Genomic DNA, 72,089 nt, shown 5'->3' on the forward strand with positions numbered 1-72,089 from the left:
TTCATTTATCACTTATCATAATCATTCACTTATCACTTAACATATCATACACTTATCACTTATCACTCATAATCACCTACAACATCCACCTACTTCACCTACAACATCCACCTACTTCACCTACAACATCCACCTACTTCACCTACAAATGGCATAGCCATATGTTCCCTCCACTACTCCTATAAATACCCTTGCATTCATTCATTCAAAAAGATCTCATTCACAACACAACACCCCTCAAACACTTCCATTATTCCCTAGCCGTGAGCTTCCCATCTTCCCCTTAGAATCCAAACCGTGAGTCCCCCTTCCACCATTCCTCATCCATTTCCATAATTCCCCAAACCTCACCTTAGACCTTGTGCTACAACAACGAGGAAGATAAGAGGGCCTAAACGTTCATACAATTCAAGTTTGAGTTGTTGGAATGTTTAGGTGTTTCTTTGATTTCAAAGTTTAAATTCAATTCTCTTTGTTTTGTACGTATGAGGAATGGAAGAGAAGAGTGCCTAAACGTTCATACAATTCAAGTTTGAGTTGTTGGAATGTTTAGGTGTTTCTTTGATTTCAAAGTTATGAGGAACTAAACCCCCTTTAGCTAGGGGGTGATTCGAAACTATGTTTATATTTGCAATATGAATTGATTAACTTTCGTTGGAATTTCATAAGTTGTGGATTCAATTTGTTTAACCGTTTGATTGATAACTTATTTATGAATGTTTATTAAGAATGCGCGCTTAATTTTCATGCATAAATATGACGCTAGAATATAAGTGAATTTCACCTAATCGTTATGAACTTATATTCACAAGTAGTGGAGGTTGCTTATAAACAATCGCGTTAAATGAATTCTTGGCACGAGTTTCATGCTCATCATAGTAACGAATGCCTCGTCAACACTTATAGTTTTCATAATGCTTAATGATCTTTGATTGTATCTTTATTGTGCTGTTCACGTAAAGGACTTTTGGAGAATGTGGTGAATTGCGTTGCGCTAACCCATCCAATTCATTAACTTAAGGAAAACTTGACGGTTAATTTAAGCGGACCTAATTAACCCGGGGCGTTGAGTTTCATAATTTATCGAAAGACCAACTGAGAATCAATCTTGTATGCAAGTGTAACATGTGTGGAGAAGAACCCCTTAGCTATTCCATCATCCATATTTTATTCACATTCATATTTACATTCTGTTTTAATTGCAATTTGTTCATTTAGTTTAATTTTGTCAAAACCTAAATCCCCCTTTACTTTAATGTCAAATTAGTTAGAAATCAATTTAGTTTGTGTTTTTAAGAGTTTTGAGTCTTTTGAACTTGTTAGAATCTGTTTAGTTTATGTTTTAAAGTATTTTTGAATTCTTTGAGTCTAGTTTAGTGTTTTATATTGTTTTTACGTTTTTAAGTCAGTTTCCAAGAGATTAACAATCCCTCCTAATCCCCGGTCCAGAACGATCCCTACTTGCACCTATACTACAATTTGACAAAAAGAGGGTTTAATTTGTGCGCGTATAAAACTCGCATCAAATTTTGGCGCCGTTGCCGGGGATTAGCAACTTTGCTAATCCCTTGGTTCTTTTCTTTTTGGTTTAGTTGTTTTCGTTTTAGTTTCTAACTTAGTGTTGTTTTCTTTGTTTGTTGTTACTTTTGATATTTGATTTAGTTCTCTTTCTTTGATTTTAGGTACTAGAGAAGTAAGATATGGATTTTGCTAGCATTCAAGCTCAATTGGCAAATCTTACTTCTAAATTGTCGCCGTATGCCGAAAGGACCACAATGCAGAGTGTCCCTACATTTGGTGCTTCATATAGGCAAGGATTTCAAGCCAATCAATGTCCACAAAGAGATTGGAGGGATCATTCAAACTCTATATGGTGGGAAGATCAACAAGTTCAACGTGAAGCATATTGGCAACCATATGAGGAGTTCTATTCAAGACCTATGCAGCCACCACAACTTCATATGCAATATGCTCAATTAAATTCAAGTTCGCCAATAGATTATAATCAAATTCTTAATGAAATAAATTCTTTGGCACAGGGGTCACAAAATCAAGCCAAGGAGGCTCAACAAGAAGCATATTGGCAACCATATGAGGAGTTCAATACAACACCTATGCAGCCACCACAACCTCCCCCACAACAATTCCAATCAAGTTCAAGTATGTCCATGGATAATGATAAAAAATTTCAATTACTAACCTCTTTGACGCAGGACGAACAAAATCAAGACAAGAAGTTGGGTAAATTGGACGAGCAATTTGGGCAGATTATGGAGTTCATGAAACAAATTCAAGAGCAAAGTGAACTCTCCAACTCAACTATTGAAAACTCGAAGGAAGATTTTGAAATCCATAATGCTATCACTTTGGGAAGTGCTATGGAGGTTGGAGTTGACCTAAAAATGTCCAAACATAGCCTAGAAGTGGATGAAGAGCTGCTAATTGAGGAGGAGGAAGAAGACATGCACACGGCAAGGGTAGAACAACCCTTGCCGCAGCCCCCTAAGCCCTCTAAACCACCCACCACCAGTAAGGACGTCCCAATTCCATGTTATTCTGATGTTATTCCACCCAATGTCCCTTTTCCTAGCAGGTTTTTGATTCCCAACCAAGAAGAGAGTAAAAAGGACATCGTGGAAGCCTTCCCAAAGGTGCAAAATGCTATTCAAATTCTTGGTGCAACACAGCAAGTTTTAGATGGTGTTGAATTCTTCAAAGGACTTTGTACACCAAGAAGAATGATTCAAGAGAAGGTAGTGGCTGGAGAAGATGTAGAAGGCATCAAAGAGGACATATTTGAAACCACAATTCCCAAGGAAGTTGGATTTTATGACACGGGACAGGTCATAACTTTCGAAGGGGTGTTTATTCTGGAGTTCATTTTGGAGCACACAGGTAAGCCGCCTCCCCGAATTTCAATTTTCTTTTATACTAACATGTGGTTAATGATTCAGGCACCCAATCTGGAATTTAAACTATTACCGGATCATTTCAAGTATCACCGCCCATTCAAAGATAAATTCCATGCCGTTTGATTTTATTTATGTAAAAAAAAAAAAAAAAAAAAAAAAAAAAAAAGATACTAAACATGGAGAAAGATGGAGCCTTCACAGAGGATGTTTACGTGAAGCCCCGCTACGAGGCGTCGAAGCAGAAGGAATAGAAGCGGAAGGCATAGGAGCGGAAGGCGCAGAAGCGGGAGGCATCGGAGCGGAAGCCATCGGAGCTAGAGCATTCCAAGCCTCAATACTTGGCCAAGCGCTGGATGACCCAGGAAAAAGGTGCCTCTGGAGACAAGCCGCAAGCCTTTGACGGTCACTGTGAATTCGACCCTCAGATTCTTGCAGCTCATCAAGCTTTCTCTTCATGCCCGACGAATAGTTATTTGCAAGCACATGCAAACTTCTATTCTCGTACTTAAGCTGCTGGATCTCTTGCTTAAGACTCTCCACCTCTGCCATCAATGATTCCACCTGACGGGAGTGGGCAAGCAGGCGTTGGCCCATGTTGGACACAGAACTCGCACACTGAACACTAAGTGCGAGGGACTCTTGAACGGCCAACTCATCGGACCGTCCTGACAGCAGCCTACTATCTTTTGGAGTGAGGAGGTTCCTAGCTACTATTGTAGCTGTTGTGGCGTCCTGCATCACGGAGTCTTCACCTGTAAGAAGACCGTTAGAAGATAAGAAAGAAGGGCGCCATACGTTACCTTGACGCGGCGCGCCCGTATCACTGCTAAGGCTCAATTCCAAGCTAAGGTTCGATGAGTTTGCCATTTTTCAAAAGTGTTCAAAGAAAAGGGATGGAGTTAAATTTCGAAGGGCCGGAGACGATTTTCAAGAATGGGAGATCTTCAGAGTGTGTATGTTGGCGGTGATCGATAGCTCTATAAAAAGCCAAGGCGACGCGTCCACCGATTCAAAGAGCCGGATTTTTAGGCGTAAGTTAGGCGACGCTCCCTCGGCTTTTCAGAAAACGCGTTCAACTTTGTCAAAAGATTTCTGACAAAGCTGAAAACACGTGGAGACCATCATCGCAACTACGCATCTTTAGCCGACAAGCGCAAAGTTCGGCGACGCTTTCTCTGCTTTTCAGAAGACGCGTGCAGCTTTGTCAAAAGGAGCCGCATCTACACTACCACGTGTCGTTCAGAAAGCGAAGGGGCGTCGTTCAGAAATCGAAGGGGCGCCTGCTCAGAAATCGAAGAGGCGTATTCAAAGATCGAAGAGGCGCCACTATTTCAAAAAGCCGGAATTGCGGGATCAAAACGTTTGTCGACAAGGGTAAAAAGTACCACCACTTGATATTATCTCTATATATGTCGACCTTCGTCTTTTATGGCAGGGCAAACCTGAAGAAAATGCCCAACTCTCCCTCACCTCTGAGGGCGCACTCCCAGCAAAGCCTTTCGAAATACTAAATTTTTTCTTCTTCCCCAAAGATGATACCAGATGCCTGGAGTAAAGATGACCCAGGAGGAAATACATGTGCTGATTCATGCACTGCTTCTTCAAAAGCAAAGGTATCTCATATCATCAAGGTCAAAAGCAAAAGTATCTCATATCATGCTCTTTCCCTGTCTTTTTCTTTGTCCTTGTTCTTACTCGCATGGCAAAGTAAAAGAAGCAATCAGCCGGCACTTGGAGTCAATCTTCCGATCTGGAGCCAACTGCCTGGAACCTATTCCTGATTGCTTACCTAGCGTTGCTCTCGAGTAGTCATCTTCAACGGTTGATACACTTCCGGAGAAGGGACCACTTCTGCAAAGGGGAGCGAGTAAGGCAAGTGAAAATGATACATTGAAGCATGTGGAGACAAACATAGGCTGAGTTATCTTCCAACCCTTTTCAATACGAATTGGAAAGATTGAACAAAGAAACAGATAAAAGGGATAAGCTCAGACCTTCGGGGGAGACCAAATGAACCATCATGCTGCCCAGTTCAAGAAGTAGCACAAAGGAAAATCAACGATGGGCGGAAACCAGTTCAAGAGTAAGCCTGTGGAATCACAAAGATCAAAGCCTCAATGCAATCACCAAGGAGAAGAGGGAATTTACACTCCATAACCAGATTTGCGTCCCTAAACTCTTCTCTTTGTTAATTACATTCTGCCGTGTTTAGTATGTTTAAATGTTTTTTTTTGTGTTTACTTATGTTTTGTGTGAACCATATGCTTAAAACATTGAGGACAATGTTTGATTTAAGTGTGGGGGGGTAACTAAGTTTATTTAATGCAAATTCGTGGGATTTTATCACCCATAACTTCAAATGTTGTTCCTTGCTGTTTTAAGGTGTTTTTAAGTTGTTTTAGAGTGTTTTAGTGTGTTTTGTTTTATAACTCCGAAAATCACATAAACATTTGAAAAACTTGTTTTAAAAACCCTAAAAAGAGTGTTTTGAGTCGTTTTTGTGTGTTTGTGTCTTAGGGTACCTTCCAACACAATGATAAGGATTTGGTTTATAATTGCATGACGGTTAGAAAGAGTTATAAACATAGAGAAAAGTATGATTTACTCTTGGTATATGCTTGGTTATGGTTATAATGTATGACTTCACATGCAATCATAAAAGAAAAAAAATTCGTTTTTGTAACATGCTTGAAGGAAGGAACTCAAACAAACGCTACAACCCTGAGAGACTTGAGCCTATAACGTTCTTTGGAGAGTTTAATCTGTGATTTCTTGTTTTCTAAAGTCGTTGCATGATCTCATTATTCTTTGCTTGGTTACTACTTAGAAGGCGTTTCATCATATAGTTCCAAATGCTAGAACTCATGCCCATTTCATTCAAAGCATGTTATTGATTTGCATAACACATATTCAAGAAGAAGTTGTGTAGTGACCACCACCATAGCCAAATAGCCTTACTTCCCATACTTCGTATATGTTGTAAGTTTTAACCCCGTTGAGCCTTGTTTAGCCTTTATTCTTTGTTTACCCACATTTTCCTCACCTAGCCTAGTTTAGGACAATCCCCACCCTTGTTCTTAAAAGATAGTGAGCATGACTTAATTGAATTCCTTTTGAGTTACATTATGAAAGAAAATAAGTGTGGGGGAGAGAATGTTTAAGTGTTGATGTTTTGAGATTCAAAAGAAAAGAAAAAAAAAAAAAAAAAAAAAAAAAAAAGAGAAAAGAAAAAAATGAAAGAATAAGTGATTGAAGAAAGGTTCCAAAACACCAATTCTGGGTGTAAATTGTCTAAACTCTCCCTTTTTGTTCAAAAGTTGAGTTTTCATTCAAAAGTGAATTCTAAGTTGATTCAAATGCTTTGCTCACTATTTCTTTAAAAACCTTTGTTTTCCATATCCCTTCTTTGTTATCCACATACCCCAAGCCCCGTTACAACCCTTGACTTCTATCTTGAGTGTTGTGTATTTCAATTTGTGGAGTTTGAACTTGGTATGGGCTTATGGTGTCACTGGTTCTCGCGTCTAAGTAGTAGCATTCCATTCATGAGATCATATCTAAACATGCTTATTAACTCCAGAAAATGCTTTCCTTATTATAACATATGTGAGTGTTCGTCTACATGTTTACATCAATCTTCTCACATATACCTAGTGTAGGGTGTGTAGTCAGAAAATCTGTGTGAAAAACGAGAGTACATCTAGTAAGAAATTGAGGGAATTCTCTAAGGCATGTTACTACATTCAAAACATGGTTTTAAATGCTTAGTTGTGAACTAGTATGTGGTGACTATGAGTAAGAATGTACTTAAGTGTAAAGATGGCTCAAATCTGTGAGAATAATGATTTTTAATTTGTCATGTGCATTGGAAGTCCCTGATACGATTGTTGGAAGGTGTAGGTTGTGTTTTGTTCTTTTTGTTTTGTTTTTCTGTTTTGCTCGAGGACTAGCAAAAGCTAAGTGTGGGGGTATTTGATAGGAGCATATTTATGCGACTTAAATGGCTTGTTCTCGTACATTTACGTTATGTTTCTTTAGTTATTTTAGTTCTTTATGCTTCTTTTGTGTGTTTTCAGGTTCTAAGGGCAAAGTATGCAAAAGGATGCCTTTTGGAGCCTTTTGGAGCAAATTAGAGATTGGAATGGATATCATATGCTTGGAGCCAAAAGGATGGACGAAACTGAAGACTTGAAGTAGGAAAGTTAAATCCTAAAAAGACCTCATGTTTGAGCATCATTGAAAATTCCTACGCATTTTAGAACACAAAAACAACATTCCTAGCAACCTTAGGACATTGTCGTGTGTTTCCTTGTGTCTCCCTTCCTTGCCATGCAAGGAAGGGCTTTGTTCCCTATTTTAAATACTTAAACACTACCACTTATCATTCACCACATATCATTCACCACTTATCATATCATACATTCATTTATCACTTATCATAATCATTCACTTATCACTTAACATATCATACACTTATCACTTATCACTCATAATCACCTACAACATCCACCTACTTCACCTACAACATCCACCTACTTCACCTACAAATGACATAGCCATATGTTCCCTCCACTACTCCTATAAATACCCTTGCATTCATTCATTCAAAAAGATCTCATTCACAACACAACACCCCTCAAACACTTCCATTATTCCCTAGCCGTGAGCTTCCCATCTTCCCCTTAGAATCCAAACCGTGAGTCCCCCTTCCACCATTCCTCATCCATTTCCATAATTCCCCAAACCTCACCTTAGACCTTGTGCTACAACAACGAGGAAGATAAGAGGGCCTAAACGTTCATACAATTCAAGTTTGAGTTGTTGGAATGTTTAGGTGTTTCTTTGATTTCAAAGTTTAAATTCAATTCTCTTTGTTTTGTACGTATGAGGAATGGAAGAGAAGAGTGCCTAAACGTTCATACAATTCAAGTTTGAGTTGTTGGAATGTTTAGGTGTTTCTTTGATTTCAAAGTTATGAGGAACTAAACCCCCTTTAGCTAGGGGGTGATTCGAAACTATGTTTACATTTGCAATATGAATTGATTAACTTTCGTTGGAATTTCATAAGTTGTGGATTCAATTTGTTTAACCGTTTGATTGATAACTTATTTATGAATGTTTATTAAGAATGCGCGCTTAATTTTCATGCATAAATATGACGCTAGAATATAAGTGAATTTCACCTAATCGTTATGAACTTATATTCACAAGTAGTGGAGGTTGCTTATAAACAATCGCGTTAAATGAATTCTTGGCACGAGTTTCATGCTCATCATAGTAACGAATGCCTCGTCAACACTTATAGTTTTCATAATGCTTAATGATCTTTGATTGTATCTTTATTGTGCTGTTCACGTAAAGGACTTTTGGAGAATGTGGTGAATTGCGTTGCGCTAACCCATCCAATTCATTAACTTAAGGAAAACTTGACGGTTAATTTAAGCGGACCTAATTAACCCGGGGCGTTGAGTTTCATAATTTATCGAAAGACCAACTGAGAATCAATCTTGTATGCAAGTGTAACATGTGTGGAGAAGAACCCCTTGGCTATTCCATCATCCATATTTTATTCACATTCATATTTACATTCTGTTTTAATTGCATTTGTTCATTTAGTTTAATTTTGTCAAAACCTAAATCCCCCTTTACTTTAATGTCAAATTAGTTAGAAATCAATTTAGTTTGTGTTTTTAAGAGTTTTGAGTCTTTTGAACTTGTTAGAATCTGTTTAGTTTATGTTTTAAAGTATTTTTGAATTCTTTGAGTCTAGTTTAATGTTTTATATTGTTTTTACGTTTTTAAGTCAGTTTCCAAGAGATTAACAATCCCTCCTAATCCCCGGTCCAGAACGATCCCTACTTGCACCTATACTACAATTTGACAAAAAGAGGGTTTAATTTGTGCGCGTATAAAACTCGCATCAATACCACAAAATCTTATGTTATACTTAATGAAAGTATAAACAAACTCTTAAGTGTTAGTGAATTAAATGTTTTGATAGGATACACATTCTACGAAACTAGTTTCAACGATCCAGCTGTCAAACATGTTTGTATATACTTCGAGATCTCATATGCCAAAAATTGCAAAAAACAAACATTCAGAGATCAAGTAACGGGACAAAACTTTTCGACTGTTATCAATGAAAAATCACAATTTAACGGTTATTTTAACTCCGATTTTGATGATTTTTTTACAGCTACACTCCTTGACCCTATATGAATACATTGAATCAACTCGATCTTCAATTTAAAATATTTACACCAGTGGATACCACAAAATCTTATGTTATACTTAAATGAAAGTATGAATAAACTTTTACGTGTTAGTGAATCTATTATTTTGATGGGATACGCATTCTACGAAACTAATTTCAACAATCCAACCATCAAACATTTTTGTATATACTTCGAGATCGCATACGCCAAAAATTACAAAAAACAAACATTCTGAGATCAAGTAACGGGATAAAACTTTTCGACGGTTATCAACGAAAAATCATGATTTAACGGTTATTTTAACTCCGATTTTGATGATTTTTTACAGGTACACTCCTTGACCCTATGTGAATACAATAATGAACTTGATCTTCAATTTAAAATATTTACACTAGTGGATACTACAAAATCTTATGTTATACTTAATGAAAATATGAATAAACTCTAAGTGTTAGTGAATCTATCATTTTGATGGGATATGCATTATATGAAATTAATTTCAATGATCCAACCATCAAACATGTTTGTATATACTTCGAGATCAAATACGCCAAAAATTGCAAAAAACAAACATTCATAGTTCAAGTAACGGGAGAAAAGTTTTCGACGGTTATCATTGAAAAATCATGATTTAACGGTTATTTTAACTCCAATTTTGATGATTTTTTACAACCACACTCCTTGACCCTATTTGAATACAATGAATGAACTCAATCTTCAATTTAAAATATTTACACTAGTGGATACTACAAAATCTTATGTTATATTTAATAAAAGTATGAATAAACTCTTAAGTGTTAGTGAATCTATCATTTTGATGGGATACACATCTTACGAAATTAATTTCAACGATCCAACCATCAAAATTGTTTGTATATGCTTCAAGATCGCATACACTAAAAATCACAAAAAACAAACATTCAGAGATCAGGTAAAGGGACAAAACTTTTCGACGGTTATCAATGAAAAATCACGATTTAACGGTTATTTTAACTCCGATTTTGATGATTTTTTACGGCTACACTCCTTGACCCTATATGAATACAATGAATGAACTCGATCTTCAATTAAAATATTTACACTAGTGGATACCGCAAAATCTTATGTTATAGTTAATGAAAGTACGAATAAACTCTAAAGTGTTAGTGAATCTATTGTTTTGATGGGATACACATTCTACGAAACTAGTTTCAACGATCCAACCGTCAAACATGTTTGAATATACTTCAAGATCGCATACACCAAAAATTGCAAAAAACAAACATTCAGAGATCAAGTAATGGGACAAAATTTTTCGACGGTTAACAACAAAAAATCACGATTTAACGGTTATTTTAACTCTAATTTTGATGATTTTTTATAGATACACTCCTTGACCCTATATGAATACAATGAATGAATTTGATCTTCAATTTAAAATATTTACCCTAGTGGTAATGAAAGTATAAATAAACTCTAAGTGTTAGTGAATCTATCATTTTGATGAGATACGTATTCTACGAAAATAATTTCAACGATCCAACCATCAAACTTGTTTGTATATGCTTCAAGATAGCCTATGCCAAAAATCGCAAAAAACAAACATACAGAGATCAAGTAACGAGACAAAACTTTTCAACGGTTATCAACAAAAAATCACGATTTAACGGTTATTTTAACTCCGATTTTGATGATTTTTTACAGGTACACTCCTTGACCCTATATGAATACAATGAATGAATTCAATCTTCAATTTAAAATATTTACACTAGTGGATACCACAAAATCTTATATCATGATGATCGATGAAAATTGAGGATTTTGTAAAAGGAATAATATGCAAGCTTTGAGTTCCATTGGCAAGTTTTAAACTTTTGAGAAAGGCTTCACAACCTTGAAAACAAAAACTCTTTCATTTTGCATATCCTTGCACATTTAATATTTTGTAATAGACTAGTAGTGTATGGATGTTTGTTTATTAGGCTGTTATTTTCAAGTGTAGATGTAGTACTTAAAAGACAAATGTGTTTTAATGTTTTGAAGTAATATTTATGTGGCAATATGTGGTATGTGAAAATTTAAGAAAAAAATTACATTTTTCTTACCTGTTAAGATAACATGTGTGACACGACACGACCCGTTAAGATAATAGGTGTTACACTAAAATGACACGAACGCAACAGATACGACCCGTTTGCCAAGCCTAGTTGGAAGGTACCCTAAGTCACAAACAAACAAACAAAAACTAACCAACTGACAATTTGGTTTTCAAATTTTTTTTTTAGCAGACACAAATTAAAACAGTGATGGTGAAATTGAAGAAAAATCATGCAAAACAATCTGTTTACCCCTCCCCCCAACCAACTGCTACCTCACACTTAAAACCAAACATTGTCCTTAGGGTATCAAAAATAAAACTCAAACAAGAAATCAATAAAAGGCATACACAAACAAGACTTACAAAACAAAACGATCATGGTCAAGAAAAAATAATAAAGAGAACAGTAAACGAAAGCAAATTTGAGAGTAGAAGCCGGAAATTCAGCTGTTTCCTACTTTAAACACATAGGTTGCCTCCTAAGAAGCCCTTACTTTAATGTCTTCTAAGCAGACGATACCTTCATTTAATCCTCACTAGGAGTTGCGGCGTGGTGGGGTATGTCTTTCAAAAAAATGCTCCTCCTTACTTCTTCGCATTAGATCATTGAACGGAAGGTGATACTTTAAAATCCAATATCGGTTTAAGCTCAAGCGTGGCTGCCTGAATTACTGAAGCTAACAAGTTATTAGTAGAAAAGGGAATTGAAATTGGAGGAGTTGCTTACTTTTGTGTTGTGGTAAGAACTCAATGGTAGCCAAGATTTCAAAACTTGTAGAGTTGTTCTTCTCTGTTAAACTTGGTTTGAGGGCAATGGCTTGTCCTATGTGACCAAATCCAATTCCTTTGGCGGTGGCTGTCTCATATATATCCATATTGATAAACTGTAAATATTCCCTTACTACTTTTTCTGGAATCCTTCTTCTTATTGTACAAAGCTCTTTCAAAAATTTAGCATATTTAGAAACTTGCATACGGCATCAAAAAGCGGAATGTTAACTTGAACCTTTCAGAAATTTTCCAAGATGTCTTTCTTATCCTCTTCATTCTTAGACTAAGTAAATTTGCAAAGGAAAGGTACATTTAGATTAATAGGAGTACAAAGAATTGAATTTGGAATAACTTCAACGGAATTGAGTGGCAAAAAAGCTTTAGGGGTTGAAGCACTAGGCTTCAAGATAGTCATGGATTGCAGCAAGGATTGTTCCTTCCTTGCCATGGCTAGATCATTCATATCATTTTCAGACAGAAGTTGTTTGTCCATTGTTTGGCTATGTTTAGATGTCCTTGGTTTAGTCAAACCTCTGTACCACTTCTCAAAGTGATAGCGTTAATGGTTTCAAAACCTCTCATCAAATTAACGATAATTGAACTAGGGAGTTTGCCTTGTTCTTGATTTTGTCTTAAGAATTCTGATGTTTGCTCCATTTGATTCTTCAAATATATCAATTCCTTAACTTGATTTTGGTGTCCCTAAATCACATAAGCATGAGAAGCAATTAGTGTTTGAAGAATTTTAACATGCTTCACGAATAAACTGAATTTGGTTGGAATTGTTGTGGGGGACTTTGTGATGGAACCATAGATCTTGGATAAAACCTTGAGGTGGCTGCCTATACCCTCCTTGCTGTTGAAGTTGTTAAGGACCCCTCCACATAAAATTCATATGGTCTTTCTAGCCCAGATTGTAAATGTTGAAGGATGAGTCATTCCTTGGTTGATTGTGGCCTTGATAACCCACGATAGTGACACTTTCTTAACCTCTATTCTCATTTAATTGATGACATTGATTAGTTTGATAGCCTTGCATAGAGAGCACACCAAATGCATGTGTCCACCACACTTTGCATCTTAGACTGTTCAAGAATCTATGACATAATAAAACTAGTTAAGATTAGCCATTTGAGCTTTTTGTTTTAATAGATTGCCAATTGCCATGTCTTGCTTCTCTAGTGCCTAGAATCGAAGAAATTAAAATGAAATAAAGGAACAAAAAAAAAACAAACAAAAAAAACATAAGGATTAGTAGTTTCACTCATCCCCAGCAACAACGCCAAAATTAGATGTGGTAGAAACTTACACTCAAATGAAAACCCTGCAAAAAATATGATCGTAGTACAAGTAAAGCCCCGCAAACACTCAAATGAAAGGCTAGCTAAATGATACTTCTCCATACATAAAACATATGCACATAAATAGATTTCTAGTTATTCTTCTTATAAACCGTGAATGACAGTGCACCAAGTTAACAGTGGCACACTCATTTCCCTCAGATTTTCCTAAGTTATTGAAAAGGAAGACACTTCGCTCCTCAAATTATTCTTATCAAGACATCTAACACACGTGACAGATATTCACATCAAAGATTATTTTCTGCAAAAATCAAAAGTATTGACAAAACGTTTGTTACTATGACACATGATACTCTTGCAAAGGATTTAACTTATCTTAATCAACATCCATTGATTTTTACTACTTATGGATGCAAGTTCATAATGATTACGTGAATTTCTTATGTATTCTTGCTCCAAATTTCTGCATGCAAACTAAGTTTGGCCACTCTAATAAACATACAATATTAAGTTCTCTATAAACCAGATACGTAAATCATGTTCACATTTTATGAAACAATAATTGGATCTAATCAATTCATATGAAATAGATGTTCATGGCTTCAAATTCAACTCTAGCTAAAAGAACTTAGTTACACATGTTCATCATAATTGAAAAGCAAGTTATAATAAACATTGAAACTAAATAACAAAGATAAAAAGAAAGAAACTAAGAACTCTTACGTCTTCAATGGATGAACTTTCGAATGAATTATGTGAGAGGTTGTAGAGAATTATGGTAGAGGGGTCTAAAAGAGAGGTGAAGTGTGTGTTACTGAAGGAATTCTCTCCTTAAACTCTGGATATAAGTGTATATGTGTGTGTGTGTGTGTAAGAGAGTTTGGATTATAGTAGGACTCTAGGGAATCATCTAGAGAGTGTTTCAAGTTGATTAGGACTCTTTCATTCAATTGGAAATAAGATAGGATAATGTGTACAATAGCTGCCTATCTTTTTTATAGTGTTTCACTCCAACTAGGACTCCTCTTCATTGTGCAATTCCTTGTCTTCAAAAAACGTTCAGCCCTTGTTCTCCATCTAGTGCAATGCAAAACCAAGTCCTATTCAACTCCTTTTTGTTCTATTTAACCTCTAATTGTCAATAACAAATGGAAATAACTAAGTAAATGTAAAGAAACAAGATGACAAATTCACATAAATATACTCTTATGAAAGAGTGGATGGAAACAAAAAAAAGCCCTTGAATGCTAGTTGTGAAAAATCCTTCTTAGAAATCTTGATTCTCATCTTCAATGCATTGTATCATATCCAACATGGACATTGAAAGAACTAGCAATTTCGTTAATAAAAAGTAGATCAATTCAATAAAAGAATATGTAAATCATAATAAGAATGATTAAAATGTAACACTCCCCTAAATTGAAGATGATCAAACTCTCTGTAGTGCAATGTCAAAACCATGCTGATAACGTGTTGTAGTATGAATTTAATGAGGGAAATCGGCTAGAGAGAAGAGAATTGAGATAAAGGTTTGAGGAATTATGTGTGCCATATTACTCATGCCCTGCGCCTTTATTTATACTAATAAGGGAGTCATTTCCAAGTAATACAACTACAACTAGGAAACTATCTAAAAGACATGTAGAATAATACACATAAAATTTCTAGGATTTACACAATCACACTCACTGTTCTAAAAATCCCTGCATATCGCTGCCTAGGCCGCCTAAGCGCTAGGCGGTTGCCACCGTTCTGATTAATTCCTAGGTGTTTGAAAATTAAGAAAGGGCAACTAGACTTGCTCAGGCGCCTGCCTAGCCTGCCGTTTAGGCACCCGCTTAGACCCACCTAGGCACCCACTTAGGTCGCAACTCTCACTTAGATAGAATATAGATAACTTTCATTTTATATTTTATTTTTTAAAATAAATTGTAAGAGACTTATTGAATACTTGGATGAAATACTCAATATATTCTGATTCCCCATGTTTTTAATATGTTCTAATATTTTCTAATTTATATGTTATTCTATTTTTCAATTTATTTATCCCAATACAATTACGTACTTTTTAAGTAAAATCCGGCACTTATTTATATATATATATATATATATATATATATATATAATAAGTTTACTTAAATCCGCCTATCCACTTAAGCCTCCGCCTAGGCACCACCTAGCCGCTTAGGCGCTCGCCATTCGTTTAGCGCCTAGTGTCTTTTAGAACCTTGATCACACTCCTAATGTAATTAGGATTACACAATAACAATATTGTCACTAAAAATATTCTATGATGAAACCCTTGCTCCCACAGAGGGAGTTTATACCGCTAACAGTTGGACCCTCGCCTTAAATGAAAAAAAAAAAAAAAAAAAACACACACACACACACACACAAATAGAAATAATTCTAACAAGGCAGATTTCCATGGCCATTGTCCGTGCTGAAACTCTGGCTCATCCGCAGTTGAGAAATAGATTTTACTAAAACTGAAGACATTCGATCAAGCTGCCTCATCGACCGCACCTTCAACGATCCACAATTAGTAAGAACCGGCTTTGAAGAAGCACAATCAAAAGAAGAAGAAGATGATGATGATGATGATGGCTTGTCATCACTCTCTGTGTATATATTGATAAGAACGTGGGAATGATCCAAAGACAAAGACCTCTCCAACCCCTTTAACAAAATCCGTTGCTTACTACTATCCTTCATAGGCAATACCACCAGTGACACGCAATGCCTAAGCAAACCATTTGGTTTTGATAATTGAGTTGTAGTAGTAGTGATAGCGGTGCTAATTGGTAAACCCTCCTCTGGATCGTGAGGGTGCGATGAGCAACTAACCGGGCCTGCTTCTTCAAGTTCTCGGTCTCTAACTTGTTCATCATGATCATGATCATGATCATATTCCACAGGCAACGTTGACGAAACAGGCACAATAGGCACATCTATAGCTGACCTACAAACCGGACAATTAGAATGCCCCATAAACCACGTCTCTATGCATGGATTGTGAAACACATGCTTGCAACTCGGCAACAAACGCACCAAATCCCCGTCTTCTAGGTCTCCCAAGCAAATCACACACTCGCTCTGATCCATGTGAAAAATTTCACCATCTTTCATTGAATACGTGAGAATAGGAATCGTATTCAAGACTTTCTCATCAACCCCAATGGATTGGCTGGTGGCTGGTTGTTGCGCGAGGCTGGCTTGGAATTGCAGTTGCATCTGCCGTTGCCTCCTCCGCAGGCAATACTTAACGACTAGGAAATGGTACGCAACTATTGCTAGGGTTGTGAAGACAATGCCTGCCATGGAAATCAAAAGGGGTGTGAAGAAAGAACCTGAACCTGAAGCTCCTACCACTTGAGTCCCAACATTCTCCATCTCTCAATTCAATCTGGTTTTCAGGCTTTTTGGTGGCTTTTTGGTGTTTTAGGGAAAAAGAGTGAGAGAGAAAGGTTTACAAATAAAGAAAGTGTAGGAATGTAACACTTGGTTGTGAGTGAATATATAGAAGGCCAAAGAGTGGAGAGAGAGCAACCCTTGGATATCGAATTTCTTTGCAATAAATTTGGGATATGATCATTTGATCGTTGAGTGTTTCAAGTGGTTTACACGTATATCCGTTTTGGTGTGGACACTGTGCAGGAAACGGTTTTGTGGTATGGCTTTTGCCAAGTGTAAGAATTTGATAGAGAATTTGATGTATTTTAATGTTTTGAGTATTTTAATGTTTTGAGTATTTTAATTTTTAATATTGTGTAGACACTAAATATTGGTTTTAACACCTTTTGTATCCCTTAGTTTGGATTTATATCTGGTTTCGTGTTGTAGGTTGGTTACAGTGCTTACATTTTACTCAGCGTATGAGTTTTATGTTAGATATAACTATTAATAAAATTATAAGATTCTAATATGCAAGATTTAAATTGTTGATTTATGGATCACTAGTGATCCATACTATAAAAAAAAAAAAAAAAATTGTTGTTTGGGATTAGAAAAACTTGTGTAGAGACACTTAAAGCCTCATTTGGGAGCTTGGACTGTATTGACTATTTCAATCGGATATGATAAATAGTCATCAGATAGTATTGACTAAATTAATCGGACGTTTGGTGTAATATCGGTCATTTGGTCTAATGATAGTATTATTTATACTATACCAAATATGAATTCAATGTAATTATGTAAAAACCCAAATACTTTTCAAATCCTAATCTTCATAATAAAAAGCAAATTGAAAAGCCCAAATTGAAGCAAAATCTAATTTTAAAAAAATAATAATAAATTGTCCATATGAAATTTTTCCTAATTTCCAAGTTCTATCATCATTCTCAGCCAAGATTCCAAAATAAACCCAGATCAGTTCAGAAAGAGTAGCAAAAATTATCCAATCGAATTCGATGGGGAGAACCCAATTCGAATCGCATAGAAATTTATGAACTATAGTCCTAGGTGATATGGAGAAACCTAAAATGACACGGGTCAAATGGGTATAGGAACCGTGGGTAGGGGCGGGTAATTCAGGTTCGGGGTTGGTCCAAAATTTTTACACACAAAACGGGGCGGGGGCGGTTCGGGTATACAAAATTAACAGGGCGGGGTAGATCCTAAAATAGGAGGAAACGGGCCCTCGGCACGGCCCGTTTCTAGCATGGAATATAATTGAATTTTTTTCCCCATCCTAGTCTTCTTGATCTCTCCTCATGATTCCCTTCCTTTCACTCAGAGTCTCAGACCTCGATCTCTCCTCCTAACTCACTCCCACCGTCTCAGCTCCATACGCCACCACCATTATCATCAGACCTTGATCTCTCCTCTTGATTCGCTCCTGTCTTCCTCGATTTCGCCTCTGGTATTTTGGGTGCCTTTTTGTTTTTGATCCTGTGCATGTTTGTTGGGTTCAAAAAGCAGAGATTTGAGTGCCATATTTCTCAAAAGCTCTAAATTTGAAAGTAGAGGTAGGAAGCTTAAGCCTTCTGGTGTGGCTTACTCCATTTTTACCGATGTCAACAAAGAGACTCTGGTAAGTCTTCTGATCCTGTGCGTGTAACTGTTGTTCTTCTTTTTGAAACCAAAATCTTGGGATTTTGATGATTTGGGTTTTTTTGAGTAATCACTTTTGGTGTTTGTACTTTTGATTTTAGACATTTCAAGCACCACTATTTGAGACTCCAAAGGCTAACCCCAAAAATGTGGCTTCTATAATTTTGGGTGAAGGTGCCAGAACTCGCCTCTAACCCTGGACAATTTCTAGATCTTCTCTGCAGAATCCGGTAAGCTTTGGCGATGTCAAAGATGTGGACGATGAGCGACAGAGTGAGTTCGGGAGGCGATCTAAACCGAAAAAAAAAAAATTAAAAAAAAAATAAGAGGACCTATGGACCCATCTCAAATCGGCCCATTTGAAAAGAGTCAGGTTAGGTCTGATTCCAATGATCAGATAGGTCTGATTCCAATGATCAGATTTGTAATATCCGGTCCGGCTCAGCCTGTTTCCTTTTTAAGTAGGTCTGATCCAGCCCCTCCAAATTTGGGTCCAGCTCGGCCCGTGCCCACCCCTAACACAGGTGTCATAGAATTACTTAGTTTAGATACCATATGATTAGGTACCATTCTCGGCCAAGATTCCAAAATAAACCTAAACTAGATCAAAAAAATCCAATTCGAATTCGATGGTTGTGAATCAGAATGAAACTCTTTTTGTACGGTGCTTGGCGCGAAGAGGAGAGAGCGACAACGAGAGAAGGTGACGAGGAGAATGGCGATGGCAAGAAAAGGCGACGAGGAGATTGATGTTGGCAAGATGAGGTGACTGGGAGAACAACGACAGTTATAGGAGACGACGACGACAAGAGGGATGACGGTGAGAAGAACGATGGTGAGAGGGACAACGGCGAGAAGAGGTGTCGTGAAGAATGAAGTGTAAAAGAAAGGAAAGGGAACCAGACTAATAATCCACTCCTTTTGGAAGGGTTTATTAAGAAGGTGTATACCCTACTAAATAAGCAGACTGATTAAATTAATCCAGCAACTATTAAACGAGAGGACACCAAACAATCAGGGTCCGTATTATTAGTCCTATCTGATCTCTTATACGACCTACCAAAAAAGGCCTTAAGGACTTTAGATTTTGTTTATATGTTATATAGTAAATTTAGTTAAAATTACAAAAAAGTGGCTAGAAACTTAGGCGCTATATCCCTATCCACCACTCGATTAGCGTCTAACGTTTTTTAGAACCTTGAATGGAACTAAAACAAAAATTCAAGCGAAATGCAGGGACTAGAATCATATTTAAGCTAGCGATAATTAATATATGATACTACCTATTTAATAGTATTCATCTTTACTTGTAAATTAGAGATTTTAGATTCTAATATTGTACCTAACGAGTTTGATACTAAACTAATTTTCTACTCTTTAGTATAAATATATCCTTGTATCAAAGAAGTATCATATATATATATATATATATATATATATATATATAATGTGATGGAGACAAAGAAAGATTTGATCATTTGGAGTAGGCTCAGCATGCACCAATAAAAATCTAATGGGTAAAGTACAAAAAACTACCTCAACTATTAGTGTCACGACACTTTCATACCTCATCTTTTAAAATTGACAATGTCATAACTCATTTTACGAATTTGTGTCAATGTTATACCTTCCGTTAGCTTGGCATGAATTTCTCAGTTAACTGCTGATGTAGCTTGATTCAGGGCCCACTTTTTATTAAAAAATTAAAAAAATTATTTAATATTTTTTAAATATTAAAACAAAAGTTAAAAAAAAAAAATAAAACCCTCACTTCGTCCCTTCCCCCCTCTCTATCTCTTCTCCCCCCATCTTCATCTTCCTGTGTAATCTTCAACCAAAAAAACAAAAATTTGGAAACCCATCAACCCCCCCCCCCCCACCCAAAGAAGAAGAAGAGAAAAAAAAAAAACAAAAAACAAAAAGCCGCAACCCAGAAAGAAGAAGAACAGGAAGAAGGAAAAAAGAAAAAAAAAACCAAACCAAACGCAGTTCGTCCCCCGCCCCAAAAAAAAACACAACTAACCCAACCCCCTGCAACCCAGAAAGAAGAAGAAGGAAAAAAAAAATCCAAACCAAACCCAGTTCCTCCCCCACCCCCCAAAATCCACCACTCCCACCCCATCACGAAGGTTTCCTGATTCCACCTCAACGGTTCTGGGTTTTTTCCTGGAATTTTTTTTTTGGGGTGCAGGTAGTGGGTGCAAGGGTGGGTGCGGGTTTAGGGAAGATGGGAGGGGGGAAGAAAGGAAGGGGGTCGGGGAAAATTGCGAAGGGGGGGGGGAAGATAAATTGGTTTTTATTTTTTTTTTCTTTTTTTCTGGGTTGCAGGAAGGACACTAGAAGGGGGAAAAGATGAAGATTGGGAAGAAGAGAGAGAAGGGGGGTGGGGAAAGGGGACGTGAGGGTTTTATTTTTTATTTTTATATATATTTTGTTTATTTATTTATTTTAGTTTTTAATAATATTTTAATAGAAAATGAGTCCCGGATCAAGCCTCGTCAGTATTTAATTGAGAAATTCACGCCAAGCTAACGGAAGGTATAACACTGGCACAAATTCGTAAGATGAGGTATGACATTGTCAATTTTAAAAGATGAGGTATGAAAATGTCGTAACACCAATAATTAAGGTAGTTTTTTGTATTTTATACAAATCTAATTTTGTAACGTGACATTTGGACAGTTGGATTGTTTAAGGGGATGACAGATGACAGCTTTTGTAGTTGTAGATAATAATTAGTAAGGTACGATATAGAAATTTTCAAAAGAAGCAAAAATAAGCATAACAATAACAATAATTTGACTTGGTGCCATGGAGCCTCCGTCATCTGCGGCTTTTTGTGGAAGCCGTGTATTGGATTATGGTGGATGCTGACAACAAAGGACCACATTGAGCAGGTTTTTGTTGTGTTGTTGTGTTTACACTTTGGTTTCGTCACATTTCAAGTTCTGTTGTAGGTGTTTCATGTTTTCGTTTTTTTTGTTAAATGATAGATTTGTTAGATTAGGAAGTCGACGCGGTTCAAACATGTGCTGTAATGTAAAAACAACACTTATATTCACTATTGTGGTAAAGAGCCACTTGCGTTGCTATTCCATGTTTAATGATACTAGAATATGTTTTGGCTTGGTACTAGTGTATTCATACACTTGAATTGTTTACCAAGGACCTTTGTACAAATTTCAAGTATCATCTCGTGATGCAAAATTGTCGTACAAATTTCTAATGTCATATCAACTATAGGTCTGGTTGCAAATTGTCGTCCGATTATAAATTGCAGCAATGTGTTACCTTAAACTTATAACATGTTACACTGTGAAACCTACTACAAAGTCCGTTGAAAATTATGTTAAAAATAATCATGATCATAGGTGTTTCAGTCATTCACCAATGCAAAAGCACTCCGCCAAAAATGGGCTTTATGCCACAAGATTTACACGACAAAAGGGCCCCATAAGATGCATAAGGCCATCTCCAACCGAAGGGTCCAGAGGGTCGAAAATAGCCCGAAAACCGTCTCCAACCAAGGGCTAGGCCAGAGGGCTGTGGAATCTAGGAGGGCCTCACGGAATCGGAGAAGGCTAGAAGGCTGGAGGGCTGGCTGCATGTAGCCAGCCAGCCATCCTGGGGCTGGCCAGAAAATTGAGCAATCTTGTCGGTTATAACCGACAGGAATATATTTATATTAAAAATTAAATGTATTGCTGTTGGTTATAACCGACAGAATTGCTTAAAAAAATTTTTGAATACAACGGCTAGCCAGTTAGCCGTTGTATTCAATATTTTATTTTTTTTTTGGTTTTTTGGGCCTTTTTTTTTTTTTTTTAAATTCTTAAAAATTCTAATTTTTTTTTCCTATAAATACCTAAACCATTCATTAAATTTAAGTTCTAATTTTTTTGGTTTTTTGGGCCATTTATCGTTGTAGTTTTTAAATTTAAGTTGTTGGATTTGAATTTAAGTTGTTGTAGTTTTTAAATTTAAATAATAAATTATGTTTTGCCCTATGGTCCTTTGGCCCTTGGTTGGAGACGGTTTTTCGTGACAGGACTAAAACGAGCCCTATGGCCCTTTGGTCCTCGATTGGAGACGGAGGCAAATATGGCCCTGTACTATTTATTAAAATATTAATATCTTGGAGAATCTCGGAGGGCCAGAGGGCTAAAACGAGCCCTCTGACCAGCCATCAATTGGAGATGGCCTAAGTGCTAAGTTTCCTTACAGAATCACTTAGCCAAATATCATGGCAACCATGGGTTCATTCCATACAAGCATTTCTTTGGTCAATATACATTTCAATCTTCACCAAATCAAGGTATAAGAATATTGATTTTCATGCTCGTATTTTCTCTCTGTGCACTTCCCTTATTTTTCTAAGGAGTTTCTAAGGTGCGGCCTTGCGCCTGAACCATGCGTTCAAACCGAAATTCAACGGTCGCGATTTGCTGAGCTCACAACAAAACTGAGTTGTTGTACCCGTTGTAGTTCAAAACTTTTAATTATTTTTATTCACTGGGTATGTTTTTGTCAAAGAGAAAATGGGAGCTAAGGGTTTATTCGCGCGTTGAAGAGGGAGAGACAGAGAGAGGGAGCTGGGGTGAGGAATCAATTTCAGGTTGATTAAAGTTCTGTTTCGCTTGTGACCCGGTGATTTTATACCTTTAAATTTTTTTTGCTCATTGGGCGTGTTTTTGTCAACAAAAGGGAGAGATTGGGGTTGTCTTCGCAAGGAAAGAGAGGTAGAGAGAAGGAGCTGGTGAGGCGTGAGAGTGTTTAATTTTAGGTAAATTGAAGCTCTTGTTGGAATGGAGTTCATAAGGGTGATTCATCCAAAACCTTTGAAGAAACCTAGAATGTGAAAGTCAATTTTGAGCCATTAGTAAATCCATTTCTGTTTCATTTTGGTTCTGAAAACCACCATCAGGTACATGTGTAAGATACTTATAATTTTGGGATTTGAATCCATGATGTTAGGTGGTTACCACTGAACTTGGTTGAAATTGTGAATTTGAATCCTAGATATATAGGTGCAAAACTTGTGATGGATTGTGATAAGTTTAGTTTTAATAGATTTGTAGTAGGTAAATTGAAGTATAATTCGATGGGGATAAGATATTAATAGAATAAATAATGGAGGAAAGAGAGGATGTAGATGTTGGAGATCAATTTGGTGCAGGGAGGGTTGAATTTGTTGTACCAACGGTAAAAGATGAGTTGAAACGAAATTGAAAATGGAATCACGACGTGGTTATGGCCGTTTTGGTGATGTGATTGTGTTTGACATCACATTTAACACCAATGTATGCGAGATGTTACCTAAGAACACACAAAGGCCACACCGACCGCTGATGCTGGTGATGTTACCTAGGCAAATGAAAATGTTGACCCAATGCCTAATTTGCAACCAACCCAAAATAGTAACACTCATGTGACTGTTTGAAAATTCGGGAGTGCTAGATGCTTTTTACGAATATATGCTTAATGACCCATTAAACATGATTTGAAAAGTCATTTGTGATATATCCTTTTTTTATATATATACAAGATGTGTTAAGCTTGCAGGGGGATGAACCATTCTTTTGCTGTGGTCATAGTTGGTTGTTTTAGAATGTATATATTGTGTCACAGTACTGATGGAGATTGTGATACACCAACTGTGACTTGTGACTGAATATATATATATATATGAATATTTGTGGCACCTTATGAACATTTACGAAAATAATTCTTGAATCACTAAATGAAGCTTGAAATTATGATATACTTAAAACATTGTGCAAAATGTACAAAATAACGAGTCGTAAATATCTAAGAAGGCAAATTTCACTTTGAGGATCATTCGGTGCCTTGTGAGCCGCTTCTACGTACTCATGCTACTCATAGTCACCACCATCTCTGACGATGTCATCCATGTGTAAGGGCAATGCGCATTCCCAATCATATCCCTTATGGTTACCATAAAGATGCGAACAAAATTTCTCAAACCCATCATAGAAAGTGGAGTCACACTCTTGTTGGAGCTGCTTCGTCGCCCATAATTTGATTGATCTACAACATACAACTTCCTCCTCTTTTAGAACCAGCTCATCATACTTACACTTTCGGTTATGTATTTGGTCTTTGTACTTGGCCTATTTCGACAACGCCTCATTCAACTTTTGTTGTAACTCAATCAAGATGGAGCTTTGTTCGACACACTTTTGATGCCACACAGTTACAGCACGTGAGTTAGCACAGAATTTGAGCTTCGCTTCAGCAATTTGACTGTCAAATCATCGGAATCAGCATCACTCCCCGAAGCACATGACTTAATTAAGAAAGGTTGTTAAACATTCCCCTATATGATTCTTCCTCTTTTGTTGCTAGTTGAACCCTCAGTAGACATATCTTGTACACATAACAATACAAGCATTCAACACAACCAAATTCAATAATATATACCCTGAACACAACCAAATTCAACAATGCATACCCTTAACACAACCTATCAACAAATTTTCATAACAATACATCTACCGTGAATAAAGCTTCATGACTTAAAGAAATATCAAGTTAATTCATGAAATTAACAAGGATTTCATCAACCCAAATCATTGAAGAGAGCAAGGAGAGGAGATTGCTCGCTGAGATCAAGATGAGCGGCGGCGGGCTGAAGAGAGCAGGAGGAAGACAACTCGTTGAAATTAATGGGTTTAGACTTTTACTGGCAGAAGGACTTTATGAAATTAATCTTTTTTTTTATTTTTAATTTTACTTTCATATAATAGTTAATGGTGTGAATGCTCTAGTAGGTGTAAAGACACATGTAGTAATACTAGCAACGAGACATGAAAGGAGACACCCACTTCGGGACAGTAGATCCTGGGTTGAATTTTTGAGATAGCCACAGTTGCAGTTATCCTTTTTTTATTAATGACGGATCATTTAGAACCCGGTTTCCCTCTTCGCTCATTTTGATAGATTTGTTTTAGCGATTCAGATCAAATCCGGTCCGCACCTAGAGTCCACAAAGTGCAGTCCGCACGTAGAAAACGCGCGCCCAACGAACACGTGAACACCAATAGTTTTGGGCTTCAGATAGGCCCAGTCGGCAGAATTGAAGAAGAAGTCGGTATCGAATCCAATAATCCATCCCCGACTCCAAGTCATCTTCTGCGATCTTTCCCATCTTCTCACACGTTTTCGACCACTTGCACAAAGCCACGCGCGAAATACAATATCGTCGGAGTAACCCTTTGAATTTTCTCTCGAACGTAACTGGACTGTTTAAGCTTCCAAATTCCTCCTCCTCCTCGTCCATCCAGTTGAATCTTTTCGTCGATTCGATTCCATTCCATTCCGTACCCAGCTTGATTGATCGGAGTCCTCAAGCTCTCCCAAAGCCATGTCCATGTTCAAGTTCTGGTAATTCTTCTCTTCTCGGTGTAATTTAGGGTTTTAAATTTGAACCGTAGCTCCGTTAATCCTAGGGTTAAATTCTGATTCCGGTGATTGATTTTACGGCGTTTTCGTAAATGGGTCGGTGTCAAAATCCCCAATTTGCTCTGCGAATTGATGGGTTTTGTTAGTGGAATCGGTTTGTAAAATCATTAGCAGAAATTGGAGCTTTCCGTTGGAGCTTTCGTAATCCAGTAATTTGATTGGTGATGTGTGTTGGAGAGGCTGAAGGTCAAAGTTTCTAACCGTGTTTTCGTCCACAGGGGATCTCAGGAGGAACCTACTCAGCCGCGTCCGGAGGTTGTTACTCCTTCACAGTCATGGTACCCTCCATCTGTAGTTAGTTCTCCGACTTCTTCTCGCCCTGGGACGCCGAGTAGCACCTCGTCTAGCAGTATGAGTTACCAAAGGCCAACAGAAAGGGCACAGTCGGCGTTACATGTTTCTCCCGCCGAAGCTGCCGCTGTTATTTCCGTTCTGAAGGACAAGAGGTAAGGATAATGGTGCTGTCGGAATCTCATGATTACATAGTAATGATGATTTTTCTGTTTCGGAGCTGATCAACAATGTTCTTAGCTATAGCACACCTCATTTATCGGTTGTTACATATCAACTTGTCACTTCTTTTGTTTCAGATTGTACATTAAAATTTGGAGATGATTGTGGAGTGAATTTTAACTGTACTTGTTGTTTGTCTATGGTAGTTGGTAGTTTTGTTTGAACTCGTTCTTGTAAAAACAAAGCTCAGAACGGTTAGATATACTGAAGAATGTTGAAAAGAAGTTGGTGACTGAATACGAGAAAAAAGAAATTTGTATTTACTTTAGGCGTAAGCCCAAGCTTAGAGATTACATTTTACCTATCAAGATAGGTTCTGTTTACTCAATCATTGTTTTAATCAACCTTTGAAAGAGCATATTTGTCCAATGAAATGTTGTCCAGTAAGTGAATTTGTTATTTCTTAATGTATATGATTGAGAGATTCATGTTCTCAAAAACATTTATACTGCTATGTAACTCTTAGTTTTTTGGTTTACGTCTCAGTATCTCGAGTATGGCAGATATAACTCTCCCAGATCATATGTAATTCTTATCAAATTTTTGTCAAATAACTAGTAACTAATCATTATGTTTTCCCTATTAATGTGATCAGTGTTGAGGACCTACGGAAGCTTTTGTCTGACAAGAATGCATACCAGCAATTTTTTCTTTCGCTCGATCAGGTCAAAATTCAAAATAATGTAAGTTTGAACTTCACTTTTTCTGTCGTACCCTTTCTGTTTAAGGTTCAACTTCTGATGCACACCCGCACATTGATCTTAGTAGACTCAACACTTTTTAATTTAGCAAGCTCTTAATGAACTGTAATTTCTGTCTTGCTTTGGGGCTACACCATATTTATACTTGGATTGGAAGTTGGTCTCCTAACAAGCTATTAACATGATGTTGAGTTTCTTTGTTCGAATACTTTAGTTTCCGGGCATATCTTTATTCTGTTCTTTCTTTTTGTTTCTTCTACTGACCACATCAGCTAAGAGAGGAGCTACGGAGGGAAACTCTGCAGTTATCCAGTGAGTTCTCTGTTTCAGTATCTGGCCTATTTTAATTATATTTGTCTCCTGCTATTGGATTATACATGGGAAAACAAATTATAATTTTATTTTATAAAACAGGGGAAAACTTGGAAAAAGAACCGCAGATGGTGGAACTTAGAAACCAGGTAAGCTTTTGCCAATGTCTTGCTTCTCACAGTAGTAGCAAAATCGTTGTTTTTGATCTTGTATCTTTTTCTCCTTTATCTTTTGTGGTCACAGTGCAGAATAATTAGAACAACAGAGTTGGCTGCTGCTCAGGAGAGGCTAAATGAACTCGAGAGAAAGAAAGAAGAAACGTTGAAGCTATGTTCCCCGTCTTCTCTTCTTCAAAGGCTTCAAGGCATGTAGTAACGATAATATGAAACTGTACAGTAATTCAGTATTCTCGTGTGCCGTATTAGTCATCAATATCATGCATGCATGAATCACAATCAAATTTTTTGGTATATGAAATTTTTTTTCCGTGCATGCAGAATCGATGAATACAACGGAGGAGGAATCTGAAGCTCTGCACCAGCAGCTCCTCGACAAGGAGGTTGATCTCGGGGCTTTTGTGGAAAAGTACAAGAAGCTTCGTACCACTTACCACAAGCGAGCGCTTGTTCATCTTGCCGCAAAAACATCTTCAATAGGGTGAACATATTACCTTAGTAACTTGTATACATTTTAGTGGATACTTCATTGAAAAGGTCGATAAAAAGTACCATGGTGATCGTTGCTTATTCGTGTATAATTTGAGCATCTATTTGCCCTATCACATTAATATTCATTTTTTATAGTAATTCTGTGTATAAACATTGTTGTTTTCTCATTTGGACATCCAAGGCTTATAAACTTTGTTCGAAATAGTGTGAACAGTAAAACTCAGTTTAAGCTTCCCAAAGTAGAGTCCATTTTTGGTACGATGTTTACTTACCTAGAATGAGTATTGAAATTATCCGGAATTAGATTCCACATTCAAATCAAAAGAAATACGTGGTCTTGAATCAAAATCCGGAGTTCAATACTTGAAAACCTAGGCACAATTTTTATTTTACAACACCGTCTGGTTTCCTATGCTACTAATATATCCACCAGCATGTGAACCTGATTTTCCTTTGAAACTAAGGCTGCTGAAAGCCCTTTCAGACACTTCATTATCCTCAGAATGCCTAATCAACCTTTGTTCAAATCCCTTGAGTGTAGCACTACCTCATTGGGATATATTTCAGTGATTTTCTTTGTTCATCATAGATAAACTAATTAACAACCTCTCTACAATCCTCTTATTTGACAGTTCTTCACCATACATCTTCATTTGATTTACTAAAGCAAACGATCTGGCCAAGTAATCAGATAGAGATTCATTATTCGTCATTCTAGCATGCTCAAAATCATGATGTATACCTTGTAATTTCACTGCCATGACTTGAGAATCACCTTTTGTAAAGTCTAGACTTAGTTGTTTTGGCTTTCCTTGTCAATCTTGTAATTATGTACCACACATGCTCTTTAGATCAATATTCCTTATATTAGACTTTAGTATACTTGGTTCTAAAGTTTGGGTTATGGAAGATCAAAGTGCAAATAGTGTTGCCTCAACTCAAGTACGGTTTGTACATGCATATACATTTCATGTTTAAATTCTTATGCATTCTTACTAGTGAAGTTGTCCTGTAATTACTCATTGTTTTCATGCTTTCTGGGCATGCAATTTAAGGCAGCCCACATGGGCTGACTGACACGTTTTATACGGGTTAAGTTTTTCACCGTTGATTTGCTCATATTACTTTTACATTTGACAAGTGTCTTTTTGTACTCGTCTACAACAATCAAAAGTTTTTGTTTAATAGGGTTGGAGGATTTCATTTCCTCCTTGGTGCGAAAGATTTTTTTATTATTTTTTGTTTAGAGAGTGTCTTTATTTTTTTTCTCTCCAACTCAGATCTCCTAGGAGCATCAAGCATTTTCTATGTAAAGTTCTTCATTGAATATTTATAAAACTATCCATGAAAATGCTTGCTTAAATCTTCTTAGAAGCTCATTTGTTCTGGATTAGATAAATTGCATTTTCAAGAGAGTGGCGTAAGCTCTTCAAGCCTCTAATTCTTGTTTCTGTGAAATCCTAGCTACATACACTTTTTGATGTCTTAAATCTTGTGCTAACTCACCCACATCATCTCTAAAAAAGGATTGCATTGTCCATGATCTAGATCTTAGTTTCAAATCTTCATAAAGACCTTTGTTTGGATTCTAAGTTAGTTTCTTCTTCCTTCAATTGTTAAACTAGAGAAACTGACTTGTGATCATTTGAATCCACATATCATATCATCCTACATAGATTGTATTGGTCTCAGTGCCACAAGGAAATGAGCTCAAGGGATGGAGATGCTCTCTTGTGAAGACTGAAGACTTCTCCACCTCACGCAAATAAGGCTGCACATAGGTATAAAGCTGTTCCTTAGAATAGATTTAGGAATTGAGCTTGTTGTGGTACTTTGTATGAAGCTTATTTGCACTAGTGGATTGGACTATGTGAAGTCCCCGATTTTTTAACCCAGTTAGGGGTTTTTCCGGTCAAAACTTGTTGTGTTTACTTCTTCATAACTTGCATGCATATCTAGCAAATTACTAGTGAATATCACAAGCTATAATTGTTGTTTGAGAAGTGAACTGATTTGTGAATATGTTCTTGCCTGTGATTTGCTCGTAAGAGATATCTGGGTAGTTATTGACCAGTCGAACGTACTAGTCTATTAAGTTTAATTCTTGGAATTGTGATTCTCGTAACTGAGAAATTCATATATAGTTGACTTGTTCTCTAACAAGCCAACCTTTCAGAGTTTAACTTCTTTGCATTCTTCTTAGTTTGTACTTGCCCACATATCTAGTTTATTATCATATGTTTCACGCGTTATATAATCCATTATTTGATGTGGGTTTGTGCTCAAGTTTGTACCACATTATTATGAAATAAGAACTGTATTATTGTTGACTAGGTTAACTTGTAGCAAACTAAGTTTATTCATTGGATTTGTATGTGTTTAATTAATGAATCTATACTTGGTTGATAAGTTGGTTTGGCTAGTCAATCCATCACAGTTTAGTTTATAATTGCAGGATATTTTGCCTAGTACCAATTTCACCTTTGAACTCCTGCTTTAGTACATCGCAAGCATCCTTAGCTATCTCCTCATTTGCAATTCTGGGGGATATTTCATCACTCATTGTACTTTGAATCAACCCCAGAGCTTTTGCATCCCTAGAAATAAGATCCTATGCAACAATCAGCTGCTTCTCATCCATTTGCTTCTCATATGAGGGAAGTTTATACCCATTTTCAACAAAACCCCATAGATTGTGGGATTTAAAGATGGTCTTCATTCTAATGCACCAAATTTCAAGCTGACACTAGTGAAGATTGGAGCTTGAAGATCAGCTCTAGAACCAGACATTTTGTTCTTCGATGTACTTGAGTCCTTCGTTGAAAACTCAAAGAACACTTCACAGATCACGCCCCTTGATTCAATTTGAAACAAGCTCTAAGGCCATGTTAGTGTTTTAAAGGTTGATTTACTGTAATTCTAGTTGGTTTCGTACTCCGGAAATCCCAGAGAATGTGATGAACATACTTCAAAGAGCAAAGTTAAAGAAGGCAGAAGAAGCGAAGTGTGAAACATCAAGGAGAAAATCTACGCTGGATTCCTTGATTAGGTTGTGCCAAACATGCTAGTGGTGTGAGCAAATATAGTTGTTGTTAGCTCACACCTCAGCTAATATAGGTCATGTGAGCTGCATTGAGCAACTTAAACACTTAGATCAATTTGGACAGGTGACACATTATACGCCCTCTAGATATAATCGTGACCATCCATTACAATTCATTACAAATTCAAAACTTAAGAACAAAAGCTATAAAACTATTGCATCAGCTATGATCTTCAAGCTTCCATCCTTCAATTCCAACAGCAGTAAAGCTTATGCTTCAACAGATTGTGTTGCTGCTGCGGTTTGCAGCCATTTTTTAAGAGGGATGATCGAGTAGTTTGCAGTAGTTTGATGTTGCATGAGGTTTTGGTATAAACACGGTCATCAACTTAATCAGTTGTTTAGGGAGTGATCTTGAAATGGAAATATGAATTTATTTTTGGCGGGAAGCCTATAGTCTCAGTCTGTAACCTACAAGGATTAGAGTTGAGACTGGAGTAGGGTTTGTGTGGGCCCACATATGAGATAGTTGGTGTGGGTTTATCGATGTATGCATGAGAACAATTTATGTGATTGGGTTTCATCGCAATTATGGTGTGTAAATGATTAACGCACTGTCATTTGGAGAAAAACTACATGTCAAACCGGGACGTCAAATAGTGGTGAATCTGTTTTATGTATGTTTTTATGCAACTTAGACGAATTGGGCACATTGGTAGGTCAATCCAATTCTAACCCATCTTTTACAATTAAGTATGGATTTTATCAAGGTTCAAACCCAATCCAACTTGAGATGAATTTGAGTCAACTAGGTTAGGCTCAATCAGTTATCTAGTTGATCAAGTGCTCGAGAAGGAAATTGACTATTGCACTCTATTTTCTCCTTTTTATTTATTGTCTTTGGATTTTACAACTTAACAAAGAATCAAAGTGAAAAAAAAAAATCACAGATGTGCAGAAAGTAAAATTAATGTGCGAAAATCATTTTCCACTTAAGAAACATTTGATTTCATCCAATTACAATTGTCGAAACAAATTTAAGGGGAAAGTTACGTAAAAAAACAAAACAAAAGTACTAAAGAAACGTATTTGTTGTAATAATTAGTAGTTACGTCCATTGCCATGATCATCATAACGAGTAGTGTCAGGTTTCTCGCACATAGGACTGGTGTAATAGAATGGATCGAGAGTGTACTTCACCAAATCTCTGTACACCAAACTCGGCCGGTTCAGCTTCACCCCCAACCGGCCTCTGCCGAAATTAGTTGGAACGTTACACGTGGCATCTGGGCAAGACACCAGCCTCACCGAGCATCGATTAGCTTTCACTTCTTTGCCGTTGGTCGTGTACTTGTTCATGATCAGGTCGAATTGGCCCTTTTCGTCTGTTAGATCGCTTGCATAGAAGACAACCCTGCTTCTCTCATCCATGCATGTCACAGACACCTTCCCACCTGCAACAATACTATTACTTAAATTCGCACTCTTCATTATCCATGCCCATGAATGGAATTAGCTTAACGGTTATTACTTACAGATTTCACAATACAAATCATAGGCTTGTGAAAATGGCATAGGGTCAGCCCAGCCCGACCCATTTAATTGCTAGGGCCTATAGTCGAGTAAGGATTGGTCCGGCCTGGCCCAATTTACAAGTCTATGACCCGGTATGGTCAACTGTGACTAGTACAACTCATTTACAACCAAGATAAGGACAATATTCACTTCTCTAATGTTCGAGGAAGGCCCTCCTTTTCAGGAAGGAGTTCTTCCTTCCTACTAACGTGACATCATTTAACCATCCAAAATGTTCATAATAGGAATTGTTCATTCTTTAAACGATCATAGGTTCATTCTCTTTAGAAGAATTATTCAATTTGGAAACCGTTTAACCATCCATGTGTGTGTGTGTGTGTGTGTGTGTATGTGTGTATGTGTGTGTGTGTTGAACAAAATGACAATCGTGGTGACAAGTGATGAAACATCTATTTCTTTTATTCAAATGGATAACTAAATGGTAAGTGTGTGCGTTTGTGTGTGTGCGCGTGTGTGTTGAACAAAATGACGATTGTGATGACAAGTGATGAAACATTCATTTCTTTTATTCAAATGGATAACTAAATGGTCTCCAGATCGATTGAAGTTTTTTAAAAATAACATTTCTACATGATAATGACAAAAAGAAATGTTTCAAATATGTACAGTGAAATAATGGCACATTACGACAAAACAAAGACTTCTGTCCTTAAAAGGAGCGAAGGATTATTCGAAGAAATATATACCTTTGATGGGCCTGGCGCCGTGAACCCATTCGTTCCAACCTTGGGTGCAATCTTGGCATAGTACTTTCCCACCTACATGTATGGTTTTGGTTTTCGGTTCTTCATGATTAAAAACTTCAACTGTGTGGCTGCTGGTGCAACCCATGGCAATCAATACCACTGCAAATAACAGCACCACCATGGCTCTCATCTTTCTGCTCTCTCTCTCTCTCTCTCTCTCTCTCTCTCTAGATTAAGGAGGAAGCAAATGTATATATATATAGGACAACAAATGGGTCTTTTGTTTGGGAAGTAGCTGGCTAGGGTGGAAGAGCACTACTTAGGACGTGCATTCCATTTGGAAATGTAGAATGTCAAATTATGCCTATGTTCTAGTTTTTTAATTTATAAATGAATTATTAATTAATCAAGGTCAGCACCCAACATTTTGAACCATCTTTATAATTATTCAAGATAAACCTGCTTAATTATAAAATAAATTGATAAATAATCTGAATATGATTTGTGAATAATTTACATACAGTTTTTTTTATTCATACATTTGCTTCAACACAATTGGTTGGCGAATGGTAGCATTTTTGTAATTTTTTCACTCCAGTCACACTTTGCACTGCCCTAGTTATATATTTGTCAAACATAAAGTTTAAATTTACAAATCCTTATGCTATTGGTTTATTTATTAGTCTAACCGTTAAGTTAACTCTTGTTTTTTTGACATAGCACTAAGTGGGTGAAATCAATAGTAAATAGATTAACAGATGTAGTAAGAAAAACTAGCCCGCATAACATCAACATGTACGTGCTTGAAAGATAAAGATATATGTATAACAAATACATGATACAAAAATAGTAGTTAACTTGATTGTTTATCTACGAAAATATCAAGAGTGTAACATTTGTAAGTTACAAAGTTTTTCGTCAAAGTTTTGAAAAGAAGGGGATCAAACATGTAGGGCCACTGAATCCAAATAGCAATAGGAGAAAAATTCCAACATAAACTGGAACTTAGCAATTGAAAGTTACTTAAACCGCAAGTAACTAACGTAACCTGCTCCTAATAAATTCGTAAGTTAATTATGGTAAAATCCTAATCAAATTCAGACCCCGACCCGAATCTCCATTAATTTTAGAAGATTAAGCTCGAAGAAAATGGAAAAACCACCTGAGTGTACCAAATCATGAATTTAGAAGATGAAGCTCGAAGATTAATCTCCACTAATTTGTGATTTATTTGAATGTTTAAAATTAGGTGGGTTTTTGTTTGAAAAATAGAAGCTTCAAGGGCCTTTAGTTAATTAGTTGGTAGTTAACGATTTATCAATCATTAAGCTTTTGAACGATAACAACGTCGTCATGGAATGGTCAAGATCCCGGTCGTCTACAACCTTATCGCCCATGGCGACGTCATCACCACAACCACGACCCGAAAAAGTAAACACAGGTCGCCCAAGAACAAGAGCTTCCGGTTAACCCCCGGAATCTCGATCGCCGCCATTGATTACCAGAAAGACTCCTCTATGGTGCGGGTCCAGGGAAAACGCCACCGTCAACTAGTACGTCCAGACGGGGTTGTTTCATACCTGTAGATCGAGAGGAATAAGGAGTTGGAGATTGTTGCAGATGGAATGAAAAATTGAAGGCTGAAGAACTTTGGTGTTCTAGATTTCTTAGTTCATGTTGTTCATACTTTGCAATTGTTCTTAGTTGTAATAGATGACTAGGACTAAAACATTTGTAATTGAGCAGCTGATGTGTTTGAGTTGTCCATGTGCAACTCACTTGTCTGAGGTGCGAGATAGCAACGGCTATATTTTCTCACACAGTCTTCGGTTGATGTTGTAACTGAATGCAATAGAATTCAACGCATATTCAAATAAACGTTTTGTATTTTGTTTTTTCCCTTCATCTCCAACCTACACTCTGCAACTTGCAGATCAAATTCTCTTTGATTTCTAGTAGCTAACAATCACTCAAATTTGAAATATACGGACTCAAATCACTAACATGGCCTTAGAGCTTGGTTCGATTTGAATCAAGGGGCGTGGATCTAGGATTTTGGTTTTTGGGTTTTCAACGAAGAACTCAATTGAATCACAATAAGAAATGGTTGGATCTGGAGCTTAGCTTTGAGCTCTGATCTTCACTAAAGTCAACTATGACTTCTGATGCATTAGGATGAAGATATTTTTCAAATCCTACAATCTGTGAAAATTTGTAGTAGTCAACCTTCCAGAGGATATTGATGAAGAAGCCTCAGAGAACAAGCAAATCGTAATCCATGATCTCATTGCAAGAGATGCAAGGGCACTGGGATTGTTTCAAGGTGATGTGTCCGATGATATTTTTTCTAAGGTCGCCAATCAAGAAACAGCAAAGGAAGCATAGGATGTCTTGAAGCAGGAGTACAAGGGTGACTCACAGGTCATGACTGTGAAACTTCAAGATATCCGTCGTGATTTTGAATATGCTAGAATGAGAAATGGTGAAGAATTGTCTAATTATGTAACTATGTTGTTTGGATTGATTAATCAATTGAAAATGTATGGTGAAGATCTATCTAACAAGAGAATTGTAGAGAAGGTATTGATTAGTCTTACTCCACAATATGATAACATTGTGTCTGTACTAGAAGGGACTAAGAAGGTTAGTGGAATTAATCCCATTGAGATTGTAGACACACGGAAGGGATCTGAGCTAAGATTAATTAGGCACTCTAAGACCATTTCCAACAATGACTATAACCTAAAATTTCCCTTCCCCCGCCCCCCCCCCCCCCCCCCCCCCCAAAAAAAACTACTCCAACCCATGACCTAAAATTAACCTAAAACCTAAAACTCATTTGAGGGTCAAATACCAGCCCAGATTTAAGCCACAAAAGAAAATGGGCCCCACCAACTGTCTGCCAAACAACAACCCCACGTGGGGTTGTTCCCTCACGTTTCAAAGCAAAAAGTAGTCGTTAGGCTGCTTTTTGTAATTGAATGGTGATGTTAAATGGATCCAACGACTACTTTTTTTATTTTTTAGTTTTATATTTATGTATTTATTGAATCCAACGGCTTAGATCAAATATAATTAAATATAAAGGTAAAAAAAAGATCTAACGGTCCAAATTTAAATCCAACGGCTAGAATAATTTTAAAAAATTATTTAACTTAAAATGGTGAATATCATTATTAAGTTTATGTAGTCTATGAGTTTTCGATTGTATTAAGTTTATGTAGTTTATTAATTGTTTTTTTTATTTTTTAAGTTTATGTGGTTTATTAATTGTCTTTTTTATTTTTTAAGTTTATGTGGTTTATTAAATGTTGTTGGTATTAAGTTTATGTGGTTTATCTTGATTTTCATGTATTGATTTAGTGATTTTTCAAAATTTATCGGAATTTAAATATTTTTAGGTTAAAATGTTCATAAAATTAATTTAGGATAGTCTACATATTTTTTTTTTTAAATGTTAATTTAAAAAAAATAGCCTTAATTCATTCTTTGATAATCTGGGGCTAAAATTTTAAGCCAGAATGGTTGGAGTAGAAAAGCTGTTTCTGGGCTAAAAAACCTAAATTTTCTGGGCTAAATATTTTTAGGTTTTAGGTCACCATTGGAGATGGTCTAAAGATAAGTGAGGTGACTGAGAGAGTCTTTAGGCCATCTCCAACTGAAGGCTGGCCAGATGGCTCGTTTTAGCCATATGGTCCTCCAAGAAATTAATATTTTAATGAACAATGCAGGACCATATTTCTTACCATCTCCAATGGAGGGCCAAAGGGTCATAGGGCTCATTTTAACCCTGTCACAAAAAACCGTCTCTAACCGAGGGCCAAAGGGCCATAGAGCCAAATATAATTTATTATTTAAATTTAAAAACTACAACAACTGAAATTTAAAAACTACAACTTATATTTAAAAACTACAAGTTAAATTTAAAAACTACAACAACTTAAATTTAATATCCATAATCAACATTATCTTCATCATTCGCCATTATAGGAGTATGGTCAGAGGTAAACAACTGCCGTCGGGTTATAATTTCTTTTTTTTAACGATCAAAATAGGCCTTACTCATTGGAGTGTAATTCAAAGTGTTCCTTTCCATATACTTATCATCTCTCTTCTTGTATTTGTTTGGCCAGTTCTTCATGCCTACGGTTCCTTTCTTTCGCGGCAAAAGCATTTTGCTTCGCCATTAATCGCAATGAGGTCGCCACTTCCTGTTGAGCGGCGTAATCATCATTTGCCTTACCCTTTTCCTTCAACCTTCAAGCCTTGTTTCGTCCCATAGCCCTAGGTATGGAACCTTCACTCGAAGACGGATTTTCTATCCTTGTTTGTTGAATGGTATGAGATCCATCTTCATCCATATCTACAGCTGAGGATGCAATAACGAACACCGGCATAGGACCTACTCTATGTTGAGGTGGATCTTCAAATAACACCCACCCTTTACAAATTTCCCAACAACCGTGAAACTGAAAGGGTTTCGAGCTGCCCTCCATATACAATTCATCCGCTTGGCATACCTAAAAAATATAATTAAAAAAAGTAAAGGAAATTAATTTATGAAATTAAATGTAATATAATTACAAAAATTAAAGGAAATTAATTTATGAAATTAAATGTAATATAATTAAATATTTAAAATAAATTGTGAAAACACTTACTTCATCGTAGTAATTGGGTTCATGTCTACTTGTGGCTACTATCAGTGATTGATGCCATTTATTCAAACTTGGTTGAAGATGTTTCTTCAATCTTGAACAACTCTTGTTGTTTCGGGTATTCGGTGGAGTGGTGCCTTCGTAAAACTCTAAGTATTTTTTTTGACACACGAATTCAAACACCTTCACTTGTTTGAGAACTCCCACTCACACTATCTTCCGAAACCCATCTATAAGCCCTACAAAGAGCTTCATCTTCTTTTCAGATCCAAGCCCTACCTTTTATTGCAGATCAAGCCATTTGAAATATTATTGAAGAAATTGAAGGAAATATTATTGGAAGAGGTAAGAAAATATGAGAATTGAAATGGTGTAGGATGGTGAAAAACTTGTGAGGAATGATGTAGGAATGGCTTAGGTATTTATAGGAAAAAATGAGAATTTTTTAGAAATTTTAAAAAAAAAATTTGGCCCAAAAAAAAAAAAAAAAATTCAACAACCAATGGTAACTGACGTCAGCTCGCTGTTGAGGTTTGAATGGGAGCCCAGCCCGGGGCCGGCTGGTTGGCTACTTTGGGCCGGCCGATTGGCCCTTTGGCCCTTTTTTGTCCAGTGGGGCCTACGAGCCCTTTGGCCTAGCCTTCAATTGGAGACGATTTTCAGGCTATTTTTAGCCCTCTAGCCCTCTAGACCCTTCGGTTGGATATGGTCTTAGTAGTCTTGGTGTGCAAGGGAAGAATAGATTACAGACTAGTGGTCATAAATGAAGAAACCTTGGAAGAAATAAGGAGAAAAAAGCATTTGTAGACCAAATGAGAAGACTAATGCAGTTGTGAAAGTTAATGGCTTTAAGGAGAGTTGTAGGACATTTGGCAACTTGCATTTTGGTGAATATTGGTTCAAAGGAAAGACAAAATGTCATAGATGTGACCAATTTGGTCACAATGCTAAGGACTACAAGAGCGAAGCAATGTAACAAGTACCCTATGCCAAGGAAGTTGGAAGAGAAACTGCTATATTTTTTTTTTCTTGCAATTTTGCATCAATTGCTAAGGATGAACATGTTTGGTTCATTGATAGTGGTTGTAGTAACCATATGACCTCACATGAATTATTGCTAATAAATGTGGACAGAAGTGTGACTACAAGGATTAAAATGGAAAATGGAAAATAGACATATTGTGCAAGCTATTGCGAAAGGGACATTGGTAATTGAGACTAAGAATGGTACTTTGATGTGATGCTAGTTCCAAGATTAGATGAGAACTTGTTGAGTGTTGACAAATGACTCAACATGGTTATTTTCTGCTTTTTGAAGATGACAGGGTTGCAATATCTGAAGACATAGAACTTGAGCATCATGTGACTACTGTGATAATGAGTGGAAATAGATGTTTTCCTCTCATTATAAAGGCTATGAGTCCAACAGCATTGAAGGTTACAATTGAATAAGATGTTTGGGAATGGCACAAGATGTTTGATCATTTGAATTTCCAAAGTTTGCAGATTCTAGCAGATGAGGAAATGGTGCATAGCTTAACTGAACTAAGAAAATCAAATGTAGTTTGTGAAGGATGTGTAGCAGGAAAGCAGCATAGAGAAGCATTTAGTAGAGAAGTGACAGAGGTGAACAGTACACTTTATTGGAGTTTCAAAACTTTTGTGAGGATTTGGGACTTGAAAGACAACACTGTGGCTTATTCTCCTCAACAAATGGTGATGCAAAGAGGAAGAATAGGACCATAGTTGAAAATGGCTAAGAATATGCGACACGACAAAATACGGGGGTTGTGGCAACACTTCGAGTTGATAATACGGGCAATGGCAACATTTCTGTGAGGTTTTGCATGAGAATGTGGTGAAGAACTTGATCCGGGACACCAAGATGGTGATGGAGATCAGCGCTTGTAAGGATTTTTCGGACATGGTAACGAGTAACTCGGATAGAGTGTGTTACGGTGCCAAACGTGGAATCACGCAGAGTTGATGGCCATTGAGACACTGTTGATCACAGATGAGGTGTTTGTGAGCGAGGAGGTTGCGACAAGGCATAAGCATGGAGGGCTGGTGAAGTCGGTGAAAGAGGCGGGAGGGTAGGCATTCATGTTTTTTGCAAAGCCTGTGTCTAGTATGGTGCTGGCTGAGACTGGCATTGCGGCAATATTAAGGTTTCCAATGCCAAACCTAGACGACAAGGTTTTGTAACATACGAGCTTTCATTGATATCGAGTTTCTTTATTTCTTCATTTCGATATGTAGAGATCAATCGAAAATTTCTGCGTTTCATTGACGACGAAACTCCACTAGAAACGTATCAAACAAATTGGGTCAAGCACCAAACTCGCCAAATGATTTATCACAATCACTTCATACAAACATGGCACAAACTAACAAGAATGAGAGAATATTTTGCAATGAAATAATAGTGAATTTACAGACTATAAAACGAACCCATCAAGCATCTCCGGAGGTCCAGAAAGAAAATCAAATAAATAACAAAATTCTTCGTAAGATATGCTCTCCGCTACAACGCTTTCACCTCTTTCCCTTTCCCAAAACTGGTGGTTCTAATTCCTGCGTAGGCCCATTACATTACAGTAAGCCAGCTGCTTTCAGAGCGCCTTCGAAAGCTTCTTCGGTGTTTTCAACCTGTAAATGAAGGGGCAAGAAAATCAATAAGATAATGCGAAAATTATCACATTTATATAGTTTATGGTTTATCTCCAATAATGTATTGAGACCACAACGTCAAAGTTCTGTACAGAAAGAACAGACTAGAAAGGTTTCAACTTTTTTGTCAAAATATCGAGAGCCAGGACTCAGTTTTCCATGAGCTTTTCAATGTTAAAGTAGGATGAGGTGCTTGCATCTTCAAATCAAAAACTAAAGTATGATGAGGCGCAAGATTGTTACCTCTGTTACTGGAGAGTTAAAATACTGCTCAATCTTTGACATGGTCAATTCATCCCAATCACCGCAAATCAAGTTAAACACAGCCCCTGCACAATAACTTATACACACCCTTAGACAACCTTTTCATTTCAGCTCCAAATCGACATAGCACTGTAATATCTGTATACTAGCTCAATTAATATATGGTAATAGCTATGGTTTTTTCCTTCTCTTCATTGAAGCATGATGAAGCGAACGGGATGGACTGGATAGGGGTAGCTCTTCTAAAGAAATTCCGGGGACCACTAGTGTTTTGTAGAAGTGTTGCATAAAGCTTTCTAAAGCCAGTAAAGTAATGTAAGGCATAGGATTGAAACTAATGCTTCAGAACATGACCTGTACCGGTATTGTAACTCTACACAGCCAAATCTGGCCCAAGTAGCACATAAACCAAACCGATCCATAAAATAGCTATTATGAATCTACTTAAATGTGCGGATGTACAGCATACATGATCCCAGCACATTTCAAGGGAAAATGTACTTGAAAAAAATCTGGCCCAAGTAGCACATAAACCAAACTGACAACTATATTAGTACATGGAAAGAGCCAAAATATATATGGGGAAAAATCACACCAAAAGAAAGATTTCAGAATGAGAACTTACCCTTGCGACCAAAACGTCCCGCCCTTCCAATTCTATGCAAGTACACCTCATAATCAGGTTCGGGAGGATCACGTGTCCTTGGGCCCTCTCTATATTTGATTGGAAGGTCATAATTGACAACACAATTAATCTACAAAAAACGCATCAAGTTAGCATGTAACTCTTGTAAGGCATGTAAAGGGGGGAAAAGAATAGAGGGAAAGTGAGGGCACCTGCTGTTGATCAAATCCTCGAGCGAGTAGGTCAGTTGATATAAGAACTTGGGTTAAACCATCTTTGAACTCCTTGACTATTTTGTCTCTATCTTCAGCATTGAGGGCACCTTGAATAGTAGTAACTGCATAACCATCTTGTACAAGTTGCTGATGTAACATTCTTGCACTATTTTTTGTCCGTACAAATATAATTCTCTGCCCCAATTTCTCTCCCAGTTCAAATATTTTACTTTTGATGACGTCAATCTTTGCCAATTCATCAGGACAGTACACCTTGTACTGCTTTACAGCCTCCAAAGATAGCTCTTCTTTCTTTACAAAGAGTTGGTTACCACCACCTTTGATCACTTTTGAAACAAAGTTCGTGACTTTTTCATTAAATGTAGCAGAAAACAAAAGCACCTGAAGCAAATGTTACATAAGAAGGCAGTCAATCCCACTCCATACAAATAATTATATTTTAAGGTAATATTCTACAAAGTACAGACATAAACCAATAATTTAATCACCCAAACATTCAAACAGTGGTAAATTCAGCCACTACAACCATTCTTTTGTTTCTAATACCACTAACGTTTATCATCAATACTAAAGAGATCCAACCACAACATTAACAGTCCAGAAGTAGTTGAATAAAAAGAGAACTAGTTCCAAAACTTGTTTCATAACCTCGAAAAAAAAAAAAAAAAAAAACGTTAACGAAATCATGGAAGGAAACACATACAGAAACAATGACATACGTTAAATCTCGGTGCAATACAAATTTAAACATTATTCAACGTACCTGGCAGTGAGAGCTATATCTCTTTATGTCATTCATTATCCTCAAAGAGTCATCCTTAAAGCCATCCTGCAGAAAAACATTTTGCAAACAAGATCAACAATGCATGCTAAAAAAGAATAAATCTTTGCACATCCCAAGACAACATAATGCCCTAGATTGTACAACAGCACTTAATGCTCGAAGAGAAACACAGTGAGGGATGCTCAGAGGACTCATGCTCAACCAATTTTGACTCTTAAAATCCCACTCTGTTCATATCACATCAGCCAATCAAAAAACGACCTTTGGTCTATATCATCCCTGAGGCTCATTTTGTTTCTTATCAAATAATTATGTTGACATTCTTTCAACATTTAATCCCATACAATGAACAACAACAACAGCAAAGAATCCAAGGTGAGAACTTTTAAAATTCCTCATATATGCAAGCACACAATTACCTCAGCAAGCATGTGATCAGCCTCGTCGAAAACAAGAATCTTGACACGGCTCACACCGATTTTTTTCGTCGACATTAATCTCTTAATCGTACCAGGAGTTCCAATCACAATTTGTGCCGATACTGGTGGCCTGGATTGCGCCGAGGTAGAACTTGTCCTATCTGTTGGGATAGCACACTCTGCAGTTATCCCTGTATACTTCCCCATCTTCTGAAGAACCTCGAGATTCTGCCGCATTCAATTAACAACATCAAATCTCATGCTCTCAAAAAGCTTAGTTTTATTAAATTTCTACACACACGGACACGGACGCACACAAAAAACGACATCTTCAAAGTAAACTTTCATATGATTTACCCAATATTTTGCATTCAAATTAAAAAAAAAAACAAAAAACGAAAACAAAATGGAGCAAGAATCAAAGCAAAGAACGAAACTTGACCTGAATGGCCAACTCTCTGGTGGGGCAAATGCAGAGCGCCTGAGGAGCTTTGATATTGGGATCGATACGGCTGAGCATCCCAAGCACGAAACAAGTGGTTTTGCCCGAACCATTATGCGCCTGAGCAATAAGATCTTTGTAGGGCGGGGTCAAAATCATTGGCAAAGTGATTGCCTGGATTTTGCTCGGCTTTTTGAATTGCATCTCAACATACAAGCCCTTCAGTACGTCCGGCGACAGATTCAGATCCTCGAAACTACTCGCCGACGTGTACGGCGTGTCACCGGCCATAACCTAAGTCAAATTCAATCCCCAATTATGAATAAAATCAACAAATAATCTTAGCCCTACTAAATTTGCGTCAAAAACCCTAATTGACACTAAGAATTGAAGATTTCAAAAATATATATATATATATATATATATATATATACAGAGAGAGAGAAAGGGAGATCGTACGGCACTGATATTGGAGTCTTCGGGGTCGTCGAGGAACTTGTTCTCGGTAATCTTCAATTCGGCAAGGTTTACCTCCGGTTCCGAAGTAGACAGCGCCGGAGCGTCGTCTTTCTTCTCGGGCTCCTCCGGAGGGTCGTCCTCTTCGTCGGCCCATCGTTTTGTCTCCGGCTTCCCAGGCTTCTCCGCCGGCCGAGGAGCGGTGGTAGAAGCCTCGGGAGAGGACTTGTTTCCTGATGGCGCCGCGGGTTCTACGGTCGATGTGACAGCGGCGGGGGCGGCGGTCTCAGCCATTTCGTGAGATTAAAGAGAGATCTTATGGATCGGTCGAGTCGAGAGAGAGAGAAAGTTGGAGGCATGTGTTCCACTCCGCGAGGTTTATACAGGTGTCGGGTTTAATCGGGGGACTAGCTTAAGCTTAGCTTAGCTTAACAGTGACGCACTGAGTGGACTAGCTTAATAGTAACGCGGTATAATTTCTACAAAATTAATTTCTTATAGTAAATTCTGTAACCAAAAAAAATTAAAATAAAGATTTAATTTAAATTTATTTTTCTGAAGTTTCATAATTTTCAACTTACATAAGTTTTTTCATCTTAGAGTCATACCTCATTCCACCAGGGCCGGTCTAAACATTTTGGAGGCCTTGGGCAAAAGTAAAAATGGGGCCCACAAACCTACAATACACATAAAAAAAAAAAAAAATTATGTTTTTCATGTGATTTTTTTCTAAGGTATTTGAATTTTCAATAATTTGAATAAGTATTTTTCTTTGTAGGATAATAAGTTTGTCATATACAAAAAAACAAAGTTACATTGTAAAAGTGATCATAAAGAAAAGAAGATTGTCATATGGTAAAAATACTAGTCTATCAAGCAATATTTGACGTCTAAAGTGTCTAAGCACGAGACTTTAACAATGCAATTTTCTGAGCAAAAACCTTGTAGATTTGGTAGAAGTGAAAGTTCAAATATTTGCAACTGCGTGAAAGTGAGCTCATTTTCTGAATAATCTTTGTGCTTGCCAAATTAAATTGGTAAAGACATACATACATTATTTTGTTGAAAGTTAAATTTGAATTGGAATGGATATAAAAAATATGCGCCTCTAGTTAACCTTCTGAATGAATTAACCAAATTTTAGTAATTATAATCAAAGGTAAAAGAAATTAACAATCAAACGAAAATTAGTAAAAAATAAAAAGAAAATGGTATAAGACTGATTCGAACCAGGGACCTCATAATTACCAAAACACAGCAGCACCAGCACCTCTAGTTAACCCTCTTGTACAACTAACCAAGTTTTGACATAAGTATATAAAAGAAATTCACAATCAAACAAAAATAAGTAAAAAAAGAAAGAAAAAGGCACTGATAACAGTTCGAACTAGGGATGGGCAAAATACTCATGGGTCTTGGTAACCGCAGTTACCCGCCCATTTAAAGTTCACATTACCGTTATAGGTAACCGTTTAAACGAACAAACGGTTATGGGTATAACTGTTTATCCGTGAAATTTAAATGGGCAGTTATGGGTATTATCTATGGTTATAACGAGGTATCCATCGGTTATGGGTATTACCCGCGGTTATAACGGGCATCCATTTACCCATTTAATTTAATATATGTAAAATTTTGGAGCTTTGAATTTTCCGCGGTTATAACGATTATAACGGGTATCCATTTACAAAATAATCGGTGCGCACATGATTATTGTGTTTTTGGACTAATGAAATGAATTGGTTTAAATCATGTTTCAATTGCCATTGATGCTATTAGGAACAGAGAATGAAATGGTTATTGTGTGTTTACGAATCATGTTTCAACTTCTGAAAATGCTTATAAGGGAGTACTAACCAATCTTCCAAAGTTTGGAGGTGGCGGTTATAGCAGTTATCCATCGAAATATTTGGAGCTTTGAATCATCTAGTATTCAAGATAATAACTACTTTCTATTTTTAGAAGCTCTACTTTGTAATCATATGGATTATAATTAAAGACTTGCTTGGGTGTAGCAAAAAAATATCGTTCGTAAACTATTATTTCAATTATTGGAATTGTATGGGGACTTAAATGATTAAAATAGGGAAATGCATGCTCAAATATACCTATAACGGTGTTTAATTGTCAGAAAAAGAAAATTATGACAAATTTTTCTTTTGTGATTTTTAAGTTGTTAAAAAAAAGAAAAAAAAAACATGTAGACGGATGAAAAAAAGGGGTAAATGGGTAAAAAAAAGAAAAAGATAAACAAGTTCAAAAACGGGTAAATGGTTATGGTTAAATGGGTAAACGGTTATGGTTGAATGGGTACACGGTTATGGGTATGGTTAACCGTTTATAAATGGTTATGGATATGGGTATAACCATTTATGCAATTACCTAATAGGTAAACGGCTATACGGGTATAAACATAAACGGTTATGGGTAAATAACCGCAGTTACCCGCTCGTCATAACTGTTGCCCATCCCTAGTTCGAACATGGGCCCTCATTGTTATTGAGGAACAACGGAACCAACACCTCTAGCTGACCTACTTGATGAATTAACCAATTTTTTTTTTTAATTTAGACGCTTACAGAAACATATATGAATACACTACCCTAATAATTTTGATGCCCCAATTTTTTGAGGCCGTGGACGGTCGCCCTGCTGGCACTAGGCCAAGGCCGACCCTGCATGCCACACCTCAATTTGACATACGTCCAATATCGACGCGCGACGGTAGACTTTAGGGAGATGCCAGGAAATACAACCAAGAAGTAGAACTAAAATTAACAATATTCACAACATCTATACAAGGAAAAGTATAGTAGGGCTAGGCACAGGTCGGGCCCAAAATGAGAGGGATCGAACTAGACCGGTTTAAAAATAAAACGGGGCGGGGCAGATCGGGTAATAGAAGAAATTTGAAAACAGGATCCGGACCTAACACGGCCCGTTTGAAACGGGCCGGTTCCTACGGGTCCATGGGTCTATTTTGGTTTTTTTTTTCTTTCAGAATAGAAACGATCTGACTGAGCTTCAAAATTAGATGGGTTTCATATCCATAACCTGATCTCTCATAAAAAAATAATCTAACAATCATGATGATTAAAGAAAATAATAGATCTAGAGAGAAGTGTTCGGGGTTAATTTAGGTGGAGATGTAATGTAGTACAATAAATTTAGTATTGATTTGTGTACTATGGTATTGATCAAAATTTGAATAAACCCATAAAGCATTTGGCATAAAACAATTCACAAAAAAACCCAAAAAGTGTTACTTTGGACCAATCAACCGTGGAGATGTCCCATAGAAAGTATTTTGCATAAAACCCAGAAAGAGTTTTGCATCTACAAAATCCCATAGAGAAGCAATTCCCACCCAGGCAGAAAAGCAAACCTAAATTCCAGTCGAGTTGAAAGGCGTTAAGGGAAGGAGTTGACGACGAACCACCAACAAGCAATTCCCACTCACAACGACAACGAACAGTGGATGGTGTGTGAATTATGGAGGGAGAGATCGAGAAATTGAGAGAGACCTGTGTGAATTGTGAATTGTGATATGTGTGGAAAATGGGCATGGACGGTGGAGATTTACTTAATAAAAAGTTGGAGTGTTGATACGGTATAGGCTTAGGACCCGTGTCCTCAAATATTTGGACCCACCCCGCCCTACCCCATTTCGTGTATGAAATATATGGACCCGCCCCTAACTCGCCTCGACCCACGGGTCCAGGACCCGTTTGCCTACCCCTAAAGTATAAGGGTAACCTAACACTTTAAGCTTTCTGACCTCTAAATGCTACCCTGAAACTCCTCGTATCAACTAAAACCTGCACAATTGCCCCTTACACCGTGGGAATGGTGCACCAGGCAAACAACATTCAGATAAGCCGCAAAACTCATGTGAGTGACAATAATTCGACGTATGTGATAATATTAAGAATAATCCATCGTTCACAGCTTATAAACATCATTCGTAAAATCATATTCAAATCACGTAAATCCCGAAGAAGTCACATAGTCATCCATCGGCCTTTTTAAAATAAACCACTAATGTTCACAACCCATAACTTATACAATACACCGAAATGCAGGGTTAGAGAGACACAGTTTGGCCGAAGCCTACAATTTCAAGTATCACAAATCAATGAAGTCAATGAATGCGATTTCGAACCACTCAACAAAATCCAATAACATCGGGTGTCAGACCATTCAACAGGACCAAAATACAAAACAGGATTCCGGACCACTCAACAAAATCGCAGAGTGGAAGGGATTCTGGACCACTCAACGAAATCTGAGTGGATACGATTCTGGACCACTCAACGGAATCGTGAAATACAAGGGATTTTGAACAACTCAACAAAATCCAAAACAGAATACGATTCTGGAACACTCAACGAAATCCAGACGGAGTAGGGAACTGGACCATTCAACGGAACTCCAACAGAACCCAGCTCCGGACCACTTAACGGAACCGAGCAGAAGTCTAAGAAACATAGCTGACAATTGCTCAAAGAAACCAAATAACGCACAATTTACTCAATTGATAAAGGCTTGATGATTGAAACAAAGCACAAGCACTAAATTTAGAACGGACCAACAAAGCGAGAAATGAAACAATATCGAAGCAACAAATTCTCATGACAATGGGTTGACAGTCCACTATTAGCCCTCACATTTCACAATTATTTTCAATACACAAGTCAAAACACATTTAATAAGAATATATCGATGGCTAAATATCCATCGCCTAGAAAAAATCACAAGTCTTGTTTCAGGATTCCATGGATAAAACACATAATTCACGTTGCACACATCCTTTAGGACAATTTAGAAGGATTCGGAACGCATTGACCAAAAGTCAACCCTAGGTCAACAGTCAACGATGGGGTCCACAACCCTATGTAACTTGATCCGGAAGATCCGTATATCGAATTTCCAATCTGTCATTTCCAAAGGTCCTCATTATGCTTCTAGAACAACATATTAAAATTTGGTCACGATCCAACGGTCAGATATTTGCCCATGACAATTTCAAGTGGCACTCAACAAGTCAGTCAACTATGAAACTATGTTAAAACATTTGAATTTCACTAAACAAATGTCAAAGATAGATTCGGGACATCGAAAAACTTTAAGAGAGGTCCCGAGCTGAATCTCAAAAAAGCAATGGCACTCAACAGATATTTGCCTATGACAATTTCAAGTGGCACTCAACAAGTCAGTCAACTATGAAACTATATTAAAACATTTGAATTTCACTAAACAAATGTCAAAGATAGATTCGGGACATTGAAAAACTTTAAGAGAGGTCCTGAGCTGAATCTCGAAAAAGTCAATGGTCAAGTCGACAAAATATCCCCCTAAGGCCAATAGAATATTTCATGTAATATTCCAATTTGGGTTATGCAATTGGGTCCGGTCAAATGGGTAGCAGGTCAGTCGACCTGGATTCAGCATAGTTGGCTAGAAACTGGGTATTTTTTTAAATGCTCATATCTTCTTCGATTCTCAACCAAATTCGACCCATAATATACCAAAACGAAGCTAGAGAATAGTAGAACATATTTATACTGTTTGGAAGCCAAATAGTGACCAAAGGTGGCTGGAAAATGGCTTGAAAGGCGACTTGTCGCTGAAAACTAGGGAAGTTCACCGGGAAACTAGATAAACTTTGAACGTCCATAACTTTGTCATTTTTAACCGAATTTAATGATCTTTATATGGAAATGAACCTAGGAAGGAGGAGAATACATTTCTACCTATTTGGAGTGACAAATGTGACCAAAGATGTCCTGAAATTGACAAGAAAGTCACAACTCCAAAACGTATTCTGGGAATTGTGTTTATGCACGGATTTTCAGGGAATAAATGTCATAATCAAGTTCTTAGGGACTATAGAGAAGTGTGGGTAGTGGTTTGGTTGACCAAATCGACACAAACTTGGGAGGTGGAGGTGGAGGTGGAGGTGGTGTGGTGTTCACGTGTAGAAAAGAGAGCTCGAAGTGAGGTGGGAGAAAAAAGTCCCAGGAAAGAAAATGAGAGGGAAATAGTTCCAAAAGATTAGGGACTCCTCACTGGGTCCCACGTGGCATACTACCATTGGCCCGAAAAGCAACATGTGTTGCAAATGTCAAATTACCAAAATACCCTCAATGTTCAAAGGTTCGTAAAATCTTTGTATAACTCCAAATTACATTACGTTTGCACCTGTGCGTTCGTATCAGCCATCACTATCCAAATATGTCAAGACACGTGAAAAAATATGATAGGATTAAATACAACCTTGTAGAATCTCGTTTAGTCCATTAGAGCAACTCCAGCCCAGCACCAATTGACTGGCACCAAGTGAAGAAAACAGCCCGGCATGCAGGGAATGAGCTCCAGCCCGCAAAATTGACTGGCACCCAGCCCGTGCCAGTCAACAGCCCAGCCCAAAATGGACAGACCCAGAGGCCGGTCTGTTTCTTGGCGCGTGCACAACACGCGGTGGAGATGGCGAGTAGCCGACAGCGTCTGCAGGCAGTGGGGCCCGCGGTGCAGGGCAAGTGGACTGAGTCTGTGAAAGGGCTACGTGGCCCTCCTCAGAGCCGTTGGATTTCCAACGGCTAGTTTTTGTAGGCCGTTGGATTTCCAACGGTAAAAAAAATTTAAATTTCACTTTTAAATTGGACCGTCCGATCACAGATCAACGGTCCACGTTTTTTTCACCAAAAATTTAAAAAAAAAGGCCCAACGGTCAGAAATTTGACCGTTGGCCACGTGGCGGTGTGTTGGCTGTTGGATTTGATTATTTTTCAAATCCAACGGTCCAGATTAATTACAACATTAAAATTTATTAAAAATTAATTAAAAAATGTCAAAATTTTTTTAAAAAATACAGAAAAATTTTAAAAAATTAATTTTTTTTTTCTATAAATACCTAACCCTCATCTTCCACCTTACACCACATTTCAATATTTTCTACACTTTCTACACTTTCTACATTTGAATATTTTGTACACTTTGAGAGAAAAAAATGAGTTCGTGGAAGCTCAGTGAAGATGTTACGTTGTGTGAATGTTGGGTTCGCACTACTCATGACCCGATTACGGGTAATGAGATGGATAAGCGAGAAATGTGGAGTAAAATTACGAAATCGTTCAACGATGTACATGGAAAAGATGTACATGGAAAAGATGCCAGATCTAGTCAAGGTCTTCAAGGTCGTTCGAAAAAACTCAACGCATCCTTTACTTGTTGGAAAAACGCCCTCTCTCATGCTTCTGGTAATCTGCGTAGTGGGACAAGTTTAGCGGATGAGGTAACAATATTTTTATTTATTTATATGCATTCCACCCACATCAATATTTTAATTTATGTAATTTTTATGTAATATGCATTCCACGCCCATCAATATTTTATGTAATTTCTATGTAATTTCTTATGTAATTTATATGCATTCCACGTCCATCAATATTTTAATTTATTTATTTGTGTTACACCCGTATTTTTTAATACTATCTTATCCCACATTTTTATAGACACTACAAGCACAAGCATTCTACAATGCAAAGAACCATAACAAATCATTCAACAAATGGGAATGTTGGCAAATTGTCAAAGATTGCCCTAAATACAAAATTGTGGCAACCGGTCCAGAAGTTGTCATGCACGGTATGGGTCTACACAGTTCGCCAGAAGCAGACACAGCCGAACAAGAAGCCAACACATTTGAAGACACGGAAGGGACGCCTGAACAAGTGCCAGAGACCCAACCGACTCGTCAGTCCCTCAGGCCTCAAGGTAAAAAGGCATCAAAGAAAAAAGGTAGTTCTTCCAAAAATGACTACACTAAATATATGGAGGAACTTACTCGTCAAGGTGAACTGAACATGGCATGGGAAAAGGCTAGAGATGAGGAAAAAGCTAGAGATATGGCAGCAATTATTGCAGCTACTGAGGCTCGTGATGCGGCGGCTGAGAGACAAAGATAAATAGTTAATCGAGAGAACGAGATGATTAGAGAAGCACTTCATCAAGAGAATGAGATGCTTAGAGAAGAAATGATGGCTCAAACAGATCGTGACACTATGAACAAGTCTCTAGTAGGACTGTCTCCGAATTCAAAATATTTTTGGACTTCAGAAAAAAGAGATGTCGTGCGAAGGAGGCGTGCAAGAGATGCCGAAACAAGTCAAGGGGGTTCCAGCTACAGAAATCCTTGCAACCAAGATCCTAGCACCACATATCCTAACTCCACAGACTTTATTTAATTTCTTATGTAATTTCTTATTTATTTTTAGAACTTTATTTAATTTCTTATGTAATTTCTTATTTATTTTTAGAACTTTATTTAATTTGTTATGTAATTTCTTATTTACTTTTAGAACTTTATTTAATTTCTTATGTAATTTCTTATTTATTTTTAGAACTTTATATAATTTCTTATGTAATTTCTTATTTACTTTTAGAACTTTATTTAATTTCTTATGTAATTTCTTATTTATTTTTAGAACTTTATATAATTTCTTATGTAATTTCTTATTTACTTTTAGAACTTTATTTAATTTCTTAAGTAATTTCTTATTTATTTTTAGAACTTTATTTAATTTCTTATGTAAACTTAAAACACTTGCCCTAAAATTACATAAAACACCATTTAAACTTAAAATTACATAACCTCACCATTTAAACTTAAAACACCAAATAAAATTACATAACCTCACCATTTAAACTTATAAAAAAAAGCAAACACACTAAATAAGATTACTTAAAAAACAATACACTTTATTCTTCAACCACAAGCCTTATTTTAATTATCTTCGCCTTCGTGCAATCTCCACTGATGGTCAATCAAGTCATTCTGGCGGGCTATGTGCCAGTATGGCTCTTGCAATGAAGTGTATCGTTGAACGATCAATTCATTGTAACGTCCATCCCGTTCCAACGGCTCGTGTTGCACGGGATCTTCGGTCCGGTCATGAGCCTAGTAGATTTGTGTTCTTGAGTTGTTCATCGGATCCGGCTCGTATTCATCGACGGCATCATAATCATACTCGTCTTCAACAATCATGTTGTGGAGAATAATACACGTCATCATGATGGATCGAAGAGCCTCGACATCAAACATTCTAGCTGCAGCCCTGACAATGGCCCAACGAGCTTGCAGGATACCAAAACAACGCTCGACATCCTTCCTACACCCTTCTTGACACTTTGCGAAGTGTTTCTCTTTTTCACTCTGCGGGTGTGGCACTGTTTTGACAAATGTTGACCACCTTGGGTAAATACCATCTGCAAGGTAGTATGGTCCCTCGTATTTATTACCATTAACCCAATATGTGCATCTCGGCCCACGCCCTTGTAGCAGTTCGTCAAACACTGGAGATTGGGCAAGGACGTTTAGGTCATTCTGAGCTCCTGGAACACCAAAAAAAGCATGCCAAATCCATGTATCAAAAGAAGCCACCGCTTCTAGAATGATGCTTTTGGCTCCTTTTCTGTCGCCATAAGCTCCTTGACATGCACTTGGATAGTTTTTCCATGTCCAGTGCATGCAGTCGATGCTTCCAATCATGCCAGGAAAGCCTCGCATCTCACCCTTCCTCAGAAGCCTTCGCATGTCCCTTGTTGTGGGTTGCCGAAGGTACTCATTGGTGTAGAGGGCTTCAATTGCAGAGCAAAACCGCATCAGGGACTCCAGAACTGTTGTTTTTCCCATCCTTGCGATCTCATCCACTTGATCTGCAGATGCTCCATATGCAAGCATTCGCAAGGCAGCCGTAATTTTTTGCTCAGGAAGAAGACCTAGAACATGAAAAGCATCCTTTTTTGCACAAAATATGGATTATGGTTGCAAACATCACTCATGATTTTAGCGAACAAACTTCGTTGCATTCTAAACCGACGTCTAAAAACATGATCAGGGTAAACGCTGTTGGGAATAAAATAATCTTCCAAGAGATCTTTACCTCGTCTTTCCCTTCTTCTATCGATGTTTGCCGCACGTCCGGGTTTGGCTATCTGACCCATAGCTTCCATGATACGGCGGGAATGTGAGGCCCTCCGCCTTCTATGGTGATCATCCTCATCCTCCTCCATTGCGAAGGCCTCATCTCCACCTCCACCTTGGTCAAGATTGACCAATTCTTCCTGTTGTGCCAACAACCTTTTCTGCTGCTCTTGCAACTGTTTATACGCTCTCCTTGAAGAAGACATTGTAAGAACTCAAGATTTGAAAACGATAAAGAAGAATTCTGAGCTAAAAAAAAGGATTGAGTTTAGTGTGAGGATGGATGTAGGGATGTAGGGTTTATATGGACAAAAAAAAAGAAGATGAGGTTCTGGACAATGCCACGTGGCACTACATGATTGGTTGAAAATCTTAGCGGAAATCTATTCAAAAAATAGTACGTTCGGATAATGACACGTGGCGTGACGAGATTGGTTAAAAATCTTATCGAAATCTTGCCTAAATTATTGTAAACAGGAAGTGACACGTGGGTTGTCGGGATTGGTTGAAAATCTTAGCGGAAATCTATTCAAAAAATAGTACGTTCGGATAATGACACGTGGCGTGACGAGATTGGTTAAAAATCCTATCCGAAATTAAAACTATTTTTTTTTTTTATTATTTTATAAAAAAATTATTTAATATTTTAAATGGACTGGGTGCCAGCGCATTTTGTAGGGGTGGAGATCGTTTGTGCCAGCGCATTTTTAGACTAGGTGCCAGCACATTTTTTTTGGGGTGGAGATGCTTTGGCCTATTACTGTTCATTGGGTCTATTACTGTTCAATTAAGTGGATAAATGGGCTGGGTGCTGGCGCAAAGTGGATAGGGGTGGAGTTGCTCTTAAGGGCATTTTTGCTTTTTTACTCATCGAAAAAATTATACGCCGTAAATATAAATGTGTTGTAGCAATATACGATAACAGAATACATAATTTTAAACAGTGAAATATGGGGATGGGATTTCACACCTCAATTCTTAATTTTAGAAAAGTCTCATACATCTGTTAAGCTGGCTGTTAAGTCAGCCGTAACTGATGATGTGGCACATCATATGGACAATGACTAAGAGCCACGTGGCCCACTTGGATATTAAATAATTAAATAATTAAAAAATAAATAATTAAATAATTAAAAAAACTAAAAAAGTTGAAAAAGAAATCTTCCTTGTCATTGCTAATTGTAGCATCTTCCCAAGCACATTCCTCCTATTACACTCCCTTTTCACCTTTCCCTTGCTCCTTGTACAGCACAAAACCAGCAACGACTGCATCCCTGTTGTTGGATCTGAACATATTCTAGGTCGTCGGTCTGAAGGTCCAAATTAAGGGTTTTAATGGTGGATGGGTAGGCAAATTGTTGAACTGAAGGTTTTCAACAAAAGGCATCTAAGAGACTTTAAGACGGTGAAGGACTGGAAGGGAAGGGAGGTGAAGTGGCTGGAGGAGAGGAATGACTCGATGGCCACAAAGAGGTTGAGCTTGTGGATTTGGGAGGATGTCGGTGGGTGGGCTAGGCGAATTTAGGAGAAGAATGGGCGGCCCATTAGGGTTGAGCCACGTGGTACGTCGTTAAAGGAATCTAGGGCTAGGGTTGGTGGCGGTGGCAACGTCTTACCCGTTCCCACCTCTGCCTTGTTTGACATTCTTGCAATTCGTAGGAACCAAAGCCTCAACGTCTCTCAAACCAGAGTCCAATTATTGGCATGTCGCCCGAATCTCCTCCATATTCTCCAGCCTTGTTCTCAAATCTACCGACTCATTTCGACTCGAGCTCTAACAAATCGGTCACCGTGGCTCCGCCTCTCCCGTTCTCAACTCAGCCATGTTGCTACACCTCTTCGTCTTCAAAATCGATGCAGTGAATGCCAGAAAGAAGGAAGAAAGAGAGGTTCTCTGTAAAAACCTAAGAAGAAGCCCACATCCTTATGGCCTTTTTTTTTTTTGCATTTTTAATTTTTAAAATTTTTTAATATCTACATGGACCCATATTGACATGTGGCGCTTAATCATTGTCCACATGGGCACTACGTCACCAGTTAACGACTAACTTAACAACCAGCTTAACAAATATATGAGATTGTTCCAAAATTAACACTTGAGGTATGACTCTAGTATGAAAAAAACTTTATGTACCAAATGTTGGAAACCACAAAACTTTACGGTAGTAAACTGAGATCAACCCAAAAACAAAATAAAACAAAGCTGGCCCTTATCTAAAGTACATATTAATAGAACCCTCTTTGTCAACCAAAAGATGGTGAAAAGACTATTTAATCTTCTATCACAACAAAAAGGTTAAGGGCAATAACGTAATTTCACAAAACAATATTTTTCTGTTTTTGGTTTACACCTCACCTACAGGTGATTTTAACATCTTTAATTTTAAAAAAAATATTAAAAAAAAATAAAAAAATAACATATCTAATTTTCTCTCTTCCTTTCTCTCCTTCAATTTTAAAAACAAAAATAAAAAAATTCACACTTTTGTGTATGGATCAATATTAATACAACAACTTTAACGTTAATATGTCAAGATACGGCTTCCTTCATCACGCTTTTTGAATCAAACTATCTTCTGGGGGCTTCGTCAAACCAAGCCCTTCCTCTAAGGCCATGACCTTTGGAAATTCGTTGACAATTCCTATGACCCACCCTTTGCCACCTTGCCCACCACCAACGATCCTAAAGAATCCTCCTTGCGTGGTGGATATTTGATCGACATGTTTGTCAATATATAATCAATACATCATTGATATTTAATTTTGAGAACTTCATCGATTTGTAACATGATCATTTAAGCCAATTTCCATAACTGTTCTTCTGGACAACACAACATGACATGAAAACGCAAACACTTGTTAAGACTTAGTTATGGTTTGTGTCTGCTAGTTCCAACAATGCATGCATTTCAATTCATTTCCGATGACGAGATGAAAGGAATGGCAATGAGATACAAATTATTCTTCATCCTAATACTCAATCCGTTACATTCAGTCATGTCAAGCTCTTCTGATAACATTGTCTCATTGCCACTGCCATTTGCATTGGGAAGTTTCTAGTTAAAGTGGTAGAGCAGATGAGAAAGCGCAAGTTCAATTCCTACGATTGCGAATGATATGCCTGGACAGATTCTCCTGCCACCCCCAAATGGAAGCAATTTGAAGTTGGACCCTCGAAAATCAACTGAAGAGCCTTGGAATCTCTGCGGCAGAAAACAATCAGCATCCTCCCAATACTTGGAGTCTCTCCAAATTCCCTAAGCATTGATGAAGACTGTCGCATCATTTGGTATATCATACCCACTAATAGTGCATTTTTGGCTTGCTTGTCTTGGGATGAAAGGAGGAGGGTGTAATCGTAGAGTTTCTCTTATGACCAACTTCAGGTAGTCGAGTTTCTTAATGTCTGCCTCTTCAATCTTCCCCTTTCCTCCGACAAGTTGGCGTACCTTGGCCTGTGCTTGTTTTATTGCTATTGGACTTCTCAGAAGTTCAGCCATTGCCCATTCTATCGCAGTTGCTGAACTCTCACTTCCAGCAGAAAACAAGTCCTATATAAAAAAATATAAAAAAATATAAAAAAAAGTACTTAATTTGTTCACTTAATGCACTTTTAAACTAACTTCATCAATAGATCAATTTTAATCAATAAAGAAAGAACATAAGTTTTGAACATTAGCTTTTACAAAAGATTAGAATTTAAAAATAAATAAATAAATAAAAAAACTTGATACTAGATTACATATTCAATTTAATTCCTTAAAGTCTACTTTTATTAAAATTTATATTCTATTTTTATTGTAACATCCCACATCGCCAATGGGAGTGGATCCTATAAGCTATATATGTATATTCTCATCTCTACCTAGCACGAGGCCTCTTGGGAACTCACTGGCTTCGGGTTCCATCAGAACTCCGAAGTTAAGCAAGTTCGCACGAGTGCAATCCCAGGATGGGTGACCCACTGGGAAGTTCTCGAGTGAGTCCCAAAAACAAAACCGTGAGGGTGTGGTCGGAGCCTAAAGCGGACAACATCGTGCTATGATGGAGTTGAACCCGGGATGTGATAGGGGCCCAGGCCGGGATGTGATAATTTGGTAACATCCCACATTGCCCAGGGGAGTGGATCTTGTAAGCCTTATATGTATATTCTCATCTCTACCTAGCACGAGGCCTTTTGGGAACTCACTGGCTTCGGGTTCCATTGGAACTCCGAAGTTAAGCGAGTTCACGCAAGAGCAATCCCATGATGGGTGACCCACTAGGAAGTTCTCGTGTGAGTTCCCAGAAACAAAACCATGAAGACATGGCTGGGGTCTAAAGCGGACAATATCGTGCTACGGCGGAGTCGAGCCCGGAATGTGGTGGGGACTCAGGCCGGGATGTGACATTTATTATTTAATATGTATTTATATTTAATGTCTCCACATTAAAATTTTAATTTTATTAATATGCACATATTAGTTCTTCTTCAATTATAAATGAACATAAATGAGAAAATATTAAAAAAAAATTATTAACACATAAATATGTAAATACATAAGTGTACCGAAATGTTTGTACCGATGACATATATTATAATGAACCTAAATGTATGTACTGAAATGTATTATATTGAATTAATGTATCTATATATTTGTATCAATGGATATATCGAAATATGTCAAATCAATTAATGTACCTATATGAAGATTATAAAAATTGTATTAGAATATATTATATAAAAAAATTAGTTTAGCTAAATGTAGACATCATTATGACATCCCACATCGCCCAGGGGAGTGATCCCTAAATGTATATTCTCATTCCTACCTAGCACGAGGCCTTTTGGGAGCTCACTGGCTTCGGGTTCCGTAGGAACTCCGAAGTTAAGCGAGAAGGGGGCTAGAGCAATCCCATGATGGGTGACCCACTGTGAAGTTGCTTGTGAGTTCCCAAAAATAAAACCGTGAGGGAATGGTAAGCCCAAAGCGGACAATATCGTGCTATGGTGATGGAGCGAGCTCGGGAAGTGATCCGTCCCGGGCGGGGATGTGACAATTTGGTATCAGAGCCTAACCCTAGCCGTGGTGTGTCGACGAGGACGTCGGGCCCCTAAGGGGGGTGGATTATGACATCCCACATCGCCCAGGGGAGTGATCCCTAAATGTATATTCCCATTCCTACCTAGCACGAGGCCTTTTGGGAGCTCACTGGCTTCGGGTTCCGTAGGAACTCCGAAGTTAAGCGAGAAGGGGGCTAGAGCAATCCCATGATGGGTGACCCACTGTGAAGTTGCTCGTGAGTTCCCAAAAATAAAACCGTGAGGGAATGGTAAGCCCAAAGCGGACAATATCGTGCTATGGTGATGGAGCGAGCTCGGGAAGTGATCCGCCCCGGGTCGGGATGTGACAATCATAATATATTATGATGAACGAAATAAAAATGAAAATTAAATGCAATTAATACATTAAAAATAGGAAGAAATAAAACATCAAAATATAATTAATAAATGAGATGATTAAATGTATGAGGGGCTAAAATTAGATTTTAATCTTACACAAGGTTATAGTCTAAAACTCATCTTTTTTTTTAGAATTAAAATGAAGTTTGATGTATGTATGAAATGGTGCTGATTAATTACCAAGGTGACAGCTTTGATTTGGGTGGTTGTGAGATCAAATTGGAGCTCACCAGACTCCTGGAGCCGCAGTAGCACATCCATTATATCTTCTTGATGGTCATCTCCAGCATCTGATTCCTCATTCCTTTTCACTTTATGATAACTGATGATTTCATCAAGGATCTTGTCCATTTTCTAGTGTACTTTCTCAACGGCAGGCTTCAAATTTATGACATAACAGGGGAATTTGAGTAAAAGGAAAAAAATCCGGCACAACAAATTATGCTCCAAGCCTAATTGTATCCTTGAGCAGTGATAAAAATTCTTGTTAATACTTGCACTTCTTTCCCAAGGCCGCACGGGCAATAATGACGTTTACCATGGAGAAGATCATTTCACTAAGATTGAACGGGTGACCCTTATTAGATAAATATCAACAATCTGTGATAAACTTATATATGCTAATAAATAATAAATGCGAATAAATTTATTAACAGAGTATGAACAGTACGGAATAATATTGAACAGACAAATTAAAGATCAAGGCTTGCATACCGTAATGTCCTTGAAACAAATATTGCGTCCCTACTCAGTGCTTGTAGTTCTACGAACATCTGCCTCACCAAGATTCAACGATCTAAGTTAGAATTCCAGTACAAGAAAACTAACTTCTGGCGAATTTCTTTATGGTTCTCTCAGTAAGAAGGTTTAGGAATGTTGAAGAAGAATTTGATATTTTCTATGTCCTAAATGTCATGTAGATGGATGTATATATAGTAGATGTATGCCTGTTCGCAACAGGTATGAGAATGAGATGTGTCTGTTGGGATACATCTTCTCTAGAGGGGTGCTTTGCTCTGCATTCTTTCATCACTCTTTAGACTTCATCCGAAATGATGAGTCTGTTGATAAAATAATAAAAATTTAATTAATTGATTAAAAATAATTAATTAAATCTGAAATAATTAATTAAAGTATTTAATTATTAGAGCCCGAGCCCCAAGGCCCAAGGCCCATCTTTTGATATTTAATTATATGTTAATGATTTTACTAATTTATGTTTTAGTAATTTTTTTTAATATTTTCTCATTTATGTTCATTTATAATTGAAAGAAGAACTAATATGTGCATATTAATAAAATTAAAATTTTAATGTGGAGACATTAAATATAAATACATATTAAATAATAAAAATAGAATATAAATTTTAATAAAAATAGACTTTAAGGAATTAAATTGAATATGTAATCTAGCATCAAGTTTTTTTTTTTTAAAAGAAAAAAATTCTAATCTTTTGTAAAGACTAATGTTCAAAACTTATGTTCTTCCTTTCTTGATTAAAATTGATATGTTGATTAAGTTAGTTTAAAAGTGCATTAAGTAAACAAATTAAGTACTTTTTTTAACATAGAAGATATCAAATTCTTCTTCAACATTCCTAAACCTTCTTACTGAGGGAACCACAAAGAAATTCACCAGAAGTCAGTTTTCCGGTGTTGGAATTCTAACTTAAATCGTTGAATCCTAGTGAGGTAGATGCCCATAGAACTACAAGCACTGAGTAGGGACGAAATATCTGTTTCAAGGACATTGCGGTACCCAAACCTTGATCTTTAATTTGTTTGTTCAATATTATTTCGTATTGTTCATACTCTGTTAATATATTTATTCGTATTTATTATTTATTAGCATACATAAGTTTATCACTGATTGTTGATATTTATCTAACAAGGGTCACCCGTTCAATCTTAGTGAAATGATCTTCTCTATGGTAAACATCATTATTGCCTGTGCGGCCTTGGGAAAGAAGTGCAAGTATTAACAAGAATTTTTAACCACTATATTAATTATTAATTAATTAGTACACGAAAGACCAACCATAAGGGTGAGCCCAATTTTATTCTCCAAAGTCCATCACTCCAATCACTTTCTATAAGGGACAAAGCCTTATAAAGGGAGGAAACCTTTTGGTAGTGACCAATGTGGGACAATGAAATTTCTACTCAAAATTTCCAACAATACCCTACATTTGAGTTGAAATTTCATTCAAACACCACCAATTTACTCATAACACCCCACATTTGAATGCAAATGTATGACTAGGCTGCCTAAAACTGAGAGAGAATAGACATGATATGCATCGGGGTGAAGTGTCATTTGGACTTGAACTTACCCTAGTGAAAACATATCGGGTTTACTTGGTGACGCAGTGGATGTGGAAGATCTTGAACTGTTTACTGCAGCAGTAAACCGAGACAATATGCTACACACATATCATGTCTGCCGCACGTCAATTCATACGGTTGTGTTCATTTTGGCCCTAAACAGATCCTGAATTTTGTAGAAGCTTTAGAGAATTTAACCATTTCAATTCTCATAAATTCAACCCCATTTACTCCTATATAGGTGACATTAATTAAGAATAGTCTCCCATATTCCTCTTGATAACAAGATATTAATGTCATTAAATGTATAAAACACAACCCCTCAAACTCAACAAACAACACACATTTTATCATAAGAATGGGTAAGTTGTGTGTTCAACTTTTGAATTAAACTCAACCAATTTGCCTATTGAACCTAGACCATGGGATCTCCAATCAGCTAGGTTAGGTTTCCACCCGGTCTGATTCATTGAATTGGCTTGAGACCCATTCCCCTTGATGTAAATAACATTTGCTCTCTTGGTAGGCCTTTTATCAAGGGATCAACTATATTTTCCTTTGACTTCACATAATCAATGGATATTATTCCATTGGAGAGCAACTTCTTAAGAGTATTATGCCGACGCTTGATATGTCGCGACTTTCCATTATATACATGACTTTGCCCTTGATTGCGCAGCCATACTATCACAATGTATACATATAGCAGTTACAGGCTTTGGCCATACTGGAATATCCTCCAGAAAATGTTTAAGCCACTCGGCTTCTTCTCTAGCCAAGTCTAAAGCTATAAACTCTGACTCCATGGTGGAACGAGCTATACATTTCTGTTTAGAGGATTTCCAAGATATTGCTGCACCTCCCAAGGTAAAAACATATCCACTTGTCGACTTGGATTCTGTAGTGCTAGAAATCCAATTAGCATCACTAAAGCCTTCTACAACAGGTGGATACTTTGCGTAGTGTAATCCATAGCCAAGTGTATTTTTCAAATACCTTAACACTCTTACTAAAGCATCACAATGCTCTTGTGCCGGATTACTTGTATACCTAGTAAGCCTACTTACTGCATAAGCTAAGTCGGGCCTAGTTGAATTCATCAAGTACATTAGACTTCCAATTACTTGAGAATATTCAAGTTGAGATATGACATTGCCTTTATTTTTCTCCGACTTGCATCCAGCATCAAAAGAATTTGATATTTTCTATGTTCTAAATGTCATATAGATGGATGTATATATAGTAGGTGTATGCCTGTTCGTAACAAGTATGAGAATGTGATGTGTCTGTTGGGAGACATATTCTCCATAGGGGTGCTTTGCTTTGCATTCTTTCATCAAATAATAATAAAATTAATTAATTAATTAAATTCAAAATTAATTAAATCCGAAAATAATTAATTAAAATATTTAATTATTAAAGCCCGAGCCCTAAACCCATCTTTTGATAATTAATTATAGGGTATTAATTATTAATGAATTAGTACATTCCAAAGCCCAACCCCAAAGGTGAACCCAATTTTGTTCTCCAAGGTTCATCACTCTAATCACTTTCTATAAGGTACAAAGCCTTATAAAGTGAGGAAATCTTTTGGTAGTGACCAATGTGGAACAATGAAATTTCTACTCAAAATTTCCAACAACCCACTGATAAGGAAATTGATTGAACAAGATTTGATGCCTCTTCTAGTCTTATTGGTGCAAATGACTCTACGCGTTTTGCACTTAGGAGCTCCAGCACGCAAACCTTTTGCATTTGTCTCCAAAAATCATTAAAAGGAGAAAATATGAGACTTGAACAATTATAGCTCACGATTTCAGCAGCAAGAAACGTTGGCCGTTGTGAGAAAGCAACATCATGCGTCTTCAACACCTCTTGAACAAATTCCAGCGATGAAATGACTATGGCCGAGAGTTGTCCCAGTTTTAGGTGCATGATAGGGCCGTACTTGTTGGCTAAGGCCTGGTTTGGTACTGAGGTGATTCTGAAAAAAGTTGGTATAAAAAAAAGCTGGGAGCTGTTTTTGTGTTTGGTAAACATTCAGCTTCAGTTTTTTTTCACAGTTTTTGATGAAAAAAAACCAAAAACAAGAAGCTGCAAAACCTAGCTTTGAAAAACTGGCTTTTTTTACATCTATTTTACATAAAAGTTTACCAAACACTATAATACTGTTTTTTTTTTTCAAAAGCACTTTTACAAAAAAGTTTACCAAACACTCTGCTGCTTTATTTCACAGCTACTTATTCTCACAACACAGCAGAAGCAGTTTTTTTTCAAAGCACAGCAATACCAAACCAGCCCTAAGTCTGCCATGCAGCGATGGGATAAAGAGCTGGCAGCCATTTGATGCAAGTTTCCGACGAGAGGCAGCTTCCATGGTCCGGGGTGTAGCCTAACAGTTGTACTGGTAGTGTGCATCATCCAGTGTATAACAAGGATAACTGGGGCGACCAGACAAGTAAATATTACAGCAAGGAAAGAAATTTGGATCTCGAACATTAGCGACATTAGAGAAGCTCTTACCATTTTGATTGAGAAGAAGAGGTATAGCGACTGTGCCTAGCTTGATTGAGAAATTTGACCTTTATACTAGTAATTATCGGGAATAGACGAAAAACAATTCATTTGAGAGCTTAGAGATTCCCAGTCAAGCATGTGGTCAATGCACTGATTGTTGCTTATGGGATTTACTTAATCCACGTATTGTATGAATTCAACTATAAGGTAATGCAACTTGACGATTAAATCACCGCAACAGACTATCTTTATTTAATTCAAGATTTCTTGTAAGGAATCCAGGGAGAACCAAATGAATATTGCAACAGACAATCTTTATCACGTGAAATGTAATTTTAATATAGGAATAGTAATGTTACAGGAGAGAATCAAACATAGAAATCACTAGAAAACTTTGCCCACGCGTTGCTGCAGGATTAACAATTGCACCAGACACTGGGCTTGAAACATGTAAAAATAGTGTAACAGCATTAAAATTATTTACAATCAAAGGGATCGAAAATTTTAATACATAAAATGCTTAGTTTATGCAATCTGTAGGGTAAAAGATTGCAAAATGTTTGGTAATCTACATACAAAAAATATTAGAGTCATCCATTGTGCTGCACCAAAGCACTTAGATACTAAAGATTGTATAGTGCTGGACTATTTACATGCAAAAAATATTTACGTACCAAAAAATATTGTGCTGTCTAGATTAGAGAGAGCTATTTACATGGCCAAAATATTAGAGATGTTTGATACATATATTGAGAAAGGACTGTAAATTTGATGACTGGAACAACTGACGTTTTGGTCAAGTATTTTCACCACTGGGAAAGCAACCTAGGCAAAGAAAAATGAAAAGTAAACATTTAGATCAATGTGGCAAATTTATTTTTGAATAAATTTACACCGAAAGAAAAAATAAGGATAAATGATATTTACCAAGTCTTTTTTTAAAGCAAGAGGATCTGTCTTTGTACTAATCGGTGATGATTTTTTTTTTTCAACAATTTGATTGGAACTTCATCAAAGTCTTTTGGATTTTCTTCTGAATTTTCTTCCACGTCACTAATTTAAATGCAAAAGCAAGATAAACAAAAATGAATGCATGATGGTTAAAAACCTGAACATCGTAAAAAAATTGTTTGGTAAGTTATAACCTTTGTTCACTGCTGCTAAAAAGAGACCTGACTGATTCCCTTTTTTGTTTATGCAATTGGGCAGTTGTTTCAGGTGTGGAAGTAGAAGATGAAACCGTTGTGGAAGATGCTGTAATTTCCGTTATCAAGGCCTGTGGAGTTGTTGGTTGCATGAATGTGTCTTCAAAAACATTCGAAATCAGAAGATCATTCGTATTCAAATTATTTTTCCTAGTTCCAAACCGCAGATGAAATTTTTTCTTTTGTCCTATCAACCTCAAGAATTCATTTGGGAGTTGCTGTTGATCCATCAATCTTTGATTCATCACTAAATCTTTGCAGCTTGTGCCAGATAACTTTTCACCAGATTTACCAAGTATCAAAGCATTTGTTTCATTAGTTTCATCTTCAAGAACTAAGTTGACTTTGTACCTGTGCATAAAAACTATGATTAGCCTTTCCAAGTCGGGTTGTACATGAAAGCAGAATCAGTAAAACCTAGAGCTGTGACAAATGACTAAGCACGATGGGATAAAATGTGCATACACATAGTAATTTTATGTTGAATAACATATAGGTGAATATGATTTTGTCCAAGTGTTTTAAACACCTAAAATTACTTTACATAACGATACAAATATTATGTGCAGACAAACATGGTAAAAATTGGAACATAGGTTGAGTTCATGTATTTTCAAAGGGAGTAGATGATTAACTTTTGAATTTTTTTAAGGGTTTACAGTTTTGGACAATATTTTAAAAGGTTTGAATGTTTTATACCAATCTGTTAAACGTGCAATATTATCTATATTAAATCAGCAAACAATTACGTGATCGACCATACTGTTAGAAGTTGCAAAAATAAAATAAAATAGACATAGCAAACGACACACCCGGCCCGACCTGGGATGTCTACTAGGACTTCGAATCGAGTTGTGTTGGCCGACACTTGGAAGGTGACAAAGCCATAAAGTGTATGGATGTGGAAGATGTGAATAAATTTAAACCTAAAAGTGCCTAAATACAAGAGTAGAGGTGAGCGGGTATGAACCCATTTCACACATGATGACAGAGCATAAGTACAATAAAATAGGGTGAGAATTATACCATTGATGATAATCGCCTACACCAAGATTTGCCAATAATCCTCGTCGGTACGAAAACTCTGCTACTAACACCTGGAAGGGCGAAAAACCAAGGTGAGTGGGCCTAAAAATAAAGTTTTAATAAAAAACCTTTTGAAAGTAAAAAACCTTTTAATAAAAATAAAGTAAACCCTGTATAATTTTCAGAAAATAATACTACTACGTAGGTATAAAAACCAATGCACAAGAGCAGCGAAAACTGAAGTATGCCATGTCATAATATCTCAGCAATAATAAATGTAAGTCAGGAATGAAACCAATATAAAATAGTATGCCAGTCGGAGTCACCTAACGTGACTTGTACGACTGGACCTGTAGCTCATCAATCTAGGCTAGCACACGAGTCGGAGTCACCTAGTGTGACCTATACGATAGGCTGGGTATAAATATGTACGCTCAAGTGCTACGATCTCGTGAAAGCTGTGCGATAAATCTCGGGTCACCTACGAGTCGGAACCACCTATTGAGGTCTGTACGACAGGCTGGCACCAGACTTGGATCCAAGGTGAGCGTGCGGTGTGGGAGGTGAACAATCACGTGAAGGCTAGCCCTAGCTCTAGAAGAGAGCACTAATACCGGGGTGCAGCCATGATGAGCTCTAAATAAATGTGTGCATACCAATGCAATACAACCCATTTAATCGCATAATACTCACCTGAAGCTTACCTGAGTCTCCGCAGCATCACACAATACAATTCACAAGTATAACAATGCAATATTTAAAATGTAACTTATTTACGACATGACAAGCAAAGCATAGTTCCATATAAAAAAACATTTTTGAAAACCATAAAGTTTATATATATATATATATATATATATATATATATATATATAGACACACACACTATAAAAAGGAAAAAGACCCACTCACCTGGGGTCCGCGCTACAACTCCTCCGCACGAAAATGAAGGCGTCACGAACAATCGTCGCCTAGAACAAATATCAATTCACAACTTAGAATTCTTATCAATAGAACATATAACTTGCGTAAAACACATCCCCAAGGACGGTTTAGAATGATTTGAAACCCATTGACCAAAAGTCAACCGTCAATCAAAGGTCGACTGTAGGGTCTATAAACCTGCGTAACTCGATCCGGAAGATCCGCACGTCAGATTTCCGATCCGTAACTTCCAAAGATCCACATTATGCTTCTAAAAGATCGTACTAAAGTTTCATTACGGTCCAATGGTTGGATCTCTGCCAATTGCAAATTCAAGTGGCGGTCAATGTTTTATTTTATGAACTAACAAATCCAATTCGGGAAGATTCGTACGTTGGATTCCTGATCCATAAGTTACAACTGTCCTCAAATATTACGTTCTACAATGCATTAAAGTTTGGTGACGATCTAATGGTTGGATCGTTGAATCATATAATAATCAAGTGATGTACCTTAATCAAACTAGGTTCACAATAATCAAATCACATCATACATATATCAAATCTGAGGTCAAGATATCAATTTAGCGTAAAATAACATCGGCGGCCCACTAGGCACGCTCCACCGTGGGTGGCGGTTTCCGACAAATGGAAACCTAATTTTCCGATCAACTCCAAAATCTTATCTGTAAGATTCCAGCCGACTGAGATGAGAGGTAAGTAGTGCTTCATCGGATTTATGGCATTGTGCTTTCCACCGACACAAGAGCTTATCTTGCTGATAACATTCTGTAAAATCGGTGATAGGTGTGCAGTTGAATATAAAGTAAATAAGACACAATATTTACGAGGTTCGACAAATGTGCCTACGTCCTCGAGGTAGCAATAGTACTTTCTTTCATTATCTAAAAAATAGGAATACAAAATAACTCGCATTATTTTCTCTTTTCTCTCTAACCTTGCTCATTGGCATTTTTTCCTTTATAACTCTTTTTTCTTTTCTCTCTTTCTTTCCTCTTTTCTTCCCTTTCTTCCGTATGTTTTTCTTTCACCTCTTTCTTCTTATTTCTTTCTTCTTCCTTCCTCCGTGTGCTCTTATTTTATAGGCAAAAGATTATTGTAGCAACATTATTCACTTTACAAATTTTCTTCAAATGAATAATAATTCAGTTGAATAACTATTCATGTGGGCATCTATATATTACATTACAATAGGAGCATGAAAATTAAAATTTCAATAAAATGAATTTCAGACCTACTATGTACATGAATGACCATCATGCTTTGCTGTTTCTTTTTAATGGAGAAGATGAAAACGTATTCTCGAGATTTTCTTTTTTCCAATTTCATTCTTCCTTTATTTATTTACAAATATACCCTTGGAATAATTAGATGCAAACTTCACTTCAGTAGTAAAATTTTTTGTTCGAGGGGCGTTGTTGTCCAATTACCTTTTTGTCAAAACCTTATTACACCTGTTTTACATAAATGAGACAAGAGTTAAAAGAAGACTTAGAAGAGTGACACGTGTTTTACATAAATGATTTTGACTTACATTTTTTACCGTCTGCACACTGCTTTTAATTTTAATTATTTTTCTAGATTGAGGAAGAGGCTTAAGGCAAAAGGAATAGAGGAAACTTATGAAGACTTGGAAAGAGACTTTAAGACAAGACTTGGATAACTTGGCTCTAACGGAAGACATGACACACAATCGAGCGCAGTAGCGTTTTAGAATTCATATAACTAATCCTACTTAATAAGATAAGACTTCGTTATTATCGTTAATTATTTTCCTATTTATTCAAGTTAAAAATAAAAAATGAAGAATGGTGTCTGAAAAGTCATCCTATTCGTAGCTGTATCAAACCATGCATAAGAAAAATAATGGCCCAAAAGCATTCAACAAAGAGTTGTACAATCTTTTGGTACTTTCTTGTCGTAGAACCTAATAAGCAGTAGTGGAATAGCAAGAGTTTAGTCGCAGAACAAAAGGCATCCTATTGGTAAAGCTCTTTTTTTATTTAAAGCCAAAAGTTGCTAATTAACTTACTTAATTAGCCATAAAGCACAGATCAAGCATTAATCTACAACCTAAGGAAGTTTTACATATAAAATTAATTAAAATACCTTTAGTCATGCATGATTCGAGTTTAACGTGGACGGATGTGATTGTCATCATCACCAAAGTCACCTACCAACTTGAGTTCTGTTCTATTATATTCAAAGGTTAAGAAAATCGTGGTCACTTACTGTTTCATTTTAATTAATTCGATAATAGAGAAAAAGGTACAATAAAAAATTTAAATGATCATCTTTCGTTAGATTATGATTAAACGGTAAATAAACATAATTTTGTTCGTTCAGAAATCAGGGTCCTTTGTCTATAACTTCATCTTCTTTGAAAAAGAATAGGGAGCTTCCTTCCTTCATTGACTCATGTTGTATTATTGCTATACATACATTAATAGGTTTTGGTCCATGGAGGGAATCGACTCTTCAACTATTTAATTTAAAATAAAGACAAGCAAATCATACTTTATTACTTAGAATTTCCAAGTTTTTTCCTCAAATTTATTAATTAAAGAATTTGGTTGCTGAAATTTGCAAAACGGCTTGAGTATATATGCTTAATTTAAGTACGCAATGTAATGTCACTTAGTGTTACGGTCTAACGATATTCTCTCTCACTTGTAAGTGAGAGATTTTAGATTCGATTCTCGCCAAAGGCGAATTTCAACCAAATTATTGTTAGTCAATTGTGAGGTTAAGTCCATTTTCTTCCCTATAATGTAGATAATATCGTTAATTCAATAAATAAAAAATACGCAATGTAATGACGATGAAGAAATCTGAATTAAGTTTAACAAATGGTATTAAAATTAAGAGGATTTCTTTCCCACTCAAGGAAAGGAAACCTTGCATATATAAGAGCTTAAATATTTTGGGCACGTCCACATTCTAACACTATAAATTGTGAATGTTACATTGAATGTATAACAGTCTAATAGTAACTACTGTGAGTTTTGTTTTAGTCAACAGTTTAAGTTGTGCTAAGATCAGTCGTTCATGCGTATTAATAGTATTTTTCTTCAAGTTTAGTACTACATATAAATGATGAGTATGACGATTTTGCTTGTCTTTTTTTTCAAACGATAACTATATTAATAATGACTAAATTTGAACCGATACACCAACGTCAACAACTAGGATATTGAATTACGTGAGGGATTGATCATGGAAATGTGGTATTGAAAGGAGGATGTTTGCATTGAGTGACAACTTGAAGTTAACCATATTATGAATTAAATGACATCACATGTCTATGTACAAACATATAATTGGGGTTTGTGTGTGGGAAATGCAACTTCACAAATGATGCATTTGGCTTTTGAAAAAGACTTGACAAGACGACGTACTACCTCTCCCTTTCATCCAACTCCGTCCATTTAAGGCTACTACGTACAACTTGTTTATTTAGGTGGCATTTGAGCCGCCTAGCAGTAGCCTAGGGTTTGTTTCTTTTGCCTCCATCTGATTAAATTTCCACATTTGCACCCACAAATATGTAAAGCAAAAGAAAATATTTAGCCGTTTATGGTACATCGTTCAATCAGTTTTTGTTAGGTACTGTTTGTGTTCAATTTTAAATAATAAAAAAATCTAAATGATTTCTGACTGCAGAATGATTGATGAACGGATAGAATGAATTAATCCTTAGGATCCTCACAAAGAGGATCAGGATATGATCCTCATGGAAAGGGGTTTGCTTGTAGCACAAACATTATTACATTTTTTTCCTGCTAAATTCACATTATAACTAGTGTAGAAAATAACATTACTGTTTAAGTGTTGTAATATTTCTTTTTACTTATAAATAAGAGGTTTTAAATTCATTTTTCGTAAATGTCCAGTTCGATACTAATTTATTAAAGACGATTAATTGTGTGACTTAATTTTATAATTAGACCATTTTTCAACTTGCGCCCATATTTACGAATTTTTCGTCCAGTATTTCGTCAATATCCAGCAACGTACTGTCCAAGTGAGCAACAAAAAAGGGTAGAACTGTAATTCTAGCGCTCAGTAAAACCAACTGTCTTCTGCCGCATCTTCATCATCTCTCCAAGCCTCTGCAACTCTCAACAGCTCACCTCCCAAGACTATCTCCAACTCCCATTCCGCCACAAACAACCTCTCTCTTCCCCCTCTCAAGCCCTCTCACACGACCCACCGGTTCTCCCTCCTCCGGTGAGACGCAGGGAGAGTAAAGCAAGTGAATCCAGGATCACCGACATGCGAAGCCGTGCGGGTCCTGCGAGGTGGAACTGAAGAGGGGGTGAGGGCGGTGGAGTGGTAGAGGAGGAAGAAGAAGATGAAGAGCATCATGAACTCTCTTTGTGCGGACTCGATTTGGTAATCTTTGAGAGAGACCCTGCTGTGGCTCGGCGACTGCGTGATTGGTGGAGTGCTTGCAGAGATCTGTGGAGATGCAGGAGAAGGTGTGACCGTGTGATGTGAAAACGAAAATCGGCTAATTACTAAAGTTTAAGAGATTAATAACTAAAATTAAAGTTTAGATTGAAAAGTAATATTGTATTACAAGTTTAGACGGTAAATCGGACTAGTACCTCTTTTAAAAGTAATTACAAGTCTAGTACCTTTTTTAAAAAGGTAATATTATTCACACATTTAATTTTAGTTTTTATACATTTTTAATAATTTTTATTTGTTAATTTTCTTTAATTCATTTGATTCATAATAAAAAATAAGAAAA

The 72,089-nt window shown here is 36.9% G+C and overlaps 5 protein-coding genes and 1 pseudogene across 6 annotated transcripts; 2 read left to right on the forward strand and 4 right to left on the reverse strand.

The window, feature by feature from the left end:
- Positions 1-15,426: 15,426 nt before the first annotated feature.
- Positions 15,427-16,738, reverse strand: LOC137712211 (uncharacterized). Its single transcript, XM_068451328.2, has one exon. It carries the CDS (start codon positions 16,670-16,672, stop codon positions 15,689-15,691), a length of 984 nt encoding a protein of 327 aa, XP_068307429.2. The 5' UTR covers positions 16,673-16,738; the 3' UTR covers positions 15,427-15,688.
- Positions 16,739-25,289: 8,551 nt separating this feature from the next.
- Positions 25,290-28,212, forward strand: LOC137713188 (vacuolar protein-sorting-associated protein 37 homolog 1). The gene is made up of 7 exons (XM_068452456.2): positions 25,290-25,738; positions 26,035-26,262; positions 26,925-27,012; positions 27,303-27,342; positions 27,445-27,491; positions 27,586-27,706; positions 27,840-28,212. The coding sequence occupies exons 1-7, from the start codon at positions 25,719-25,721 to the stop codon at positions 28,001-28,003; spliced, it is 708 nt and encodes a 235-aa protein (XP_068308557.2). The 5' UTR covers positions 25,290-25,718; the 3' UTR covers positions 28,004-28,212.
- Positions 28,213-32,100: 3,888 nt separating this feature from the next.
- On the reverse strand, positions 32,101-33,551 carry LOC137712210 (proline-rich protein 1-like). The gene is made up of 2 exons (XM_068451327.2): positions 33,336-33,551; positions 32,101-32,507 (listed from the first exon to the last, which is right to left on the reverse strand). The coding sequence occupies exons 1-2, from the start codon at positions 33,523-33,525 to the stop codon at positions 32,155-32,157; spliced, it is 543 nt and encodes a 180-aa protein (XP_068307428.2). The 5' UTR covers positions 33,526-33,551; the 3' UTR covers positions 32,101-32,154.
- Positions 33,552-40,321: 6,770 nt separating this feature from the next.
- On the reverse strand, positions 40,322-44,315 carry LOC137712776 (DEAD-box ATP-dependent RNA helicase 38). Of its 2 annotated transcripts, none has more exons than XR_015955764.1 (8): positions 43,893-44,274; positions 43,434-43,727; positions 42,992-43,219; positions 42,552-42,617; positions 41,765-42,169; positions 41,553-41,682; positions 40,907-41,003; positions 40,322-40,642 (listed from the first exon to the last, which is right to left on the reverse strand). XR_015955764.1 is itself a non-coding variant. In XM_068451936.2 (8 exons), the coding sequence occupies exons 1-8, from the start codon at positions 44,181-44,183 to the stop codon at positions 40,586-40,588; spliced, it is 1,557 nt and encodes a 518-aa protein (XP_068308037.2). In that variant the 5' UTR covers positions 44,184-44,315; the 3' UTR covers positions 40,322-40,585. The 2 variants fall into 2 exon arrangements, 1 of the variants encoding a protein (XP_068308037.2); XM_068451936.2 differs by having other exon boundaries at positions 40,907-40,992; positions 43,893-44,315.
- Positions 44,316-50,719: 6,404 nt separating this feature from the next.
- On the forward strand, positions 50,720-51,856 carry LOC148691256 (uncharacterized). The gene is made up of 2 exons (XM_088683966.1): positions 50,720-51,183; positions 51,404-51,856. Exons 1-2 carry the CDS (start codon positions 50,899-50,901, stop codon positions 51,854-51,856), a joined length of 738 nt encoding a protein of 245 aa, XP_088540092.1. The 5' UTR covers positions 50,720-50,898.
- Positions 51,857-56,783: 4,927 nt separating this feature from the next.
- On the reverse strand, positions 56,784-64,167 carry LOC137712661 (melianol synthase CYP71BQ5-like; annotated as a pseudogene).
- Positions 64,168-72,089: the final 7,922 nt, after the last annotated feature.

This window comes from Pyrus communis, chromosome 14 (assembly GCF_041283825.1).
Source record: "Pyrus communis isolate YQ-2024b chromosome 14, ASM4128382v1, whole genome shotgun sequence".
NCBI classification, from domain to species: Eukaryota; Viridiplantae; Streptophyta; class Magnoliopsida; order Rosales; family Rosaceae; genus Pyrus; species Pyrus communis.

Excerpts from the sequence above, each read along its gene's own strand:
- LOC137712211 (XM_068451328.2), bottom strand. The coding sequence starts at position 16,672 with ATGGAGAATGTTGGGACTCAAGTGGTAGGAGCTTCAGGTTCAGGTTCT.
- LOC148691256 (XM_088683966.1), top strand. The coding sequence starts at position 50,899 with ATGAGTTCGTGGAAGCTCAGTGAAGATGTTACGTTGTGTGAATGTTGG. Across the intron at positions 51,184-51,403 it reads GGACAAGTTTAGCGGATGAG|ACACTACAAGCACAAGCATT; the intron begins GTAACAATATTT and ends ACATTTTTATAG.
- LOC137712210 (XM_068451327.2), bottom strand. The coding sequence starts at position 33,525 with ATGAGAGCCATGGTGGTGCTGTTATTTGCAGTGGTATTGATTGCCATG. Across the intron at positions 32,508-33,335 it reads CGGCGCCAGGCCCATCAAAG|GTGGGAAGGTGTCTGTGACA; the intron begins GTATATATTTCT and ends GTATTGTTGCAG.
- LOC137713188 (XM_068452456.2), top strand. The coding sequence starts at position 25,719 with ATGTCCATGTTCAAGTTCTG. Across the intron at positions 25,739-26,034 it reads ATGTCCATGTTCAAGTTCTG|GGGATCTCAGGAGGAACCTA; the intron begins GTAATTCTTCTC and ends TTTCGTCCACAG. Across the intron at positions 26,263-26,924 it reads TCCGTTCTGAAGGACAAGAG|TGTTGAGGACCTACGGAAGC; the intron begins GTAAGGATAATG and ends TAATGTGATCAG.
- LOC137712776 (XM_068451936.2), bottom strand. The coding sequence starts at position 44,183 with ATGGCTGAGACCGCCGCCCCCGCCGCTGTCACATCGACCGTAGAACCC. Across the intron at positions 42,618-42,991 it reads CTGATCACATGCTTGCTGAG|GATGGCTTTAAGGATGACTC; the intron begins GTAATTGTGTGC and ends GTTTTTCTGCAG. Across the intron at positions 41,683-41,764 it reads GAGGATTTGATCAACAGCAG|ATTAATTGTGTTGTCAATTA; the intron begins GTGCCCTCACTT and ends CGTTTTTTGTAG.